Genomic DNA, 72,089 nt, shown 5'->3' with positions numbered 1-72,089 from the left:
GCTGTAAATCCTAGGGGGACATGCAAGGAAGATAAAAAACAGCATTTTAACTTGCACATGATTGGATGATAAAATCAGGAGAGCTCCCCCTCATTTGCAGATCTACCCCTCAGATTTATAGCGACTGCACTTCCAAGTGCACTTGTAGCGCAAAGAGGATTTGACTTTCGTAAATAACCCCCAATGTGGTGTTTATTAAACTGCTTTGTAGACCCAGCCTACATGGTGGTCTTTTATAGTAGCCAGGAGCTTTTACAATGTATCTTTGCCTAATTTTTATCAATGCATTAGATCAATGCATTAGATCAGTTTTATACACGACAAGGTGACCTGTATTGGTGGGAAGGAGTTGTGCCAGTTTTTACTTATTTCCTTATTTCTGTTTACTGTTGATATTATACCCTGATGTAATATGTCTTTCCCTATTTCCCCATTCTTCCTGTTAAGATATAAGTAAGTTTTTTTTACTTCTCCCTCCTATCTCTGCAGTTCCTCACAATCTATTAACCACTTAAGGACCAGGCCTATTTTTCAAACTTGTTTACAAGTTAAAATCATTTTTTTTGCAAGAAAATGACTTTAAAATTATATAATGTTTGGGAGTTCTAACACCCTAGAGAATAAAATGGCGGTCGTTGCAATACTTTTTGCCACACCGTATTTGCGCAACGGTCTTACAAGCGGACTTTTATATTTTAATGAATTAAACGACAGTAAAGTCAGGCCATTTTTTTATATTGTGAAAGGTGATGTTACGCCGAGTAAATCGATACCCAACATGTTATGCTTCAAGGTTGTGCTTGCTCATGGAATGGCGACAAACTTTTACCCTTAAAAATCTCCATATGCGATGCTTCAAAAATTCTACAGGTTGCATGTTTTGAGTTACAGGGGAGGTCTAGGGCTAGCATTATTGCTCTCGCTCTACCAATCGTGGCGATACCTTACAGTTTTACTGCAGCAGAATAGCATGGCTGGATGAAACTACATTGTTATGGCACTTTGCCTTTTAGCCACTAGGGGCAAGCACACCGGCAGCGTGTGCCTGACCCGCGATCGCTCGAGACAGAGGGGAGTGGAGACAGATAGTGTGTTCATACTATGTATGAACACGATCCCTCTCTCCTCCCATCCCCCCCACAGCTAGAAACACATATAGGGAACACAGTTAACCCCTTGATCGCCCCTAGTGTTAACCTCTTCCCTGCCAGTGATATTTACAAGGTAATCAATGCATTTTTATAGCATTGATCGCTGTATAATTGTCAATGGTTTCAAAAATGTATCAAAAGTGTCCGATATTATGTTGTAGTCCCGATAAAAATCACAAATCGCCGCCATTACTAGTAAAAAAAAAAAAATTAATAATAATAAAAATACCATAAATCTATCCCCTATTTTGTAGATGTTATAACTTTTGCGGAAAAAAATAAATATATATGGTTATTGCAATTTTTTTTCCCCAAAAATATGTAGAAGAAATACATATTGGCCTAAACTGAGGAAAACCCTTTTTTTTTCCCGATATTATAGCAAACAGTAAAAGATACTTTTTTTTTTCCAAAATTGTCTCTTTTTTCTTTTATATCGCAGAGGTGATCAAATACCACCAAAAGAAAACTCTATTTGTGGGGAAAAAAGAACGTCAATTTTGTTTGGGTATAGCGTAGCACGACCACGCAATTGTCAGTGCCGAATCGCAAAAAAATGGCCTGGTCATTGAGCAGCCAAATCTTCCAGGGCTGAAGCGGTTAAAAAAAAAGTTTTCTTATTTATTTTACCTTTATTTATTTTTTACACCGTCCTTTAAAACAAAATAAAAAAATAAAAAAGTGTCACTTTTATTTCTATTACAAGGAATGTAAACATCACTTGTAATAGAAAAAAGCATGACAGGACCTCTTAAATATGAGAACTGGGGTCAAAAAGACCTCAGATCTCATATTTACACTAAAATGCAATAATAACAAAAAAATGTAGTTTGGAAAAAAAGCTCTTTAATTGAGCTATTGGCGGAAGTGACATTTTGACACTGCCTCCGCCCTGCAATGGTATGGAGACGGGTGGGGGCCATCTTCCCCTCACTCAGCTCCATACCACAGACGGGAGCAGACACGATCGTCTCCGCCTGTGCTGGAGGCTATGGTAAGCGGTGGAGGGCACTGGAGCATGGTGGAAGGGGGGCCCCTCTCCTGCCACCGATAAAAGTGATTTTCTGGGGAGAATCCGCCACAGAGACCACTTTTATCCTTAGAGCGGACCACCCACTGAAGAGGATATAGAGGTTATGGCAGCTAGCTGCTGCCATAACAACGATATCCCTCTTCAAACAGCCAACAAATAACGAAGGTGGGCAGTCTGTAAGTGGTTAATGATCTATATAACTAAATTGCAAATGTTGTATTTAACTACTTCCCACTCGGCCAATGTACATATACGGCCGGGTGGGTGCTCTCTCCTTCTGAGAGGATGTTCAGTAAAGGCGTGATCCTGATGCGTTCTTGTCACCCGGACATGGCGCATCTCTGATCGGCAGGAGGGCTCTGTGATTGGCCCTCCTGATCGCATGATGGCTGTGTCCAATCACAGCCGTTATGTGATGTAAACAAACAGCCAGTTGCAATGGCAAACGGCTCTCCTCTCCTCACACAGAAGTTGTCGCTGAGGAGAGCGGATCGCTGAAGCCGGCTGGAGATCAGTATGAGCTGTTTTTATAGGTTTTTGCTCACTGATCAGTCTAGTGTAAACACAAATGTAAAACACACATGTCCCCAAATAATAAAAACACATGCCCCCCCACATATGTCCCAATAAAATCACATGTTTCAATGATTATCTGGACACATATGTCCGTGATCACCTGCACACATCTGTACATGATTCATTTGTGTACATATGTCCATGATCACACAAATCAATTATTATATACTTAATGGAATTTTTTTTATCAAAACATGTAGCAGAATACATTTTGGCTTAAGTTTATGACAAAATTCGATTTTATTGGATTTCTTTTAAAATAGAAAGAAGAAAATATTGTTTTTCCAAATTTCCGCTCTTTTTTTCGCTTAATAAAAAAAATGTGAGTCGTGAATAAATACCACAAAATTAAAGCTTTACTTTTGTGCGAACAAAATTATAAAAATGTCATTTGGGTACAGCATAGGATGACCGCGCAATTGGCATTGAAAATGTGAGAGCGCTGAAAGCTGAAAAATGGTCTGGGAAGGAAGGGGTCGAAAGTGCCCTGTATTATAGTGGTTAAAGTAACCTGAGAGATGACATCAGTTATCCTGGTAGCTCGGGCCTGGTATCCAGATTTAGTGAGATTAGCAATAGGCAAGCCTTGGACGATTGCGCTCCAGCTCGATCTACTGTCACAGGGGCCTGTATTCCACCCGAATTTGACAGTGTAGCTATTGAAGCCAGGGTGCTAGAAGATCGTGATACCTCAGGACCAGTGGTAACTACATTGGTGAATGCCAGAAAGGCAGTCACCACAAAGTTTTATCACAGGGTTATGTGGCTTACATTGCGTAGTGTAAGGCCAGATGTTGGCATCTTCGCAGATATTTGGTATAGAGGATTTTCTCCTTTCTTCAGTCAGGCTTAGATAAAAGATTAGCCTTGACAACAATTAAAGGTAATGCTCCTTCCTTTGGGGGTTAGAGCTCATTCTACCAGGGGTGTTGGAACCTCCTGGGCTTTTTGCCATCAGGCATCAGTGGCCCAGATTTGCAAGGCCGCTACTTGGTCTATGGTACATACTTTCACAAGATTTTAACAGGTGGATGTTAAGGCAGCAGAGGACTTGGCTTTTGGCCGTAGCGTCTTGTGGGCTGCTGTATAAATCTGATGGTGTTTTCATACCGTGTGTCTCCCTCCCCTCAAGGCTATTGCTCCGGGACGTCCCAGGTAGTAATGTAAATGCCTGCTCTGTGTCCCGTGATGTACAAGAAAGAAAATTGGATTTTTTCTTCATACTTACCTGTAAAATCAATTTCTTTGAGTACATCATAGGACACAGAGGCCCCTCCCTCTCTTTTTTGGGAGTTCATTGCTTGTTACAAAACTGGAGTACTTCCTGTATGTGAGGGTTATATAGGGGATCACTTCCAGTTTTGGGTTATTCTACCAGTGTCCATTCACCTATAGGTGACGCATAACCCAGGTAGTAATGTATATGGCTGCTCTGTGTCCCATGATGTACTCAAAGAAATGGATTTTACAGGTAAGTATGAAGAAAAAATGCAATTTCTATCCTCCCATCTATTGGCCACATATAAAAATGAGGTGAACAGAAAAAGAGAAAGTATACTAGTAAACACTGTCTTACTGAAGTTGTGGGCTATCTGGAAGTTGACCATACAGATCCAGGAAGTGTTTTACTTCTTTAAGTGCTCTTTCAGGTGCAATGATAGTATACACTGAAGATACGTCTGCTGTTGTTAATAAACAATTATCATTTACTTCAACAGACTATAATGCATTATTAGTATCCTGAGTCCGAAATTAAAGTGAAACTAAGGGTTAGTTTAAAAATAAAAATAACAAACATTTCTGCCATGGTCCCTACCGTGTCTTTTAGACGGCCAGGCGTGGTCGTGCCCCAAATGGCTCATGACTGTCAGTTGTTGCTCCTGTTTCTTTACCTCTGAGCCACACCTCAGTTCTATTCAGCCTGCTTTCCAGCCATGCCTAGTTTAGCATAAAGTACTGTGGGCAATTCTCTGTACCTGTCACTTCTGGATCAGCTGAAGGAGGTTACCTAATTAGCTGGGTATAAAACCCTGTCTTGCTCTGAGGGCTTTGGCAGTTCATTTTGTCATGTTTGCCAAGTGTTTGCGTGCGCCTGTCTTCTGTTGCAGAGTTCCAGTGTTCCAAGACTGACTCCGGCTGCAGACCCTGGCTTCTGGAATCCCTGACTGTGGCTTTACCTTGACTATATTTTGTCTATTCCTGTCAAGCCCCCGTGCACAGATTGACAGCCCAGGTAGCTTATCTCTTCATTACCATGGGCTGTGTTTATTTGCAATGGTGAGCGTACATCTCTCTGCCATGGACTCCAACCTAGGTAAGCCCTTACAATTTCATACTTGCCTCCACTGTGCAGCTCGTTTTGCACAGAGTGGCCCCATACCTACTCTTCTGTGGTCCCTCAGCGGCTCTCTCGGCTCCTCCCCACATCTGATAACCTCCTGGGATAGGCTCTCTCCTGGGGGTTTACCTTGCGGGCGTGCTCCCGAGTCCAGCATTCGACGTCCATAGAGGCCGAATGCAGAACTTGGCCCTGCCCCCCGGGACATTGACAGCAGCAGGAGCCAATGGCTACGCGGCTATCAATCTATCCAATCAAGAATTGAGAACCCTGGGCAGAGAGACAGTCCAAGTTTGAGGGTTCAGGTAAGTAAAACGAGGGGCTGGGGGGCCGGTCACTGACAGGTGTTTTTTCACCTTAATGCATAGGATGCATTAAGGTGAAAAAACACGAACCTTTACAACCCCTTTAAGCTGGAGTAACTAGTGGCTATAGATCAAAATCTGCATATTTCTCAATTTAGGACATTACAGAATCAATCCCGCTATCTATCTGGCGACCCGGTGGATGTTTCAAAGATTTATGGATTTTTGGCAAACTATGGATAATAGGTATAGGAGTGGTTAAGAGTATTAAATAAACGTTCTTTATTTTATTTAAAATACCCTCCTCAAAACCTTTTTTTATTAATGGACTTCCTCTTTTTTTCATCTGCTGCTTCTTCTTCCTCTTTTTCTTACTCTTGGGTGTGAATTCCATCCTAAAAAAGAGGAATGAGTTTGTTTCAGGGAGGAATAGTCATTAATTTGCCTTCCTGATCTGGTATATGGTCGGGGGACCTGATTCTTCTTACAACTAATCGTGTTGTTCCCCCATGGCCAGGGCAGCATACCGATTGGACACAGGTACAGCGCTATAATAATTTGTGGAATTCATCCTCGCTCTTCTGCTAGGGTTGTAATAATGTTCTGAAGTGCCCCTTCCCCTGTGGGAGCTATAATATCCTCCCCTACCTGAACCTACCTTCTCATTTACATGAAACTTTCTATTGTTCCTATGGATTGGGGTACAGGTAGCCTCTTTATTTAATGTTGATAGGTTTATCTTCCATAGATCCTACTTGTGCACAACTGCCAACTTGAAGATGTGGGGAGAATAAAGCGCAAACCAGTGCCCCCCCCCCCCCCCCCAGGCAGTCAAAAAAAAATAATAATATAAAAAAAAATCGGGCGCAGTGCAATATTGGATGCTCCACGTCTATGCAATCACGACATTGTAGACGAGGTGCTTCATTTGCATCAAAAAAACTCGCTCTGTGGCGTGGTCGATCGCGCAGGCTTCCGGCACGATGGACTGGCCAGGCGAGTCTCAGTTAGGACCTGAGCGGAGCTTCCGACGTCACTCAAGGAAGTGACGTTTCCATTCGGCTGCTCAGCTCAAGCCCACTCTGCTGCTAATCAGGTAAGAGCACAGAAGCCGAAACAGCAAGCACTTTTAGTCCTCATCGTTTTGGTCTGACGGCAATCCCCCCCCCCGCTTATCTATGCAGGGCCAGGTTTGTGGTAGGCGAAGGCAGCACATTATCGAAGTTTTTGTGGTTGGATGGCAGCAGCCACCCCTCCCCCCCTCTCCACTTATGAACTTTAATTTAATGTATGCTATGGTGCAGGTTGCAACACCTGCACCATACATGACGTGTAAAAATTAACTCCTACACATCTATTATTGATTTTAAAGCAAATTTTTATCAAAGACAACATTTTTTAAAGCATACAGCTGCCACGAGCCACTCTGCTAAATTGAATACAGCTGACCATATGATTTTTAATTTTTTTTGTAAGAAATGTTAAGATTGAAGGATAGACTGTCCCTAGGCAGGCAAAAAAAAAATGTAAAAAAATAAAAATGTTGTTTAAACATGTCCCTTTAAGAATTTATTTTTGTTTTTTTTAAAAAAGGTTCTTATGTGCACTTTGTCCCGGTGCCGGGCACCGGGCGCAGTGCAATATTTGAAGCTCCACGTCTATGCAATCACAAGATTGCAGACGAGGTACTTCATTTGCCCCAAAAAAACTCGCTCTGTGGCACGGTCGATCGCAATCTTGTGATTGCATAGACGTGGCGCTTCCAACATAGGGAAGACGGTTAACCCCATTGATCGCCCCCTAGTGTTAACCCCTTCCCTGCCAGTGACATTTATACAGTAATCGGTGCATTTTCATAGCACTGATCACTGTATAATTGTCAATCAACCCAAAAATGTATCCAATGTGTCCGCCATAATGTTGCAGTCTCAACAAAAATCACACATCGCCGCCATTACTAGTAAAAAATAATAATAATAAAAGTGGCATAAACCTATCCCCTATTTTGTAGAAGCTATAACTTTTGCGCAAACCAATCAATATACGCTTTTTTTGATTTTTTTTTTTTTAACCACAATATGTAGAAGAATACATGTCGGCCTAAACTGAGGAAAAAAATGTGCTTTTTGAAAAAAAAAATGAGGCTATTTGTTACAGCAAAAAGTACAAAATATTGTGTTTTTTTTTTTTTTATTTGACGCTTTTCTTGTTAATAGTGCAAAAAATAAAAAACGCAGAGAGGATAAAATACCACCAATAGAAAGCTCTATTTGTGGGAAAAAAGGATGGTAATTTCATTTGGGTACAGCATTGCACAACAGCGTAATTGTTAGTTAAAGTGACGCAGTGGCGTATCGGAAAAAAATGGCCTGTTCATTGAGCAGCCAATTCTTCCGGGGCTGAAGTGCTTAAAGATGCGCTAAAATAATTTGCTGAACAGCTGCAGCCGTCACATCAGCAACCCCCTTCTGTGTCCCAAGTGACTACGCCTCAGCTAAGATCTGGGGCTGAAGAGGCCCAGGCGCTACCCAGATCAGCGTCCAAAGACTCGCCTGGAGAGGAAGGGGATGTAGGTTATGAAGGGTTCAATTTCAACCTGGTACAGCCCTTCCTTAAAGGTGTTAAGGAGGCCTTACAATGGGAAGATGTAATTGAGGAGCCCCTGAAAAAACAGCAACGCTATTTCAAGAACAGGAAGAGAGATGGGCTCACCTTCCCCTTCGTGGATGAAATTAAAAGCATAATAGATGAGGAATGGAGGCAGCCAGAGATAAAACTTTTTTTTACGGAACCGCCTAGCAAAGTTGTACCCCTTTAAAAAGGAGGATGTTAAACATCTGGAAGACCAGTCTACACAGTCACAGGAGGGACACGCAAGCCATCGATAGCCCTGGCAGCAATCTCCAGAGCCATCGAAGTCTGGATAGACAATTCAGAATCCGCCATTGCCAGTGATTGGGAGAAAACCAAGATAATGTCCTCGCTCAACAACCTGAGGCTAACAGCGGGGTTCATGGCGGAAGCAACCATTGACATAATCAAATCCCTGGCACGCATGATGCTTGGCGCAGTCACAGCAAGATGAGCCTTGAGGCTCAGACCTTGGGTGGCAGACCCCTCCTCCAAACAAGGCTGGTGCAGGATCCCCTTCGAGGGAGGGTCTCTATTTGGGGACAAGCTCAATACTGCAATCACCAAGGTGACAGGGGGAAAGTCCGGCTTTATCCCCCAGGATAGGAGACTACTCCGCCAGAAGAATCCAGCCTTTGATCGGCCCACTAGAACCAGAGCCAGAAAAGTGAGATCCTATAGGCCAGGGAGGGATATCCGCAGGCCTTGGAATACTCCCTCGGGGTCAAAACGGAGTCACCCCTGCGGGCCGGGAGCCCCAGAAATAGTTTTGATGGTGTCCCTGTCCATGCTTGTACATGAACACACTCCTGCAATAGAATCAGTGCCCCTGAGGGAGCGCTTCTCAGGCGTTTATTCACAGCTATTTTTGGTACTGAAAAAGTCAGGAGACTGGAGGCCGTTGATTGACCTCAGGTGGCTGAACAACCATGTGAAGAAGCAACACTTCAAAATGGAATCATCCTGAAGGTGATACAACCCGGAGACTGGCTACTCTCAGTGGACTTGAAGGATGCATATTTCCACCTGCCGGGTTGCCCCAAGCTTCCAGAGGTTTCTGAGATTTACAATTGGCCCTCTTCACTACCAATTGTCTGCATGCTCTTCGGGTTCACAACCTCACCCAAGGTCTTTTCCAAGGTCCTGCTGGCAGTAGTGGTGCAGCTGAGGAGATGCGGCATTCACATTCATCACTACTTGGACGCCATCCTGCTGCTGGACCAAGACAGGGACAAGTTGTCTCACCACAAAAGAGTCATCACAACCATGAATTTGGCAAAACTATTTCTGTGGCCATAATTAAACGAATTTAGCAGCATCCCACCCTTGTATCTGGTTATTTCCCAGTGGTGGCTGACATGGAGCTGTCAGGAAAACGGAAAATTGTATATCAAATACCGCAATTTTCCTTTCCTGACAAGCTCCATGTCAGAGCAGACTTCCACCCTATGGACAAAGTTCTAGTTACGTACCGCAATTCAGGGCGGGGGGGGGGGGGGTCAAATTTAGGAGTTAGGTCCTGATTGCATGGGGGTGGGCGGGGCCTTACACCAAGCTCGTCAGGAAAGGAAAATTGCGGTATTTGATATTTTTTTTTGATATTTTTTATCATCTCACTTATTCGTTGCCATTATAACTGTTGCACTGACACTCAGATCTTTGACCATTTTAAGGCATCCTTTTTAATCTTCTAACCCTATTCTTGTGTTCATAGAAAAGTGAGGATCAGGAAAACAGCCCCAAAATGTACACCTTTAACTTCAGCAAGGGACGCTATCATATTTCTATCTTCAAATAGTCCCTTTAAAATCAAAAGTTTTTTGTTTTGTTTTTTCATGGATATGTACCAAGATTAAGCCAAGGACCCAACAGTCAATTAAATGTTTTTGCTATTGTGAGATTTATGTGTTTGTTGGTGATATCCTTATTTTCAGCATTTTGAAGTCAATGGGGGTTATTTACGAAAGGCAAATCCACTTTGCACTACAAGTGCACTTGGCAGTGCAGTCGCTGTAAATCCTAGGGGGACATGCAAGGAACATAAAAAACAGCATTTTAACTTGCACATGATTGGATGATAAAATCAGCAGAGCTTCCCCTCATTTGCAGATCTACCCCTCAGATTTATAGCGACTGCACTTCCAAGTGCACTTGTAGCGCAAAGTGGATTTGCCTTTCGTAAATAACCCCCAATGTGGTGTTTATTAAACTGCTGTGTAGACCCAGCCTACATGGTGGTCTTTTATAGTAGCCAGGAGCTTTTACAATGTATCTTTGCCTAATTTTTACCAGCCTATCTGCCTTACAATGCATTAGATCAGTTTTATACACGACAAGGTGACCTGTATTGGTGGGAAGGAGTTGTGCCAGTTTTTACTTATTTCCTTATTTCTGTTTACTGTTGATATTATACCCTGATGTAATATGTCTTTCCCTATTTCCCCATTCTTCCTGTTAAGGTATACGTACGTTTTTTACTTCTCCCTCCTATCTCTGCAGTTCCTCACAATCTATTACCACTTAAGGACCAGGCCTATTTTTCAAACTTGTTTACAAGTTAAAATCATTTTTTTTGCAAGAAAACGACTTTAAAATGATATAATGTTTGGGAGTTCTAACACCCTAGAGAATAAAATGGCGGTAGTTGCAATACTATTTGCCACACCGTATTTGCGCAACGGTCTTACAAGCGCACTTTTATATTTTTATGAATTAAAAAACGACAGTAAAGTCAGGCCATTTTTTTTTATATTGTGAAAGGTGATGTTACGCCAAGTAAATCGATACCCAACATGTTATGCTTCAAGGTTGTGCCCGCTCATGGAATGGCGACAAACTTTTATCCTTACAAATCTCCATATGCGATGTTTCAAAAATTCTACAGGTTGCATGTTTTGAGTTACAGAGGAGGTCTAGGGCTAGCATTATTGCTCTCGCTCTACCAATCGTGGCGCTACCTTACAGTTTTACTGCAGCAGAATAGCATGGCTGGATGAAACTACATTGTTATGGCGCTTTGCCTTTTAGCCACTAGGGGCAAGCATACCGGCAGCATGTGCCTGACCCGCGATCGCTCGAGACAGAGCGAGAACCGGGATTTGTGTGTAAACACACAGATCTCGGTTTTTTTCAGGGGAGTGGAGACAGATAGTGTGTTCATACTATGTATGAACACGATCCCTCTCTCCTCCTAGACAGTCCCATCCCCCCCACAGTTAGAAACACACATAGGGAACACAGTTAACCCCTTGATCGCCCCTAGTGTTAACCTCTTCCCTGCCAGTGATATTTACAAGGTAATCAATGCATTTTTATAGCATTGATCGCTGAATAATTGTCAATGGTTTCAAAAATGTATCAAAAGTGCCCGATATTATGTTGTAGTCCCGATAAAAAATTGCAAATCGCCGCCATTACTAGTAAAAAAAAAAAAATTTATAATAATAAAAATGCCATAAATCTATCCCCTATTTTGTAGATGTTATAACTTTTGCGGAAAAAAAAATTATATATGGTTATTGCAGTTTTTTTTCCCCAAAAATATGTAGAAGAAATACATATTGGCCTAAACTGAGGAAAACCCTTTTTCTTTTTCCCGATATTATAGCAAAAAGTAAAAGATATTTTTTTTTTTCCAAAACTGTCGCTCTTTTCTTTTATAGCGCAAAAAATAAAAACAGCAGAGGTGATCAAATACCACCAAAAGAAAACTCTATTTGTGGGGAAAAAAAGAACGTCAATTTTGTTTGGGTATAGCGTAACACGACCACGCAATTGTCAGTGCCGAATCGCAAAAAAATGGCCTGGTCATTGAGCAGCCAAATCTTCCAGGGCTGAAGCGGTTAAAAAAAAAAGTTTTCTTATTTATTTTACCTTTATTTATTTTTTACACCGTCCTTTAAAACAAAATAAAAAAATAAAAACGTGTCACTTTTTTTTCTATTACAAGGAATGTAAACATCACTTGTAATAGAAAAAAAGCATGACAGGACCTCTTAAATATGAGAACTGGGGTCAAAAAGACCTCAGATCTCATATTTACACTAAAATGCAATAATAACAAAAAAATGTAGTTTGGAAAAAAAGCTCTTTAATTGAGCTATTGGCGGAAGTGACATTTTGACACTGCCTCCGCCCTGCAATGGTATGGAGACGGGTGGGGGCCATCTTCCCCTCACTCAGCTCCATACCACAGACGGGAGCAGACATGATCGTCTCCACCTGTGCTGGAGGCTCCGGTAAGCGGTGGAGGGCACTGGAGCATGGTGGAAGGGGGGCCCCTCTCCTGCCGCCGATAAAAGTGATTTTCTGGGGAGAATCCGCCACAGAGACCACTTTTATCCTTAGAGCGGACCACCCACTGAAGAGGATATAGAGGTTATGGCAGTTAGCTGCTGCCATAACAACGATATCCCTCTTCAAACAGCCAACAAATAATGAAGGTGGGCAGTCTGTAAGTGGTTAATGATCCATATAACTAAATTACAAATGTATTTACCTACTTCCCACCCGGCCAATGTACATATACGGCCGGGTGGGTGCTCTCTCCTTCTGAGAGGACATTCAGTAAAGGCGTGATCCCGATGTGTTCTTGTCACCCGGACATGGCGCATCTCTGATCGGCAGGAGGGCTCTGTGATTGGCCCTCCTGATCGCATGATGACTGTGTCCAATCACAGCTGTTATGTGATGTAAACAAACATCCAGTTGCTAGGCAAACGGCTCTCCTCTCCTCACACGGAAGTTGTCGCTGAGGAGAGCGGATCGCTGCAGCCGGCTGGTGATCAGTATGAGCTGTTTTTTATAGGTTTTTGCTCACTGATCAGTCTAGTGTAAACACAAATGTAAAACACACATGTCCCCAAATAATAAAAACACGTGCCCCCCACATATGTCCCACTAAAATCACATGTCCCAATGATTATCTGGACACATATGTCCGTGATCACCTGCACACATCTGTACATGATTCATTTGTGTACATATGTCCATGATCACACAAATCAATTATTATAGACTTAAAGAGGTAGTAAACCCGCAATTTTTTTATTTTTTTTTAAACCTGCAAATCAAAAGGCATAATGAGCTAGTATACTTACCTTAGAACGAGGCCCCCACATCTGGCCCGATCCACGCCGAGGGAGCTGACATGCTCCCTTGGCGTTTGTTCCGGGTATCGCGGCTCCGGCGCTGTGAGTGGCCGGAGCCGCGATATCGTCACTCCCGCGCATGCGCGCGGGAGAATTCAGTCCGGCTGGTCGGCCGCTGCCGGATTTTCACGGCGAGAACCCCCTTGTGCGCATGCGCCGCTGCAGTCAGCGGCGCATACCGAGGGGAATATCTCCTTAACCGTACTGGTTTAGGAGATATTTTTTTTACCTACAGGTAAGCCTTATTATAGGCTTTCCTGTAGGTAAAAGTTAAAAATTTGGGCATACAACTACTTTAATGGAAATTTTTTTTACCAAAAACATGTAGCAGAATACATTTTGGCTTAAATTTATGACAAAATTCGATCTTATTGGATTTCTTTTAAAATAGAAAGAAGAAAATATTGTTTTTCCAAGTTTCCACTCTTTTTTCGCTTAATAAAAAAAACGTGAGTCGTGAATAAATACCACAAAAATAAAGCTCTATTTTTGTGCAAACAAAATGGTAAAAATGGAGAAGAGACATACTGGGGTTGATTTACTAATGGCAAATAGACTGTGCAGTTGCTCCAGAGCTTAGTAAATGAGCAGAAGCTCTGCTGACTTCCAATCATGTGCAAAAATGCATCCCCCCCCATGTAATTGAGTATTCTTTGCAAAGTGAGGCTTTACCTCATTTACTAAGCTCTGGAGCAACTGCACTTGCACAGTGCAACTACATTTTGCAAAGTGCACAGTCTATTTGCCTTTAATAAATCAACCCCACTATTTCTCTTCTGCATTAAATTATTCATATCTATTTGTTTACAATGTACATAACAATGTACACTTAACTGTGCACGTGCAGCTTAGTGTTTAATTTCAGCATCGGCCGAAATGAAAGAACTCCCGTGTGCGCTGAAATAACGTCATCTCAGCCCCACCAACCAAAATGGCAGGAGATTGGAACCTAAAAGAAGACTGGCTGAAGATCTCAGTGGCTGGCAAGGATGCTCCTGGACAATGCATTACTGGAATGAGGGTGAGTATTGTTCCACTTTAAAATAGACACAGTGATGAACTCAGGGCAAATATAAGTAAGTACTATGGGGTTTATTTACTAAAGGGAAATATACTTTGCACTACAAGTGCTAAGTGCACATCGAAGTGCAGTCAGCTGTAGATCTGGGGGGACATGCAAGGAAAATAAAAAGCAGCATTTTAGCTTGCAGATAATTGGAATACTGAAATCAGCAGAGCTTCCCCTCATTTCAAATCTACCCCTCAGATTTACAGCGACTGCACTTCCAAATGCACTTGTAGTGCAAGGTGGATTTTCCTTTCTTAAATAAACCCCTAAGAATGCAGCTGTGTACTACTTTAAGTGCCTGTTCACATATAGTGCAGTGACTGACAATTTTCTGCACAGGAAGAATAGCATTCACTGCTAGAGCACATAGAAAACATGTACCCCTCTCACAGTGCAGTGCAGCTCAGTCCAGGGGCGCGGTGAGCTGTGATAAAATACAGACATGCTTAATTTTATCGCAGTGCACAGGAAGGGACCGCATGTCACTGCACAGTAGCACAATGCACTGCACTGCTGTGCGGTCACAGGAATGAAAAGTCACTTTGTGGACTTTAAAAAAAGTTGGCCAAAAGGAAAAAAAAGATTATTCTATTGCCCAAAATTATGTACAAGCAGGGCAGGACTTACCATTGACTGGGCTTAAGCCCATGGGCCCCGCCCAATAGGAGGCCCCGCTGAGATACATAGCAAAGTGTACTCTGCTCGGCTCCGCTCACAGTCACGCCCAGTCCCGCCCTATGATGGACATAACACAGGGACTGGGCGTGACTGTGAGCCAAGCCGAGTACACTCGGCTACTCTTGGCTCCGGTCGGGACTGCGAGAGGACCTGAGAGCCGCTGAGAGGATCCAAGAGCCGCCGAGAGCCGCCGAGAGGACCCAAGAGCCATTTTTAAACTTCAAGGCTGCAAATGACACTGGGGCAAGGCTGCAAATGACAAGGCTACACTGACAAGGCTGCAATGACACTGAACAAGGCTGCAGATGGATGGGAAAGGCTGCAGATGGACACTGATAAGGCTGCATTGGTGGGCATTTAAATGTAAGTTTTGTCCTTAAACTTCCCTCCTAAACTTGGGGTGCGTGTTATACACCGATAAATACGATAATATATAGAAGGTAGGGCCCGAAAGTGACTCAAGCCCAGGGGCCTCCACCACCCTAAGTCCTGCCCTGTGTACAAGTTCCAGACGTTGCCCATATTTTTGCCCCGCACATATATATATATATATATATATAAAATTAAAAGTATTAATAACTACATTTATTTGGCAAAAAAAGAAACCATGGATTGCATTTTTGCATTTGCAATGTTAGGTAAAGATAAGAATCAAGGGGGATTAAATGTACCGGATTTGAAAAAATACTAAGATGCAGTTCTATTATCAGGTATGGTGGAATGAGCGAATGTAAAAAGTGATAAGAGGTGGGTAAAACTGGAAAACACAATACACAATTAGGTAAGAATATATGGACACCACTACAATATAGGGCACTAGAAGAAAATACACATATACTGACACGGAATGTATTTAGAATTTGGGATTTGAAACACAAGCAAAATAAATGGAAATACAATTCTACTTTAATTTCCTTAAAAGATAATTATTTTTCACTGGGGAAAAGGTCTGTGGGAGGGAACTGGATAAAAAATGATAATGCACAACTGCGTGATATAACACAAGAGGGGAAAATTTGTTCACCACGAGAAATAAAGTATAAAAAAGATTTGATGGAGGTGGATGAATGGCGGTATTTCCAGCTTAAGCATTTTGTAGCAACCTTACCGCAACCAATAAGAGATAGAGATGATCTTACATCCTTTGAGTGGCTATGTATAGCGGAAAAAACACATGGGAGTATATCTTGGATATATAAAATCTTGTTGGATGCGGGGGGCGGAAATTCCGACGTATATAAACAAATGGGAGAGAGAATTGGGGGCACGAGGAAAGAAGCGGGAAGTGGGGAAAATTTTGAAACTTGTACATGGTTCATCAGTTGATATTAAAATGGTGGAAATAAATTATAAATGTTTAACTAGGCGGTATAGAACCCCAGATAAAATAGGGAAATATCAAACAGGGCAAACAACGGAGTGTTGGAGAGGTTGTGGAGAAGTGGGAACTATGGCCCATATATGGTGTGGATGAACCAAGATTAAGATATACTGGAAGGAGATCTTACAGTATATAAAAGAGATCACTAACATAGGACTACCTGAAAAACCATGGACGTGTTTTTTTTTTTTTCATGAGGTAGATTCAATGTTAGTTACCCTGTATGATGAACGCCACGAAAAGTCTGATACCTAAAAAGTGGAAAGAAGCAGAAAGCCCCAAAATAAGGGACTGGTTGAGTAAAGTGGAAGAGATATATAATATGGAGTATCTGAGATATAGTAGTGAAGAAAATAGGGAGGGATTTATAAATAGATGGGAAAAGTGGAAGAGGTTTAAACTGACGAAGAGATATATCGAGGTGATTAGTTCATAGAGGTGGAAGTACTGGGTGAAATAGGGGGTAAGGTGTGTGTGTGTGTAAAAGAGTGTTGGGTTTAAAAATGTAAAGTGAATCAATTTTGTATTTCCCGAAATGTAAGGGAAAGATTTTGTACATGGGGATTTTTTTGATATAATAAAAAGAAAAGAAAAGAAAAAAAACTTGCATAACATCGCCCCCTACCGCCAGCACAAAATGGACAGCTGCCTGCACACTAAATTGCTCCAGTTTAGTATGTGGGCAGTGTGAACGAGTCCTAAAAGCAATTAAATGTATTTTTGCATACAACTATTCTGATTCTGTATTGATGTATTCTGTATTGATATTGGTCCCCTGTCATCCCTTCTACAGGTGCAGCATGTAAGAGGGAAGGACAGCACTGGGAGCCAATCAGGCTCTGCTGCATGCACATGTTCTGAGATGCTTGCAGGAAGAGAAAGATGAGTGAAAGGAGGTTATGGTGGTTGTTTTGTTAATTCAATAGGCTGTGGATGGGGAGGTGACACCACTGTATTCCTTACCTCTAACAATGACAGCGGCACAAGTGTGCATTTAGACAGGTTGAATTTCCGGGCCGTGCACTTTCTCCTGCATGGCCATAAAATATTGACATGTGGCCGCATCCCTGCAGCAACTGCATCTGCATCCACTTCCATAGGCTGTCTGCACACAGCTGGGGGAGTTATGCAAACGCCAAAACAAACACCTCTTGCATGCAGTATAAGTGGCAGCAGTTCTCTGAATAAGGCCCTAGCCCCCGATTCACACTGCCGCAACATATCATGCGGCTTGAGAGTTCAAAGTTGCATGACAAGTCTCTACCCATTTACTGCAATGGAACCTTTCTAATCGGTGAGACTCGAGTTACTTAGAAAAAGGTTCCTGCACTACTTTTAGTGCAACGTCAATATGACTTGCATTGACTTCTGTTAAAGAAGTTGGATGCAAGCCGCGATGAAGTCACACAGGGATGTTGGATTTAGGCTTAATGTACACGGGACGCTGAGGCAACCTCTTCTGAACAAATTTTTTGACAGCCTCAAATGGGCGCTTAAAAACTGCCATTTTGCCGCGTTTGCATGCCACGTTTTGCCGCGTTTGCATCTAGGAGCATTTATTTAAGATAACATCATAGGACCCACCCAAAAAAACAGTATTTAAATATTTCAGACTTTCTGTGAGACCAGAATGAGTAGCAGCAGCTAAGAGAGCAGCAGTGTACTTGTATCTACCTCAATTTCATTGCTTTTACTATGGATCCCATAATGAGCATATGTGAGGAAAAAATTCAATTTTTTTTATATATTTAATTTTTAAAGGGCAATTGATTAGTATATAATTTTTGTATAAGCTATATATGTAATTTCATGTTTTATTTATTTAATTTTGTCTTTTTTATGCAAAATTTTATTGCAATTATTTTATATATTTAATTTTTAAATTGCAATTTATTATTAGAATTTTTTGTTTGTTTTTAAAATCTGTATGTGTAATTTAATTTTTTTTTTATTATTCATTTATTTTGTCTTTTTTATGCAAATTTTAATTGCAATTTTTTAAATATTTTTAATTAACCCTAACTCTTACTGGAAACGCTAACCCTAACCCCCTAACCCTAATGGTAAATCCTAACTGCAAACCCTAACCTGTTCTTCAAGGGGGAAACCCTAACCATAGCCCCCTAACCCCTAATGAGAAACCCTAACCCTGTTGGGTTAAACCAATAGGTTACCATAACCCTACACTTTTTCTTCAAGGGGAAAACCCTAACCCTGAAACCCTTACCCTATCCCTAATCGGAAATCCTAACCCTTACTTGTTCTTCAAGGGGAAAACCCTAACCCACTAATCTTAATGAGAAACCCTACCCTGAAGCCCTAACCCTAACCATATTGGGAAACCATAACCCTAAACTTGTTCTTCAAGGGGACAACCCTAACCATAACACCCTAACGGTAAACCCCAACCCTAACTGGAAACCCTAACTCCTAACCCTAAATTTCATGCAACTATGTTTGATGAAGTCGGGGGTGAAGCTCAATGGTGGAGTTATCTGGTTGAAATCTAACAACATATAGGTCAAATTCCAATTATACTTTGGCTAACAGCAATGCTAGTGGTGTATTGGATTGGATCATGCTCCTTAGGGGTATATAAATGGTCTATGAAGCATAGCAAGCCATTACAAATGTTTTACATTTTTTTAAAGTGTTTTTTCATAAACCATAATAATTGTTTAATTTTTTTTCAAAGAATGGGTTTACGTAATTATAAAATAACATTTGGGTTACATTTTGTTGCCAATTAAGATACAAAATCGTGCTGAATGGAATTGCTTAGTGTATTTTATGCAACTATTTATAATACAGAACGTACATAAGCAACACGGCCAACATCACAGTCATATGATAGGCAGGTTTAAAAGCTACATTTCCATCCTTTAAACATGTAGCATATTTTGTAAAGTCCACTTCACGGATTGCACATACATGACCAATTTTACAGTAGTCATCACAATTTTCTAGATCATAGCTGACCGAGTTGTACTCATAGTACTTCTGTAGAAAGCAAGTTTCAGTAGATATTTTCTTTAGTACATCATGCATAGACTGTGGAGATCCATCTGGCACCAGAAATGATTCTGTAAGGCGGTATTCCTTCTCCCACCTAGGTGACTCTTTATTGGCATATGTAAGGTTCAAGTAGTAAGTGACCATGTCCTGAAAAAAAAAAAGTAATATGTGGTAATTACATTCATGGCAATAAAAAATAAAATGTCATGTTTTTAACATGAAATACACACCCCTAATGAGTGTTCTTGTTGCATTTCTTTTGAAAGTTAAAGGTTACACAAAATAAAACATAGACATCACTGGTTTCATGTTGCACAGGGCTATACTATTGCGTACAGCATCATCAAGGCATTGGCATTACAAAATGCTTCCATGAAGTAAGCAATATCACTAAGTAAGCAAAACATCTCAATTGTAGACAGGGACGGTGCTACCACTAGGCAAGTGGGACTCTTGGGACCCTGATGTAAGGGGGAACTATGGGATTCTAATGTAGGGGAAGTCTTTGGAGATCCTCATGAAAGTGGGGTCTCTGTTGTATGGGTAAACTCTGGGAACTCTGATGTAAGGGGGGGGGGCTGAGGACCCTGATTTAAGGAGAGAGGACTCTTGGGACCTTTATGTGGGGGGGGGGACTTTGGGGACCCTAATGAAAGGGGTGAAAAGGGTTTTGGCCTGCAGGGGCCCGGGCCTAAGGCTGTGTAAGTGGTCCCAAAATTTCTCATGGCTGCTCTGTTCCCCACACACTGTGCCGACGTTCCTCAAACTGCTGCAGGATTGAATGATTGAATGAAGCAAACTTCAGCCAATCCATGAAGAAAAGAAAAGGTATCCAGCCAATGAGGTGCCATGCAAGCATTCCTGTACAGGCTGCATTTGGAGGTGGGGGTGGGGGAGGGTGCTAGTAGCTGGTCTTGCCTAGGGCGCAAAATAGTCTAGCACTCATAGGCCATGCAGTTAGGCCACATGACTGTCAAAATGAATGACCCACAAGTCCCAGATCATTTGAATTTAGACTAAGACAGGCCATACATGGTGCAAATATCTTTCCTGCATCTGATAAGCCCTGGGGGCAAGGTGCTTTGGGGTGGGGGGAGAGCGCAGAGCCTCTGGGGACAAGGTGCTTCGGGGAGGGGACCTCACGCCATTAAAAAAAAACAAAAAAAAAAACCATGGGGCCTGAGTAGCGACTAGGGGGATCCCACGCTAGTTTTTTTGTGAATTTTATTAGCCGTCAATTTTTTGTTTTTACATTCAGCTGACAGCTGAGGACTGATCTTTTGCCAAGGATGTGGCAGCTGGCTTTCCGACCCGCTCCTTAGCAACCAGCTATATACAGTGAATGTAAAAAATAAAAAAAGGACAAAATCTCCTAGAAGGTAATGTAGAGGGTCTGGAGATATCAGTTTGTCAGTGAGTTTTGCAATCTAAGAGATCACTGTATGTGAAAATGGTTAAATTTTGTCCAGAAGAGATGATTTAAAGTGTCCACTGACTCTCTGCACCTCCACCATAAGTTCTGGGGTGAACTACCAACAAGAGATAATTCTAAAGGAGTCTCCTTGGTATATTGAGCACATAGCACTTTATAACTGATGTTTAATGAGTCATCTGGAGGGGAAGGAAATTAAAAGAGCTTCAACTGTTTATATCAGTGCAATTATGTCAGATTTATAGCTCTTTACCATAAAGCAGTGATGTTCAAGATTTGCAAGGCCAAGACCTCGAAATCAGACAAGGAATTTTACAGGATCTCATGTATGCGGTAAATGGATATTTAAAGGCAAATATTCATCAAGATTTCAATTAAGGTCCAATAAATCAATAAAGCGTTTGTTAAGCTAAATATAAATATATATATAAAAAAAAAAAAATATATATATATATATATATATATATATATATATATATATATATATATATATATATATATATATATATCTATCCTGGTCCCTTAAAGCAGATTACACTGCACAGTACTTGTTGTGCTGTGTAATCTGCTCCCCCTCTAAGCTGTAAAAAACAAAACAAAAAAAAAAACCTGAATCTGCCACTTCCTATATGCCCTCTCTAAACAGACCACGATAACCAGGGCTGCTCTGCCCTGATCAAGGGGGGGGGGCTAGCAGGAGGGATACGCTGACATCACACAGCTTGCCTCCCCCTTGTCACAGCGTGGCCGCTCTGCATCTCCATCCTTTCTCCTCTCCTGGCGTCCTGGTTGCCAGGTGACCGTCGGCTGTCGGGCACATGTGTGAAGCAGCGGCCTGGGTTGCCATGGATGGGCTTAGTAGGCGGAGAATGCCTCCGCTCCTCCCACCACCTGCGGCCGGCCCTGCATGTCCCTGCATGCAGCGCAGAACATTAGCCCTGCCTTTCAGAAACCACGGCGGCAGCCGGCCCTGCATGTCACAGCCAGACATGCGGCCCGGAGACCCATGGCCCACCGGGCAAACGCCCGGCCTGCCCTATGGCCAGTCCGGACCTGCTCGTTTTTAAAAACAACTTACACAGTGTGCTATGCCAGCCTCTAATAGAGGGACTGGCATAGCCTTATATAATTGCCTTAAAAAACACTTTAAGCCTTTACTTCATATATTCAATAAAAGTGTCTAACATATAATAGTGACTTGAGTACAGGCAGTACTCCTGAACTGGGCCCAAACCTCACTGAGTCAGCAGGAGACCCATTGCAATAACAATGATGATGGAGTCAGCCAGCTATAACACTGATGGCAGATGACATACAATGTGTATGGATTAAGATGTACAATATCTGGCATGGAAAGCTTTTGCTTAGGAAAGTGGTGTGTGAAAGGCAGCCCAGGAAATAGCCAATTAGAGTGTTCCTGGAAGCAGCCATCTAACTTTGTGTGTCTGAGCACCATACTACAGCCTAACTTTGAACTGGGCATAGAGATAAGGGAGTATGCCAGTAACCCCACCCCAACATGTATTACATCATCAATCGCAAAGCTTCAGCTATTGCTGCATAGGTGAGAAAAAAAGCTTAAATGTGGACAGCAATGCTAGCCACCTTCCAAGTGATGATTTCACTAGTATTACCAGAAAAACTAAACCATGCTCTTGCAAACCTTGTAAAGTACATAGGGGGTTATTTACGAAAGGCAAATCCACTTTACACTGCAAGTGCACTTGAAAGTGCAGTCGCTCTTAATCTAAGAGGTAGATCTGAAATGAGTGGAAGCTCTGCTGATTTTATCATCCAGTCATGTGCAAGCTAAAATGCGTTTTTTTATTTTCCTTGCATGTCCCCCTCGGATCTACAGCAACTTTACTTACAAGTGCACTTTCATTAGAATCACCCATGTGTCTATTTGGAGGCTTTGCTTTGGCAATAGAGGCAGCTGAGAGAAAATTTTACTGGTTCCACAGTGTATGAGGAGACATCAGGCAACGGGAGACATGGGGAGGGAGGTTGAGTATATGGGAGGTCACTGGGGAAGGGGACACTTTCAGGTAGGCTGGTGGCCCATCATTTCTATTAGTAACTCTGCTGGAGTTTCTTTTGAAAATTTCCCAGGCTTACTGGGTCCTGCCCCCTGTTGAAAGCCTCATAAATACAAAGGGAGGACTCAAAACGACTGTTTTCCACATGGGATTTCAGAGGAAGGACTGGTGCATCATGTGGTCCTACTGGAGCACATGGCCCCCTTTTGGGTCATCCTGCTGGGATTCTCTCTGGAATCCGGACTCCACCAGAAATGGGCTAAATGAACTGTATGATCCTGGGCAGACTGCATTAGTTAGGGCTGAACTGTTTCATTTACAGTGTGCTGTAGCGTCTCTGAATACACTAGCCGGTATTCTGCATACAATAGCCTATCTTCGATATACACTAGCCTATGTTCTGAATACACTAAAAAGAGAAGGTATGCAAGTTATGGAAAAAAAAATAGGATTTTTATAACAGCTTACCTTTAAAATCCTTTTCTTTTGAGGTACATCACGGGACACAGAGACTCAGTAATTACTGATGGGTTATAGGGTATCACTAGGTCAGTAATGGTGAACCTTGGCACCCCAGATGTTTTGGAACTACATTTCCCATGATGCTCAACTACAATGCAGAGTGCATGAGCATCATGGGAAATGTAGTTACAAAACATCTGGGGTGCCAAGGTTCACCATCACTGCACTAGGTGATTGGACACTGGCACACACTAGACAGGAAGTTCAATCCCCCATATAACCCCTCCCCTTACTGGAGGTACCCCAGTTTTGTAGAAAAGCAATATAAGTGTATTAGAAGAGGGGAGGGACCTCTGTGTACCGTGATGTACCTCAAAAGAAAAGGATTTTACAGGCAAGCTGTTATAAAAATCCTATTTTCTTTCTTGTACATCACGGGACAGAGTCTCAGTAATAACTGATGGGATGTCCCAAAGAAATGCTATCTTCGGGGAAGGGGAACCACACAAAGTAGTGTGTAATCAGACCTGAGGACCTTGTACCACTGCCTGCAGCACACTATGCCCAAAGGCGATATCCTCATGCCTTCTCACATCCACTTGATAAAATCTGGTGAATGTATGGACTGATGACCAGGTTGCGGCCTTGCAGATCTGAGCCATGGAGGCCTGGTGATGCACTGCCCATGAAGCACTAATAGCCCTAGTGGAGTGCGCCTTGATATTAAAAGGCGGAACTTTTTGCTTCAGACCATAAGCTTGAACAATTACTTGTCGAATCCACTTAGCAATGGTAGATTTTGACGCTGTCTGTCCTCTATTAGGATCTTCTGGCAATACAAACAAAGCATCCGTTTTGCGAACCTGAGCATTTTCTTCCAGATAGGCTTTGACTGCTCTCGCTACATCCAAAGAATGTAGTGACTTCTCTTCTGTAGAACAGGGATTTGGAAAAAAGGAAGGCAGAACAATATCTTGGTTTAGATGAAAACCTGAGACCACCTTCGGTAGAAAACTAGGATGAGGGCGTAACACCACTCTATCCTTGTGCATTATTAGATACAGCTCTTTACAAGAGAGGACCGCTAATTGTGACACTCTTCTGGCAGAAGAAATGGCCACCAGAAAAATTAATTTCCTTGTCAACAGAACTAAGGTAATTTGACGTATAGGTTCAAAAGGCTGCTTCTGTAAAGCTGACAGGACTAAATTCAGGTCCCAGGGGTTTAGAGGCGCCTTAACTGGAGGGTTATGGCGCATTACCCCCTGTACAAAGCTTCGGACCAAAGAATGTGAAGCAAGTGGACATTGAAACAGAACTGAAAAGGTCAAGACCTGACCCTTGATGGTACTCAAGGTCAGCTTCATCTCTAACCCGATTTGCAGAAATTCAAGGATTCTGCCTATGACATACTTTCTGGGGTGCCAACCCCTGGGTTCACACCAGGAGACATATGCTTTCCAGACTCTCTGATAAATCATTCTGGAAGCTGGCTTCCTTGCATTAATCAAGGTAGAAATCACAGGGCCTGAAAGCCCACGTTTTTTCAGAATGTGAGTTTCAATAGCCAAACCATTAAATTTAGCGTTCGTAAGGCAGGATGGAATACTGGTCCCTGGGATAGCAGGTCTGGACGTGACGGTAGGGTCCAAGGAGAGCCTACCGCCATCTTCACTATTTCTGCATACCAAGCTCTTCTGGGCCAAGCTGGAGCCACCAGAAGCACCGACTTCTTTTTCTGGTTGATCCTGCAAAGAAGTCATGGCAGCAGCCGAATAGGAGGGATTGCATAAATCAGAGAGAACTGATGCCACGGAGTTACCAACGAATCTGTCCCGCATGCAAGAGCATCCCTCGTTCTTGACACAAAGTTGTCGATCTTGTTGTTGAACCTGGATGCCAAGAGATCTACATCCGGAAGCCCCCATCTCTGGCATATAGCCAAGAAGACGTCGGGGTGAAGAGACCATTCCCCTGGGACTAACTGCCGGCGACTCAAGTAGTCCGCCTGCCAGTTCTCTACCCCCGGAATGAAAATTGCCGATATACACGGCACATGCTTTTCTGCCCAGATCAAGATCTGGTTTACTTCTCTCTGAGCTGCACAACTCCTGGTGCCTCCTTGGTGATTGATATAAGCCACTGCTGTGGCATTGTCAGACTGGATCCTGACAGGGAAACCCTGTAACCTGAGCATCCAGGCTTTTAGGGCTAGATACGCCACAAGGATCTCCAGAATGTTGATGGGTAAGGTCCTCTCGGTCTTGGACAATCTCCCTTGGACAGTCAACTGATCTAGAACTGCCCCCCAACCCAAAAGACTGGCATCTGTTGTTATCACTGTCCAGGTAACTGGTAAAAAGGATTTTCCCTTTTGCAGATTTTCAGGTACCAACCACCAACTGAGGCTCTGACGCACTGTAGGAGACAGATGCATCAGAAAATCTAACGCCTGAACCTTCTTGTTCCAGGCTGACAGGATACTGTTTTGCAGCAGTCTCAAATGAAACTGAGCATAGGGAACTGCTTCAAATTAAGCCACTATCTTCCCCAGGAGCCTCATACAAAGGCGAATAGAAGGACCCTTCTTTGCTCTGACTACCTGAATCAGTTCTTTTAAGGAGCTGATCTTTGTTTGGGGTAGAAATACCCTCTTCTGGGCTGTATCTATGACCAGACCAAAATACTCTAGTCTTCTTACTGGTTTTAAAGAAGACTTCTCTAAGTTGAGGACCCAACCTAGGTATTCCAGGTAGCTGATTGTGGTGACCAAGTTTTGGTCCAAGCGGGCTACTGATCGGTCTATCAAGAGCAGGTCGTCTAGGTATGCTACTACTGTTATACCTTGGGTCCTTAATCTGGCCAGAGGAGGGTCCAAGATCTTTGTAAACACCCGAGGTGCAGTAGCTAGCCCGAAAGGCAGAGCTACAAACTGAAAGTGGCATTTTTCTACTTCGAAACACAGGTACTTTTGATGTGCAGGCAAAATAGGTACATGCAGGTATGCATCCTTGATGTCTATTGACGCCAGAAGTTCTCCACCTTGTAGGATGGAGACTACCGACCAGATTGATTCCATGCGGAAGGACTGTACTTTTAGAAATCGGCTTAGATCTTTGAGATCTAGAATGGGTCTGACATCTCCGTTTGGTTCCCGTGCAAAGGTTTGAATAAAACCCCAATCCCTGCTCTTTCATGGGAACTACCACGATAACTTTTTGCGACAATAGTCGCTCCAACACTAGAAAGAGAGACTTCTTTTTCTCTGGGTACATTTGATCTGAGGAAACAAGGAGAATTCTAGTTTGTAACCTAGAGTTATTGTGGAGACCACCCATCTGTCCCGAAATTCCTCCTGCCAGAGCTCTGAGAACTTTAGCAGTCTTCCCCCCACTCGAGCGAGCGGGGGCGTCCCTTCATAAGGAGGCCTTAGCGCTTTGTTTTGAAGACCTTCTCCCCCAGGACTTCTTTTGTCCCTGGGGTTGACCCCGAGTTTTAACCTTTGAGTTTGACAGAGGAGGCCGTTATGACTGCCTGGAGGCTGATGCCCCTGGCACTGGAGAAAGAGCCTGTTTAAAGGAGGGATGCTTACTCCTTTTCTTGACTGGTAAAAGGGTACTTTTCCCACTAGAGATCCTTTGGATATAATTGTCCAAATCCTCTCCAAACAGTCTTGCACTTCGAAAAGGAAATCCAGCCAGGAGTTTCTTACATGGTGATTCGGCTGACCAATTTTTCAACCATAAGATTCTACGCATATGTACCAAACCAAGCGTAAGGCGAGAGGTCTGGAGGATAGAATCTCTGATAGCATCAATAGCAAAACAAAAAGCCACTGGTAGGTTGGCCAACCCCCAAGCTTGCTGTTCAGGTAAAACTTTGAGCACCTGTTTAACATAGTAAAAAAGTGGCAATACAGCGCTGTCTATTGTATATCATAAAAAATGAAAATAAAAAAATTTGTTTGGAATAAACTGTGACTTGAAAACTGAATAAAATAAAACCACTGAAGTGAGACGTGAATAAATTAAATTAAAAGCTTCAACGCAAATGTGAGATACACACAATAATATCAAAAGATTTTCAAAAAGCTGCGCTACAATATGTCAGTGACTATATAATCTGACTCATATAGTGTAATGTATGACGTATACGTAACAGCTTCCTCTGATTTCACTGCACACTGTGAGCTTCTCACCTTGTGCATTAGAAGCTGCAGCAAGTCAGATAAAACCCAGCCCCATTTCCTGAAAATGTGCAAAGTGAAAGTGTGCAGTGAAATCAGAGGAAGCCGTTTCAGTCCAGGAGAGGAGCCGGTACACCTGAAGGATGGAGTAATTTACAGTATTACGCTATGGTGGTTCCTTTCTCTTGTATATGGGAAATGAGCGATGTGCGCATAGGAGGATAATTATTGCTTGAGTGGAGCATTGGAAAATGGGGCCTGCTTTCTCTGATAAATAGACCCTGGCTGGGTGATAAGCCATTGGCGACATCTGATCTCTCACAAGGGATCAAAGCAGCTGGTAAGCGGCAGTATTGTCATTGGTGAAGGAGCCCTGTTCTTTCCTGTGGCACTTGTGGGTGTTGTGTTTAACATCACAGTGGAGACCTTATGAAACATTGTCTAACCTGAAAAGTGGACTATTTAACTCTTCACACAAAGAGTTTTTCTTTCAATACAATATCTTGACCCTAATGGTTGCGGTTTATATTTATATTAAATTCGTATTTGTATGCACTTTTTCACTATTATGCATTTAGTCTATGTCACATGGGTTAGTAGTATATGGTAATGGATTAAGGTCCATTCACATTTATTTATATTACACTATATGAGTCAGAGATTATATAGTCACTCACATATTGTAGCGCAGCTTTATTACCTGTTTAATATGGTCTCTTAAATATTGACAGACTCCAATTGCTGCCACTGCAGGTTGAGCTACTGAACCTGACAAGGAGAAAACGTGTTTTAATAGGAATTCCAAATTTTTATCAGTTGGATCCCTAAGCATCTGAGCATTGTCAACAGGTCAAATCAGTCTTTTATTTACGGAGGATATGGCAGCGTTAACCGCCGGTATACCCCACATCTTAGTAAATTTTTCTTCCATAGGATAAAGTGTTGAAAACTTTTGTTTAACTGGGTGATCCCACTCATATAAGCTTTTCCAGTAAACTATGAACAGGAAAGACATTGCAGTTTGAGGAGGCTTCAGTGAACCTAAACAAGAAGTGGGTTCTTTAACTGACTCAGGTACGGGTAACTTAAATGTGGACCGGACCATTCGAGCAAGAATTTGCACCAACATCTTCTCATCCTGAGAAGGTGAAGAGGGCCCTTCTCCACTAGATTCCTCAGAAGTGGAATCATCAGTCTCATCCCAATCTTCTGAGGGGGATTCCTCTCCTTTATCGTAGAGTTCCTCGTTTTGAGGGTCCTGGGTGGCAGAGGAGACCTAGTGCGTTTTCTTCCACTGAGTGAAGACATGATTAAGGCCACTAATCTTTCCTCTAATCCATTTATGGTTGAGGAAAAAACCTCCTGTGTAATGTATACAGGAGCTGAAGTGCCAGAAGCAGTTGCAGCCCCTGACCCCAACGGCTTACCCTGGCCAGCCTCCTCGGGTCCTGCAAGAGGGGAAGGTGCTGCAAAGGGGGGGAGTCCTCAGAGACTGAAGGGGACCCCCTTTGAGCCCCTACTCTTCAGGGTATTTGTACCTCTTCTACCCATAGTGCAAAGCAACAAAGATAGGGATACCACAAAAAAAGCACTGACTGCTGAGCACTGTAGTTCAGCAACTGCCGCTGCTACCAAGACTCAGTCTGGTGCTTAAGTAAATGCTGCCTGGAAATGCCTGTGTCCCACTCACATGCGCCTGTCAGCTCTGTGTCTCTCCATAGACTGTGTGCACCTGAAAAAGATTGCACTTTAAAGCCTGCGTGGCCTAGCACTCCTCCCCCCTCCTCCGACCACTTCTCCCCCCCCCCCCTCGGTTTAAAAAAAAAAAACAAGCGTTTCCCGTGTGAGCCGAGGCTCTAATTCCTGTGGCAAGCATGGAGGGGAGGCTGGGACGGAGGAGAGAGAAGGGTGGATGTGAAGCCGCTGTAATGATGGCGGCGGGTGGTGCGGTATGCTATTGCTCTCTGCCCAGGCCTGTCTCAGTCTCCTAATCCGTGGAGGGAGAGTCCCAGAAGGAAAATAAACCTTTACATTCATCCTATCTGGAGCATGGCTGGAGGGGCATAGAGCGTGGACACCAAGCAGGCAGAACAGGCATGAAAGGTATGTGCTCTTGGCAGCTCCCGGTGGTGACTTTAGGCATAGCATACATTTACTTTAAAGGAGAAAACCTACCAGAATTAGAAAAATTCTTGAGGAGTCTCCCTTACGTTATCCAGCTGTAGGGTTCTGTGTAGCAGATCCAATCTTCACTTCTCACAGTAGGCTCCATTTAGGAAAAAACCTTTAGAGACTGGGGCCCCCTTGAATAGGGGGATCTTCAGTTCTGGGTCTGTAAAGCACCCCGCCAGGAATATGGATGAAAAAAATACTGGGTACCGGGGTCCAGCTCTCTAAAAAGAGAAGCGTTACAGGTAAAACCTTGTTTCTTCGGACACGAGGCCCGGGTACCATCCAATTCGCCCTGGTTGCATGGCTAGCCCCAGTGAGGATATTTCAGCGGAGCTCAGCACACCACATCTTTACTTGTGACCAACACCTAAGACACTGGCGAAAAAAACGGAGGTACCTCCAGTAAGGGAAGGGGTTATATGGGGAATTGAACTTCCTGTCTAGGGTGGTGCCAGTGTCCAATCACCTAGTGATACCCTATAACCCATCAGTAATTACTGAGACTCTGTGTCCCATGATGTACCTGAAAAGAAAAGGATTTTAAAGGTAAGCTGTTATAAAAATCCTATTTAGTCCTGTTTTTAAGAAAACGAGGCTTTAATATCACTTTAACTGTTTCATGCCTGAACTGGAGTAATTGAAAGGGGAAACAGGAACAGTTAAGCACACATACGGGGTGCCGGAGGAAAGTCGCCACAAAAGGTTAATTTGGCGGGAGAGTCGGAGCAGAAGAAAGGTCTTTCGGTAGTGAGGGGGTTGGTGTTCTGGCAGCCTCCCTATTGGTCAGTTCCCCCAAGGTATCTGGTACCGGAGACCCCATGTACCTGGCCACATAGTATGAAAGAGTGTAAGGAGTTAATTTTTGTGCATGCGTGAGGTCCATGTATGGCGAGACCCCATTCTGTCACTGGGAGTGAGGTGGCAAAGTTACGCTGGAATGGTGGAGAGGGCAGTCTTCCACTAAATGCAACATATATTGTGGAAGTTGTGTAGTAACACGTGACAGTACAAAAATCTCTGTATTTTACAAAGCTGCACACAGTGTACGGCTCTTCTTTAAGCCAGGGTTCCACCATAATGTTGACCTTCACATTAACATGGCCTGCCTGGTCCCAAGGCATTGATGAGCGTGTACACGAGAGGAGAAAACCGGGGAGAAATATGCCCGCCCACAAACAAAGCTTGCAAGATGGCACTACAGCACGATACAGTAGTGTCTTTTTATTTTAGAATTTTCAGCAATCCCCGGAATATCGCTTGAATAATGCTGATGTCACCCTTGCCTGGGTGCTGCAGGCAGAGATAGGGATAAGTAATGTTTACTATCAACTGTATATCCAACAGGGGTCTTTTTTTCCCCAGCCTTTTGTGATGGTGTTTGGGAGCCTTACAAAATTTTAGTTCAAGGTCCGCTTTAATTTTTTGGATGTTCTTAAAGCTGAACGCCAGATGAAAAGATGTAATACATGTAGCACCCTGCTCTAGTCACGCTAAATTTAGTTACTCTGTGGAGCAACAATCTGTTTTCTGGCCAGGTTTCCCTAACCTTGGTGGTTGATTACTCCTGTCTGTCCCTGGAAGAAGCTTCCAGAAACAGAGTAGGGAGTCATCCACAGAGTTATGAATATTTATATGACCTCGGCCAATCCCTGGGAGGGGGTGCGCAGAAGGTGGCTGGAGAGAAGGTAAATGTTTAGGAGGCTTGTTCAGAGGGCTGCTGCCCCTGGGATGCAGCCTGTCCATTGTGTACAGAGGCTGTTGCTAGGCCTCAGCATATGCTTAGCTGAGGACCTGGAAGAACTTGGGCTGAAAGACCTTTGCTGGAGGACAATACCTCGGGGAGCTGGGCTGGAGAAGGACTCCTTTATGACTGCAGAATATCGCATGGAAGCTGGTTGGCGACTGCTGTCCTTGGACAATGTGAGTAGGAGCTTTGTCCAGGATTATAGCTGTGCATGTGCTTTGGTGTTAATGCCAGTGGCTGTTGTAAGGACTGGGACTGCTCAAGCAGAGTCTCAGATTAGCTGGCTATCCCTCCTACCTCCAGTAAAAGCTGCTGCTAAAGAGTTTATCCTTTAGAATTTTTCCTCTTGTACTTGCTGGCATTTTTGGAGTATCCTGAACTCTCATCCCTCTCTCCTGTTCTATTGCTTCAATAAATCTACAAAAAGACATCCCCTAGACTGAGCTTGCATTAAAGTGCTTAGAACTGGTGTATGGGCCTGGCCGTCTTTGAACAGATAAGGGAGACCTGGGTCACTTCCAGCAGCCCCTTTGGGTCTGAGCACTACATATATACTGAATTTCCAAACTCTTCAATTATATTCTTGTCCATCATTTCTAAGATTTACTATGCAAAGCGCTGAAATGTAGAATAGCCCCAGGACACAGCACAACTCTGCATGGCAGACCAGAATACCAGATTTCTAATTCAGTTCACTTTCACTCACAGGTCATTAGTCTGTGAATGGACAGTGAAATAAGAAGAAGCAGATTGATTATCTCATCATTCTGTCAGTGTGGTTTCTGGTCCCATAAGCAAAACCCTTGTTAGCACATGAGCACTACAGTACAACCGATTTGTGCCTAGTGCTGCTTCTTCCTCTCTCAGCCCACATTCACATTGGGCCAATTTGGCATGCAATTTGAAATGTGAAATCGCAGGCCAAATCGGAGCCTATTGCCAGCAATGGCACCGTCCAAATCGGTGCAAAACCGACTTTGCGGCACCGCACTGATTACCAAAAGTAGTTTCTGCACTACTTTTGGCGACTTCAGGGGGCAATTTCAATAGTCATCTGCATGAACCCACACAGATGTCTGTCAAAGTCGGACTGAAATGCCAGTTTGAAATTGTGCTATTTCAGCTGAAGTGTGAATGTGGGCTCAATCAGATTTTTGCTGTACAGATTCTGATACTATGTCTAATTTGGGTACTTACACTGCTTGCATTTAAAAAATACATTTCTTAATCGTACATCACGGGATACAGAGCCATAGTAATTACTATGTGGGTTATAGGCTACCTTCAGGTGATGGACACTGGCACACCCTAAATCAGGAAGTCCACTCCCTATATAACCCCTCCCACTACTACTGTCTAAGGTGTTGGTCATGGTAAAGATGTGCTGTGCTGAGCTCCACTGGAGCAATCGTTGCTGGGGCTAGCTATGCAGCCGGATCCATTCAAAGTGTCTTTTTAGGCCGAATTGAATGGTACCTGGGCCTCGTGGCGGGATAGAAATGAGGTTTAGCCTGTAACGCTTCTCTTTCTAGAGAGCCGGACCCCGGGATCCAGTGCTTTTGGTTTTTTCAGCCATACGTTTTTTCTGGCGGGGTGCTATTACGGCTCCAGGATCCCCTGATAAAAAGGGGCCCCAGTTCCTGAAGGTTTTTTAAACGGAGCCTACTATGAAGGGTGAAGATTAAGTCTGTTGGTTTTACCACAGAAATCCCTGCGGCGGGAAAGGTAAGTGGATAGTTCTAAGGAATTTTAAAGTTTATTATGAATTGTCTCCTTTAAAAAGTAGATGTTGTCATGCCTAAAAGTCACCACTAGGGGCTGTATAGAGCACGTACCTTGTCATGCTTTCTCAGATCATGCTGTGTAAAGAGCAGAAGCTGCAGCTTCCTCAGGCTAACAGTCACAGGAATCCGGTAAGATGGGGGGATTTTTCTCTAAAAACACCCCCCACCCAGACAAAAGCTCCCCCCCTCTCTCTGAGTAGAGGGAGAAGCCAGAATGATCATGATCGCCGGATGCCTCCTGTTCTCCACCGCCTCTGTACGGCGGTTTGTCACAGCCCTCCTCCTCGCCACCCTCCCCCCCCCACACACTCGGATCCCATCGGATCGGAGGCCCACGATCACGTGGGAAAACACTCTTTTTTTTGGAAAAGAGGAGGTGGGCATGGCTTAGCACAGCGTGCAACATCATCCAGCACAGGGGTACTTTTAAAAGGCTCAATTTTTTGCTGACTGCAGCTGTCCGAGAGACACAAAAGCTTAAAAGGGGCATGTAAGTGGTGACACGGCCATTCCTTTGGCACATTTACTGAAGCATCAGGCTGAGCATTAATAGCAGTGACAATTGCTGGACTATTTTCTCAAGCAGTGAATGTGATATTATCTGGTAGTACCTCTGCATTTGTGCATTGGGCTATGCCATAGGGTGTTTCTACCTCCCCTTCTTACCATAGCCGCTATGGTAAGAAGGGGAGGTAGAAACACCCTAAAAAGGCTCAAAAGGGACTCCTTCAAGCTCTAAGCAGGCTAAACTCATCTCTACAATGGCAACATCCCCTGAGAGGAGGTGGCTGGTTAGAGTGAGCCATCAGGGCTATCAAATATTGCAATTGTTTTCAATACTGCAGCCCCTGTCTATATTACTGGAGAGGGTTTTTTTTTTTCCTCAAGACATAATAGGATTGACTAAGCGGCTTTAACCTGTTGCTGCCTGCCCACCGTCATATGACGTGATGGACTTTGAGCGGGGATATCTGAATGATGCCTGTAGCTACAGACATCATTCAGATATTGCAGTTTTCAGCTGGAAATTGCCTACGTCCCTCCCTCCCACCGCCCTCCAGTGCTTCTACCGACTCACCGTTACGATCGGCCACCGGCCCCGGATGTTGATCATAGAGATTTCCAGTGCACCAGATGGTCGCCGGAGTCTCTATGATGGTTGGAGTCTGGGTGCGATGTTATGACGCCACGCCTGGCCTCTGCATTAAAAAAAATGGTGCCGCCTCGGGTGGAAAGCCGTGATCGTTTTTTTTATTTTATTTTTATTTCAGGCTTCCCAACCTAGTGGTAAGATGTGGGGTCTTATTGACCCCATATCTCACTGTAAAGAGAACCTGTCATGTCATATTCCTATCGCAAGGGATGTTTACATTCCTTGCAATAGGAATAAGTGAATACATTTTTTTCTTCTCAAAAAAGTGTTAAACAAAAAAAAAAGAAAGTATTATTTAACAATAAAAAAAAATATTTTTTTTTAAAGCACCCCTGTCCCCGTGTGCTCGCACATAGAAGCGAACACATACTTAAGTCCCGCCCACATATGAAAACGGTGTTCCAACCATACATTTGAAGTGTTGACGTGAACGTTGGAGCGAGAGCAATAATTTTGTCCCTAGACCTCCTCTGTAACTCAAAACATGTAACCAGCAAAAAAAAAATGCAAGCGTTGCCTATGGGGATTTTTAACCACTTCGCGTCCAGGCCAATTCTGACACTTCACTCCTACATGTAAAAATCATTATTTTTTTGCTCTAAAATTACATAGATCCCCCAAATATTATATATGTTTTTTTAGTAGACACCCTAGAGAATGCAATGGCAGTCATTGCAACTTTTTTTATCTCGCACGGTATTTGCAAAAAAACAGTTTCATGCTTTAAAAAAAAAAAAAATTGTAAAGTTAGCCCAATTTTTTGTATAATGTGAAAGATGAAGTTATGCCGAGTAAATAGATACCTAACATGTCATGCTTCAAAATTGCACATGCTCGTGGAATGGTGCCAAACTTCGGTACTTAAAAATCCCCATAGGTGACGTTTTACATTTTTTTACTGGTTACGTGCTTTGAGTTACAGAGGAGGTCTAGGGCTAGAATTATTGCTCTCGCTCTACCGATCGCGGTGACACCTTACTTGTGTGCTTTGAACACCGTTTTTTTTTTGTTTTTGATTTTAAAGCACAAAACTTTTTTTTTTCCCCAAAAAAAACACGTTCGAAAAATTGCTGCGGAAATACCGTGTGAGATGTGAGATAAAAAGTTGCAACAACTGCCATTGCATTCTCTAGAGTCTTTGCTAAAAAAAATATACATAATGTTTGGGGTTCAATGCGCATGCCTTTCCTGTCCATTCATTGCTGGAAAGGCTTATGTATTCTGAGTAGGATCACCCAGATAAGCATTTTTTTCCTCCTAAAACACTTTATCCTATGGAAGAAAAATTCACTAAGAAGTGGGAAATACCAGAAATTGTCGCTGCTATATCCTCTGTGAATGAAAGTTTGACTTGTCTGGTAGACAATGCTCATATGCTTAAGGATCCAATGGATAAGAAGTTGGAATTCCTATTATAAAAAAACAAAACAAAAAAAAAAAAAACCTTTTTCTCTGATGACTTAACCTGCGCTAGCAGCAATTGGTTTATGTCAATCATTGAGAGACCAGTTTAACCACTTGAGATCCGCGCTATAGCCAAATGACGGCTACAGCGCGGATCTCCTTTTCCAGGACTACGTCTATTGACGTCGTCCCGTGCACGAGCGGCCTGCGCGCCCCCTGAGGGGCGCGCGCGGCGCGCTCTGTGATCGGCGAGTCCATGAGACTCGCCTGATCACCGATCCGTGCAAGGGGTCGATCCCAACCCCTTATCACGTGATCAGCTGTCAGCCAATGACAGCTGATCATGTGATATAATGGAGCCGGTAATCAGCTATTATTCCTCCTCACGCTGTCAGCGTGAGGAGAAAAAAAAAAGCCAATCACCGACGGCCGTGATCGGGACATCAGTCCCGATCACGGCCAGCCCTGCTAGTGCCCACCTGCCCCCTGCAGTGCCACATGTATTAAAAGTAAGTGCCCCCCGTCAGTGCCCACAGTGCCACCCAGCAGTGCCCACAGTGCCACCCAGCAGTGCCACCCACAGTGCCACCCAACAGTGCCCACAATCTGCCTCAAAGGTGCTGCACCCCAGTGCCACATATCCGTGCCCATCAGTGTCATCTACCAGTGCCTAGCTGTGCCGCCCATCAGTGCCCAGCAGTGCCACCTATCAGAGCCACCTATCAGTGCCACCTATCAGTGCCCATCAGTCCCATCTATCAGTGGTACCTATCAGTGCCCATCCGTGCCATCTTATCTGTGCCCATCTTTGCCCATCAGTGCCGCCTTATCTGTGCCCATCGGTGCCGCCTTATCTGTGCCTATTAGTGCCGCCTTAACTATGCCTATCAGTGCCCACCAGTGCAGCCTATCAGTGCCCACCAGTGCAGCCTATCAGTGCCCACCAATGCAGCCCATCAGTGCCCACCAATGCAGCCCATCAGTGCCCACCAATGCAGCCTATCAGTGCCCACCAGTGCAGCCTATCAGTGCCGCCTAATCAGCGCACTTCAATGAAGGAGAAAAATGACCCGTTTGCAAAATTTTATAACAAACTATTAAACATGATTTTTTTTTTGCATCTTTTTTTGTTTGTTTAGCAAAAAATAAAACTCCGAGCTGTAACTAAATACCACCAAAAGAAAGCTCTATTTGTGGGAAAAAAATGATAAAAATTTCATTTGGGTACAGTGTTGTATGCCCGCGCAATTGTCATTCAAAGTGCATCAGCGCTGAAAGCTGAAAATTGGTCTGGGACTGAGGGGGGTTTAAGTGCCCAGTAAGCAAGTGGTTAAAGAGGTGCTCAAGGTTACTCCTGATCAGCAGACCAGGATTTAGTTGAGTTACCAGCGGTATTATGTTTGGCAATAGACGCCATGAGAGATTCTATTCTTCAAGCCTCACGCCATATGTTTGGCCTGGTGCATAGGCATAGAATCTTGTGGTTGAAAGATGGTCAGCCGAAGCGGCATGCAAAGCCCCTGGCTAGTTTTCCTTTTCGGTGAACAGCAGTTTGGGGATGATTTGGATAAATATATCCAAAACATTTCTAGTGGATAAAGTACCCTTTTTCTAGTTAGGAAGAGGAGTAATCGTATTTCAATTAAACAAGCTCCTTCTCCAGTGCCAGGAGCATCTGCCTCCAGGCAGTCACGGTGGCCTCCACCGTCAAGTTCAATAGGAGAACTGGAGCCTCCTTATGAGGGGGCGCCCCCGCTCGCTCGAGTGGGGGGAAGACTTCTCCAGCTCTCAGGGGTCCGGTAGGAAGAGTGTTGGGAGCCTACGGCCACATCACCCTGAAAGCGTCCAATCTCATCTTATCTCAGAGGCTAAGTAGGGTCGGGCCTGGTCAGTACCTGGATGGGGGACCAGCTGGGAATACTAGGTGCTGTAGGCTGCAGATGGGTGACTTCCTCAATATCTCTAGAGTACAAACTTGAGTTTGAGTCCCGTCTCCTCTTTTTTTTTCCAGAGGAAAAGAAGTCTCTTTTAAGCATTGGATCGTCGTTTGTCTCAAAAAATTGATCTTAAGCCCCACTATCAGATTTTCTGCTGACTTTTTCCTTCAGATTTACCAAAACCATGTAGTGGAAGGGCCTGCCTGATTGCATACAAATTGAAATTCCTAAGGTTTGACCTCATATTATATGGTTTTGGTAAATCTGAAGGAAATACTCAGCAGAAAAACTGATAGTGTGTATGGGGCTTTAGTGGTTCCCATGCAAGAGCAGGGTTTGGGGTTTTATTTAAACCTTTTCATGGTACCAAAACCAAATGGGTATATCAGACCCATTCTAGATCTCAAAGTTCTAAACCGGTTTCTAAATATCCGCTCTTTTTGCATTGAGTCAATCCGATCAGTGGTCTCCGTCCTACAAGGTGGAGAACTTCTGGCGTCAATAGACATCAGGGATGCATACCTCATGTTCCTATATTTCCCACTCACCAGAAATATCTACGTTTCGGGGTAGAAAATCTTTGTTTTAAGTTTGTAGCTATGCCTTTCGGTCTAGCTACTGCACCTTAAGTATTTACAAAGGTTCTGGCTCCTCCTGTAGCTGGATTAGGGGCCCAAGGTATAACGATTATAGTTTACCTAGATGATCTGCACTTGAGAGACCAGTCGGTAGCCCGCTTAGACCAAAGTATGATCCACAGTCAATTACCTGGAATACCTAGGTTGGATTCTCAACCTAGAGAAATCCTCCTTAAAAAAAAAAAAAAAAAACTATCAAGGAGATTAGAATACCTGGGTTTGATTATTGATACAGCCCAGAAAAGGGTATTCTTGCCCAGGGCAAAGATCAGGGCCATAAAGGAACTGATTCAGGTGGTCCAGGCAAAGAAGACTCCTTCTATTTCACTTTCCATTAGGTTGTTGGGAAAAATGGTGGCTTCATTTGAGGTTGTTCCTTATGCTCAGTTTCATTTGAGGCTGCTGCAAAACATTATCTTATCTGCTTGGAACAAGAAGATCCAAGCTCTAGATTTCCCAATGCATCTGTCTCCAGGGTGCACCTCAGTTGGTGGTTGATAACCAAGAATCTGCAGAAGGGAAAATCTTTCCTACCAGTTACCTGAAAGATGGTAACAAGGACCTTGCCCATCAACATTCTAGAGATCCGGGCAGAACTCTTGGACCTGAGGGTCTGGACGTTCAGGTTACGGAATTGTCCTGTCAGGAGCCAATCCGACAATGCCCCAGCAGTGGCCTATATCAATCACCAAGGGGGGCAGGAGAAGTCGTGCAGCCCAAAGAGAGGTGAATCATATCTTAACTTGGGCAGAAAAAAATGTACCTTGGCTATCGTCAGTCTTCATTCTGGGAATAGAAAATTGGCAGGCGGACTACTTGAGTCGCCAGCAGTTGTTCCCAGGAGAATGTTCCCTTCACCCTGATATCTTCCTGGAAATGTGCGGAAGATGGGGGATCCCAGACGTAGATCTGTTTGCATCCAGGTTCAACAAGAGAATTGACAACTTTGTGTCAAGAACAAGGGATCTGCTAGCATGTGGAACAGATGCTTTAGTATTCCCGGGGAATCAGTTCTCACTGATTTATGCATTTCCTCCTATTTTGCTGCTTCCACGACTGCTTTGCAGGATCAAGCAGGAAGGGAAATTGGTGATTCTTGTGGCCCAGAACATCTTGGTATGCAGAGATCATAAAGATGGAGGACTCATGGACCCTACCACCACATCCAGACCTTCTCTCGCATCCTACCTTACAAACGCTAAATTTAACGGTTTAGCTATTGAGACCCACATTCTGAAGAAGCGTGGGCTGTCAGGTCCAATGGTATTTACTTTGGTTAATGCAGACAAGCTGGCTTCCAGAATCATAGATTATATAGAGTCTGGAAAGCATATGTCACCTGGTGTAAATCCTGGCATTTGCACCCCAGAAAGTATGTCATAGGTAGAATTCTTGACTTCTGTAGATGGGGTTAGAAATGAAGCTGGCCTTGTGTACTATCAAAGGCCAGGTTTTCGGCCTTATTGGTATTATTTCAACAACCACTTAGTTTGCATTCTTTGTCAGGGGGTAACGTGGCTTAATGCCCTGGTTAAGTCACCCCTGAACCCTTGGGACTTGGATTTAGTTCTGTCGGCATTGCTGAAACAACCTTTTTGAGCCAATACAGCATATTCCCTTGGTTCTTTTTTTCTGTAGCCATATCTTCTGCAAGAAGTGTATCAGAGTTGGCTGCTGTTTCTTGTAAAGAGCCATATTTGATTATTCACAAGAATAAGGTAGTATTGCGTCCTCATCCTAACTTTCTAACGAAGGTAAGGTCTAGTTTTTATCCGAACCAGGATATTGTTCTACCTTCATTTTTACCAGAACCTGTTCTACAGAAGGGAAATTACTACATTCTCTTGATGTGGTAAGAGCGCTCAAGGTCTACTTAAAGGCGACTGCTCAGATTGCAAAAACAAATGTGTTGTTCTAAATGGACTCAGCTTATGGTTTAAAGAGGAGGATTCCACAATCTTAAATCATAAGCAGACTCCACTAGGACTGTTAGTGCTTTGCGGGAGTGCATCACCATGCTTCCATTGTTCAAATCTGCAAGGCCTCAACTTGGTCTTCAGTCCATACATTTAACAGATTTTATCAGGTAGATGTAAAAAGGCATGAGGATATCGCCTTTGGGTGTAGTGTGCTGCAGGCAGTAGTATAAGTCCTCTACTCTCATGTTGCCCTAATTCTGTTGTGTCTCCCGCCCCTCAGTTGGCATTGCTCTGGGACAGCCCACATAGTAATTACCATGGCTCTGTGTCCTGTGATGTACGATTAAGAAAATAGGATTTTTATAACAACTTACCTGTAAAATCCTTTTCTTTGAAGTACAACACGAGACACAGAGGTCCCTCCCATCTTTCTGGTATACACGTGTATTGTTTTGCTAAAAAAAAACTGAGGTACTCCTAGTAGTGGGAAGGGTTACATAGGGAGTGGACTTCCTGTCTTAGGGTGTGGCCGTGTCCATCACCTGAAGGTGGCCTATAACCCACATAGTAATTACAAAGGCTCTATTTTAATGATGCAATAATGATGAATACTGAACTGTATTCATTAATTTTATTTATATCTGCCTGGCGTTTAAATTTTAAAGCTGGCAGGATTTTTTTATATATAAAGACACACAAAACTTTGTTTTAAGGCTTATCGGTCCCATTTTTTTAAACACGAAAGTGTTTAAAACAGAAAACTTACTCACAGAGGGGTTTCCACCATCAAAAACCTAACAAACAAAAAAAATAATGCTAAGCAGTGTCGGCCCATGCGTGTGGCCCCCTAATCTACATGCAGGACACCGGATGCATGGATTTCCAATGAGGTTTTTTTTAAGCACGTGGTTATACTAATAGGCTTCATAAAAGGGTGGGCTTGGGGTGCAGAGCACTGATTCTCCTCCCGGGTAATCAGGAATTGGGGCTTAAGACTCGTTTCCTGATTGGCCGAAAGGAGAAGCGATCCTATTGGCCGTGGAGGAGGAGAGAGGAGGAGCACGGCCGCCGAGATGCAAGGAAAGACGGCGCCCATCAGCCAGAGGGAAGAGCTGCCTGCTCCATAGATGGGGTGAGTGCGGGCCTGATCGTCCACCTGACTAAAGGGAGGAATGTGATTGACCCGACCGACTCGGGGTGCGGGTGACCTGACCGGAGGTGGCTGTGGGTGCATTGTTTGCCACCCCTCCCCCCAACTAAAAACACCACCACTGATGCCAAGCCACCTGTCTCCCTATTCAGCAATGCTGCTGGTCTTTTCACCGGTCCTTAGACCATCTCACCCAGATCTCCTGGCTCTCTGGGCTCTCCTAGCTCACTCAGGCTGTAGTTACTGCATGTGCTGCACGGCCCACTCCTGGCCTCTCAAAACACCTCCTCCGAGACCTCCAGATTCCCACAGTCGCCCCCCGGACTCATCTAGTCAACCTAGCTCTTCCAGTCTCCAAGACCCAGCTTAGCCACCTCAACCTTCTCAGCTCTATGGGTACAGAATCTTTCCTCCAGCATGGAGTACTGTCTCTCGAGTGGAGCACCTCTCCTAATGGAAGTCCACACCTGCCCCCTGACAGGAGTGCGTATATCTCTTGGATGGAGTCCACACCTGTTTCCTGAAGGAAACCCTGAGGTATGGCCAAGTATGTCATTATAAGGGTTGTGTGCACCTGCACTTACAGCCTGACAGTCTTCTCTGGAACCCAATCCAGGAATACCAAAAATCAAGAGAAAACCAAAAACCCAGGTTTCTCTGTTCACAACTGATATGCTGGAGCCTTGTACTCTGCATCCATTTTCAAAGTGGCTGGGCCTCACCCTTTCACAACATAGAGGGGCCCAAAATTCAGGGAGCACCTTTGGGCTTTCAAGAAGCATAAATTACGTATCAAATTTCCTGACTACCTCTCACATTTCCTGAGTCCCTAAAGCACCAGGACAGCAGAAACAACCACAGCATGACCACATTTTGGAGAGCAAACACCCAAAGGTATTTTCTGAGAGGCATAGTGAATCTTTTGAAGACTTCATTTTCTTGACGCAAGTTTTTGAAAAATGTGAAATGAAAATTAAATTGTACTTTTTTTTTTTTTTTTACACAAAGTTGTCAATTAATAAGACATTTGTAGCACACAGTATTTCTAATACACAGTAACACATTCTGCTACTCCTCCTGAGTACGGTAATACCACATGCATGAAATACCGGTGAACCTAATGCTGGCTGCTTGTGTAAAGCAACTTAGCTTAAACATATATACTTTGCTACTAGTGCTGAGTACTTCATTGATCCTGCTTGTTAAAACCTCTTTTCATTTACAGGCACAGTGGATTTGGTTAGTTCACTGCTCATGCTAGATATGTGTATACATTTTATTACCCAATGCTTATAAGCTATGGTTATGAACCCTTGATATTCAGTGTCAAAATACATTTTATCCTTAGGGCTCCATGGGGTCAAGTGCGTCCCTGTTCACAGATTCAGGTGCGAATCAGGTCTGAATTTTTTGCTTGAATTTGCACCTGAATCAGGCCAGAAGTTGCACAGGACCCTTCTTCAATGCGGACTGCGGATGCCCCAAAGCTGTGTGAACACACTCCTGTCATGCGAATTTCATGCAGATGTGTAAACCCGGCCTAAAACATACCAGAATATTAAGGGTTTTACGGTCATATTCAAACACTCTTATTCCGGGATTGTTGGCTCCATTCTCGACACCTGGTAATGTGGTCTTCCATGGAGATATTCCAGGAGCAATAAACATAGTACTAATGGGATCACCTGGAATGACAGTAAAGCAATACGTTAGAATGTGGGCATATAACAGCTGACTGCCTTTCTTTCCCTCAGGGGGTGCATATAAATGGCCAGGAAAGTCTTACCAATTTTCACAAATGCAGTATCCACTGACAGTCACAGCACCACATCTAGGCTAAAGGACAATAAACTGTTGTCCAAAAAATTAAAAACTGAAAATACACTTTTCCTATAGCAAAAAACATACTGAGAGCTGTCCTAGAAACAAACCAATCATCTTCTAGTATCACAGGTATTGGATGAAGGTCTACTGTTTATTCTAGTTATAGAGAGAATTGTAAAAATGCTCTCTTATTCTCTTTACATTCTTCCTGTGCGTAGAGGAACTGCACTTGATAAATTTAGGGACAGAGAAGGACAGCAACTGACAACATATGACATTTTCATGTGTATACATATGCACGTGTGGCTTGTTTCATTTGTTTATGACCTATGCTGCATTTTAAACATGTTTCATCAAAAACATTACCTGAGTTGCTGTAAAACATCCTAAATGAGTCTGTGTGGTGATGTCCAAAGAACTGCCCTTGTATCACATTGTGGTGTTTCTGGATGATCTCCACATAACGCTTGTTGAAGTTCTCCCTGAACCAAGGTTTTCCATGTTTCTTTTCAAAATAACCTGGGGGCACGTGTGCCACTATATAAACCTGCAATGTATCATAGAATTTATACACAATTGTGATGTGTTCTATTCTGAAAATCCCCACAATTCCTCTAAAAATAATTTCAGAAAAAGCACCAAATACAGTAATGTGCTATTTTTCTAAAGCTTGTAGTGTTCGGTTAGGTACACTGGTATGAACCCGTTTATAGATGTTGTTTACAATCTAAGGGTTCAGTATATTTATTGATATCAATATAGTAAAGTGCTCCCATCTTGAATTCCTTACCCTCTTTCTTCTCCTAGTCTCAGGTGACATTTCTCCTAATCCTGGTTCGCCATTTTTACCCTCCCTCCTCTGGCAACCAGTGCAATTCGCTCAATTTAATTTCTATCCCCCTACTTCCTCAAAGAAGCCCATCAATCTCATGCGCCCTTTGGAAAGCCCGCTCTATCTGTAACAAGCTGACATCTGTGCATGGTCTTTTCATCTCTCATGGCTTTAACATACTCGCCATAACTGAAACTTGGCTTCAAAATTTTGACTTGGCTTCTACTGCTGCCCTCTCCCATGGTGACCTCCACTGGACTCACTTCCCCAGACCTACCAGACAGAAAGGAGGTGGAGTTGGATTCCTTCTATCCCCACAAAACACCTTCCAAGTCCTTCCTATACCTCCCTCTCTAGCTCTCTCTTCTTTCGAGATGCACTGTATTTGTCTGTTTTCTCCCATTTTCTCTGAGGATTGCAGTAATTTATCGGCCTCCTGGACCAGTATTGCGCTTTTTTTGATGACTTCACTGCTAGAACGCTTAGTCTACAACTGTCTTAGTTACTATCTCAGTGAAAATAATCTTCTTGACCCCTTACAGTCTGGCTTTCACTCACAGCACTCCACGGAAACTGCCTTACTAAAACTCCCCAACGATTTACTAACTGCTTAACGGGCCACTACTCCATACTCCTGTTGACCACCCGCTCCTTCTCAATAAACGCAATTTCAGTGTTACCTACAACTCTGTCTCAACCTCTCCATTGCCCCTTTCTGTGGGGGTCCCCCAAGGCGCTGTTCTTGGACCCCTTCTCTTCTCTACACCTCCTCCCTTGGTCATCTGATAACCTCCCACAGCTTCCAATACCACTTAAACGCTGATGACACCCAAATCTGTCTACTCCTCACCTCACTCCTTCAGTCTCCTCTCATATTACTAACTTACTAACTGACATATCAGCATGGATGTTATACCACTTCCTTAAACTAAATATCTCTAAAACAGACCTATTAATATTATGCCCCGCCTGTGCCCCCCTCAATGACTTTTCCATCAAATTGAACAATGCAACCATCAGTCCCTCCCCTCAAGCCAGGGTACTAGGTGTAATCCTAGACTCTGACTTGTCCTTTCAGCCTCAAATCCAATCATTGTCAAAAGTCTGTAGACTTCACCTCCATAACATCTCAAAAATTCACCCCTTTTTAATAAATGAAACCACCAAGCTCCTCATTCACTCCCTCGTTATCTCTCATCTTGACTATTGCAACTCCCTTCTCACTGGTCTATCTCTCCATAGGCTATCCCCTCTTCAGTCTATCATGAATGCTGCTGCCAGGCTTATCCCCCTTACCCACTATTCAGCGTCTGACAATCCTCTCCTCCAATCCCTACACTGGCTCCCAATCGCACAGCAAATTAAATTCAAAATACTAACCACAACATACAAAGCCATTCACAATTCTGCCCCAAGCTTCATCACCAGGCTTGACTCTAAATATCACCCAAACCGTCCTCTCTCCACTTCTCCCAAGACCTCTTCCTCTCAAGCACCCTTGTCTCCTCCTGCCATGCTTGTCTCCAGGATTTCTCCAGAGCCTCCCCCATCCCCTGGAACTCGCTACTTCAACCTGTCCGGCTAACCCCTACTCTTGCTACCTTCAGGCGATCCCTGAAAATTCATCTCTTCAGGGAAGCCTACCATACCTTCAGCTAATCTTTTACCACTTCCAGCTCATTCCCCACAGTTAAAACCTTTTGTACCAACTGCCCCAACCTATTAGATTGTAAGCTCTTCTGAGCAGGGCCCTCTTAATCCTCTTATTTTATTGTATTATAACTGTATCGTCTCCCTTTTTATATTGTAAAGTGCTGCATAAACTGTTGGCGCTATATCAATTCTAAATAATAATAATAAAGTGCTAATGAAAATGCATGTTGTTCCTAAAGGGTTAAAAAGCTGACTTCTCTATAACCTTTATGTTGGCATTTCTATGATTATCATTAAAGTTGATTTAAAAGACACAGATTTTTAGGTGTATGTAAACCCAAAATGTATTTTAGTATGATTATCATCATGCCTCACTGTAAACAGTTTTTCCTGACAGCTCCATGTCAGCCACCTCTGGGTAAATCCCGCCAACCCCCATGCTATCAGGACCTAACTCATAAATTTGACCCGCACACCCTGAACGGTGTTCCTTTCTTTTCCTCTGTATTGTCAGGATGTATTGCAGTCTCCTACCTTGCTTAATTCACGGATCCAGCCATCCGTCCAGCTCAGGTCCTCCTGGACGCAGCCCCCATTATGCCTGCTAAACACATCGGCCCCTGCTGCTGGTTTTCGGGGCATCAAGAAGTGGACTAAAGGTCTGCATTCGGGGTGGCATTATCTCTCCTCTCCCAAATGTCAAAAGACCTGTGGAGTCCCATGGATCTCGCCATACAGCTACAATCAAGCCAGCCCAAGCAAGATGGCGGAGTGTTTCACACTGAATACAGGAAGTCGGGAGTGAACAGAGCATGTGCAAGGTCAGTAACCAAACGGAGATTGTGGGGGCGGGGCCTGGTGGCTTTCCACAAGATTTAAACTGGCGGAGGTCTCAGTGCGATGCTGCCGGACAGAAACAAAGTGTTTTACCAGCACGGCGGCTGCCATAATCTGCAAGAAAGGAGAGTGAGGTAGGTCTTACAAGCGCACTTTTTTTGGAAAAAATTCACTTTTTCTGATAAAAAAATAAGACAACAGTAAAGTTAGCCCATTTTTTTTTATATTGTGAAAGATAATGTTACGTGAGTAAATTGATACCCAACATGTCACGCTTTAAAATTGCACCCGCTCGTGGAATGGCGTGAAACTTTTACCCTTAAAAATCTCCAAAGGGGGCATTTAAAAAATTCTACAGGTTGCATGTTTTGAGTTATAGAGGAGGTCTGGGGCTAAAATTATTGCACTTACACTAATGATTGCGGCGATACCTCACATGTGTGGTTTGACCATCGTTTTTATATGCGAGCGCTACTCACGTATGCGCTCGCTTCTGCGCGCAAGGTCGTCGGGAAGGGGCGCTTTTAAAAATGCACCCAGCACCTGAGAGACTCAGTATAGTGGCTTGGATATTGAAAGACAGAGGCTTATAAATCTGGGGTGCTCCACAGAAGTTGTGCAGACCCTTATGAGGGCTTGCAAGAGGAGCACGAACAGCGTCTACAACAGAAGCTGGCAAAAGTTCCAGGAATATGCAGCATTGGTAGGACTTGAGTTGGAAGAACTCAGAGCCTGTCACATTCTTGGATTCCTGCAGAAGGGACTGGAAATGGGAATAAGTGCAAGTACACTCAAGGGTCAAGTCTCTGCCATCTCAGCGATCACGAGGATTCAGTAGGCTTCTAATGACCTAATCATACAGTTCTTCAAGTTCGTAGTGAAACTAAAGCCCCCCAGAGCACCTGCACTCTCCAAGTGGGACTTTCTGCTAGTTCTGAACTTTCTGGCCTCACCCAGATTTGGCCAAGGGGCACCTTTGGGGCGGACAGGGTCATGCTTTTTTGTAATTCCTTTATTCGTATAAAGAAGTCCTAGAAAAACACAGACATTAGAGATATGCAGTTGAGTACATCATAATAGAAATTCCAACATATGAAGGGCTGACAAAGAGCATTAAGACAAGAATCCTAGAGGAAGTATTCAATAGGACAATTCAATACTACAACCGTAGAATATAAAGTACTGCTCACCCATATGTCAGGGGAGCAAACATCAAAACATTGGCAATGAAACAGGAAAAGGCACACATGACAGGGTCATGCGTGCTGGCAGGTGTAAGATTGAGTGATCAAGAGGGTTCCACTTATCTAGTAGTCTTAAATTGGGAAAAAACAGGGAGGAAAGAGAAAGGTTGAGCAAAGGGATGGCAAACAGGACCGGGGAAGGGATACAAAGCTAAAGGAAATGGGGAGGAGGAGAAAATGGGGGGGGGGGGGTAGGGGGGAAGGGAAGGCAGAAAGATCACCCAATCATCCCTCTCTCTGGGTAGAGCGAGGCATACGAAAGTTTTCTGGGCGGTGGAGAGCTTGAGGTAGGCATCAGTTTACGCAAAATAATTCCACGGCCTCTATGTTTCTGTACACACCTCTTCCATGTTACGCAGTGTGGCTGTGAGTTCTTCCATGTCTCGTATGTTGTTGACTTTAGCAAACCACAAAGCCATAAGTTGTTTAATGATAGTGGTTACATCTTGCCAAAACTGCTGGATTTTAGGACATTATGAAAATGTGGATCATAGTCCCAACCACCACGACAACAGGGGTCTGGGAACTTGGGGAACATACAGGGAAGTTGGGTGGGGACCTTATACCATCGAGTAAGGATCCCATAACGGACAGGGTCATTCTAAGGCTGATGCCAGGCTTCATCCCTAAGGCGGCCACCAAGTTCCATCTAAGTCAGGAAATAGTGCTGTCCACCTATTTCTAGGAAGATGGACAAGAGGTCAGCCCACTGGACGTGGGCAGAACACTAAAAAGGTACATGGAAGCAACCTCTGGCGTCAGGGTCTTGGACTTCCTGTTCATAATTCCTGACGATGTACACAAGGGATACAAAGCCTCCAGCAGGATTATCACCACCTGGCTGGTAAAGACAATCGCCATGGCATACAAGGATAAGGGGTTGGCACCTCCAGAGAGAATAACTGCTCACTCCACGGGGAGCGTTTCAACATCATGGACAGCCGCATGTGGGATGTCGCCATCTCCTATGCAAGGTGGCAACCTGGTCCTCCATGCACACATTTGTGTCTCACTACCGTATTGACCCGTCAATGCCAACTACAGTGGATTCAGCAAAACTATAATTTCTGTGGCCAGCGGCCATATTTAAACTGATAATAGCAGCATCCCACCATTGTATCTAGTTATTTCCCGAAGGGGGATGACATGGAGCTGTCAGCAAAATGGAAAATTTTATAGCAAATACTTACCGCAATTTCCTTTCCTGACGAGCTCCATGTCACAGCAGGCTCCCACCCTATGGACAAAGTTCTAGTTACGCAAATGCCGTTCAGGGCATGGGGGTCAAATTTATGAGTTAGGTCCTGATAGCATGGGGGTGGGTGGGCCTTACCTGGAGTGGCTGACATGGAGCTTGTCTTGAGGTAAGGAAGGATTTAATATTCAAGTTATCGCACATTCCAACAACAAAATCCATGTTTTTTTTCCTACGGATGTTGGCTCAAACTTGGCTTGCATACACATGGTCACACAAATGTTGTCGGAAATTCCAAACGTCAAGAACGCAGTGACGTATGACGAGCAGTGTGGCTCTTCTGCCTAACTGAGCCATTAGCCAGTCTAAGCTCTGCCAGCTGAGATAACATGCACTGCTTTGATGCATTTACACAATTTCACAGTAACCATGAGTTAAAACAAAGTACAGGAATATTCCTTTATCCCATTGTTTTGCAAACCAATGTACACTACAAACTGCATGATTGAATCGGTTCTGATATTGCTGTTTTACTAACCTGACAGCCTATTATTCTAAATAGGAAACCTTCATTTTGTTTGCAAATATTAAAGATTCTAACTACCAGCAGGAATAAGTCCTTACATTTAAAGAGCACCTGTCATTTCAGATCCATCATGGCAACGCCTGTTAGCGGGCATCCCCTCACCTGCTGCCGCCATGTCCCTCACCTTGTTGTCTCACTGGTGCATCACCAGCTGTCCTATTAAAATGAATGTGACTGTCGGTGAGTCAACATCGGTTCAGAAGAGATGCTGCTGTGGAACACAGATGACAGTTGCTCTTTAAAAATTATGATCTAAATCAAGCTTTTTTACTAGTGATTTAAATCTAATAATCAAAATTAAATCAAATCCACCCTGTTACTAATTACCAATTCTTTAACAGTAAGAATTTTACCTTTTCCCCTTTCTGGGAAGCATCAGTTAATTGATTTTCCAACCAAGAAAACTGGTCCCCAGGATCCTCCATATTGGCTGTTACACTGTTCGAATCATAATACAAATTGGTATTTAGGATGATTATACGGCCCAAAGCTTCTGGGCTTTCCAACTGCTCACTGTAATATGCTCCTGGATAGAAAAGGCACAAATAAGACTGTGTTGATATACTATATTTTTTTGTAGAAAAATTAATAATTCATAAACACAGCCACCAATTCTTCTTTGATTATCCATTCTATTACCTTTTTGAAAAGTAGACAATGATTCTGGTTTTAGCCATGGTCTCCAAAATTCTGATATTTGATAATAAATGGAATTGTTCTGCACTGGAAGTTGATTTTTAGGATGGAAATCATGATTTCCTAAAGCAGCATAAACTTTGGTTGCTGGGTAGAAGCAGAATATAACAGTGGTCAGATAAATAAAACAATAAGGTTCTAAATTGTCTTGTCATATTTTACACCCAGTGAAGAATCATACTATGGAGCATAAACACCAAATACTGTATACGTAAGTCCTTTTAAGAACCATGGTGGACTATACAGTCATTTTAACTGCCAAATGCAATACAACAGATGCAAAGTTTTCATATGTAGAGATTGCTACAGAGCTGTGCCATGAGAGGGAACTATAAAGCCTATCTAACAGCCTTTCTGTAGAGGCTATGAATAGGAATGGGAAAGCTTTCTTTAACATAAATATGAAAAAAGCCTCCCCCAAAAAAGGGCCAACATTTTTTATTAATATTTTTTGTCAATGTTTTCTCAAGTTTTTTGTTTGTGTATTTTGGTGTATATTTACAGATGAGATATTTTACAGATGAGAAAAAACTGAGTCAAAAGCTTTAGCAAATTTAACACTGGACTCATGTTCGTGTTAAGCCTCATACACACGATCGGATTTTCCGCAGACAAAACCTCTGACTTTTGTCTGAAGGCATGTGCCTGGATTTTGTCTTGCATACAAATGGCAAGGTATTGTTGGCTAACAAACACAAATGTAGTGACGTACTACGTGGTTTTTCAGCTCTTTAGCACCACCCCAATTTCGTTTTAGTAGAAGTTTGGTGAGTGTCGATTAGTGCTTTTCAGTTTTCGTTTCTGAGCGGTCGTTCGTCAACCAGACATGTTGTGGAATCAGAGGAGATAACGTGTTATTTATTATTGGCCTTGGAGTTATTGCTTTGACCCAAGTCCAGTCCAGGAACAGGAGGAGGATTTATTGGACCAAAAATTGGTTCTTTATTACTCGTGACCAATTCTATCATATGCCTTTGCTGCGGGAGCTCCAGGAGAATAATCCGGATGATTTTTGGACTTATCTCCAGATGATGGACCCCTGCTTTCACCAACTCCTGGCATTGGTGAACCCCTATATTAAGAAGCATTAGGCTTCTATTTTATTTTTTTTGGTTGAATAATGATTTGATTTATTATATTTTCTATATTTTTGGATGCATAGAATGCACTTTTTTTTTAAGTTCTATTGGCAGATAGCATGTCTAATCGTATTTGTTTTCTTTTTTTTAATACACAATAAAAAAAGTGGACAATAATACTTGGCTATGTGTTTTTATTCAAATGACAGTTTTAGAGTAGGCAGTTACATTTAAAAAAAATACAATGTAAAATTAACAAGGCACACCAACATAGTTGTATCTTTGATCTTAAAAACTACGGGATAATGGTGCTGTGGTAACTTGCCCAAAAAAAAAAGCATAATAATATTATTCTTGATATCACTAGAAAATAAAAGCCTTTTAAAATAAGTTAGCCATAACTCCATCAGTATCACCAGCAAAGCAGCTTCATTATTATCCCATTAAGGAAGAAAAGACTGTGCGCTGCATTTTGAGATTTCATAATTTGTCACGTCACGAATGTTAATTCTCCATTACAAACGCTAGTTTATAAGACCGACCGCTTCCAGCTCATCCTTGCTTCCGAGCATGCGTGCTTGCACTTTGGACTTTTGTCTGACGGACTTGTGTACACACGCTCGGAAAATCCGACAACAGACATTTGTCCGTGGAAAATTTTAAAGCCTGTTATCCAAAATTTTTCTGTGGAAAATACGACAACAATTGTCCGATGGAGCATACAAACGTTTGGATTTTCCGCCAACAGCCTGTCATCACACATTTACCGTCGTAAAATCAGAGCGTGTGTACACGGCTTAAGTGTGTCTTTTCTTTTTTGTGAGTTTTAATAGTAAAGCTGTGATTTTTGTGTCTTTTCATATTTCAATTATTCAAGTGCCATGGGAATTAAAGCCTTCAGATAAATGGAAACATTTAAAAAAAACTTGCATTATTTTACATTTCTTAGTTATTTTTAACTTTTGTAACCTTAAACAAATCCATTTGTTAAAATGTAGAGGGAGTTCAATGATAATTTATCAGTGTATTTACTTGTCCTGCTCACATTGATTTGAACGTCTCTCCATTTACCTTCCTATTATTTGTGTAAGAATAAATATAGTGGTAAACAAAGACATTTATATGATGGAGTGTTAAGAAACAGGGGTGCAGTTTAATGGAAGGCGTGTGTAGGGTGTTTGGAGAAAGGGATGTGTAGGATGACAGGAAAAGGAACAGAGTTGCAGAGGGAAACAGGGGGTTGCAGAGGAATAGTAAAAAAAAGACACAGGTCTGTGGTAAATAGCACCACTCTGCAATGAGAGGGGGTAAAAGGAAGAGCTGGGAGATGATTGTGGGAGTGAATGGAATTGTTGGGTGCATATTGGAGTAGGGGGTTGAATGAAGCAATCAGTTGCTGATTTGTAGGAGAGGAGGGTGAATGGAGGGGGCAGGCATTGATAAGGGAGGGAGGGTGAATAGAGGAATAGGGTGCTATCTTGGGAGAGCCTTAATTAGAGGAGTCAGGTGCTAATTACAGAGAAGATGTCAAAAGAGGAGGTGAAAATGGTGGCCTGGGAGTGGGGCATAAATAAAAAAAAGAATAGAAGGCAAACAAAATAGAATGCCATTTAGAATTGTGAAGGGGGGAGAGGAACAATGATGCCCAGTGCATCCAGGGGGTGAAGGTTTGCTTGAAAGAATATGGATCATATCTGCAATATCTTCTAATCTCTTGCATAGCTACTCTGGATAAAAAAAACGTTTCCTGTCGCATCATGGCAGCATACACTCTGGGTTGTGACTCCGCCCCCACAACCTGATAGGACCACATAGCTATAAGATGAAGATACGCCCCCCGCCCCGGTATTCTCTTATTTTTCCTCACCTGTTGGGACCGCACGGTTTATCACCCTCTTACCGCTTCGCCCCAGCCAGGTTCTAGCCTCTCCTGGGTGGAAGTCCTTACCGGTACAGCCTCTAAAGGAAGCTAAATGGAAGGAACCCCACTCTGGTGATCTCAGGGGTATGAATACTTTTTCTCTGCAAACAGAGCATTGCCTCTATAGCTGTTGGAAGTAAGCTTTAAACAGGCTGAAGGCATATAATAAAAAGATTGGTCTTTAAGCCTTAAACAGGCTTAGTACCTGCGGTGGTCTCCGGTTTCCTCTTCCTCCCTGGTGTCACTCTGTCTGCAACCTGACAGCATACTCTCTACCTTCAGTATCTCTTGTCACCTTAGGTTGTCTGGTGCCTTTACCCCAGTGTTGCCTCTCTGCCATATTTAACTTCCTTTTGCTGAACCCACAGAAGCATCAGCACTCTTCCTGGTCACTCTGCTGCTTTGCACATGCTCACTGTGCACTTTGGGCAGCCTGTGTATGTCTTTCTATGTTTTTTTCCCTTTTCCAAGATGGTGCCGGTGGCCGCACGGCGCTACTGAGCATGTGCGGGTGGGACATGACCCCGGCTCCAATTTTAAAAGGGGAAGATGCCTTTTTTTTAACGCAGATGCCTTTTTTTGCCTGTTTTTTGTGCTCAGCTGAATTTCATGACTGCTGCATTTCTGTTTTTTCTGCCCCAGTGTTGCCTCTCTGTTTGGTAAGTATCTCCCCTGTATTTTTCTTCTCTCTTTTTCTTGTTTCTGTTATGGCTTTATCTTCCTTACCCTTTTTGTGTTACCTGTGTCTTCAGGAATCCTCTGTTCCCTATCCATGGAGACCACTGCTCCAGCAGATCACCACCAGCATAATCGGTAAGAGGGGGAGGAGTTTGGTAAGTAGAGAAGATCGAAATAGAGAGCAGGACGCACTAGCGCTACCTAAATGGTTAGCCCCATCAGGTCCGCAAGATCATCTCGCAGAGATTCCTCGCATAGAAGAAGCCGCTCTGGCCATAGGCGGAGCCATTCGGGTGGAGGAAGTCGCTCAGGGAAAGGGAGTCGCAGAAGGAGTCGCTCCAGGTCTCGTTCAAGGCGCAGCCATTCCCGCCGAAGATCCCCTGACCGGAGGCGCCATTCACCAGCACACCACTGCTATCCTTCTGAAAATACCTGCTGGGTATGCGGGGCCATAGCCCTTCCAGATATGTTAGCATGCCGCAGGTGCTTGGAAGAAGCCACCAGAGAGAAAGGGCAAGAACATGGAGAGCTCACAGAGTCTTCTTCCCCAAGTGTCGCTCCGGACATGGAGTTATCTCCACGGGGTGCTTCGCCGGCTCCCCCAAGTGCTTCCAGAGAGCATGATTCTCCTTCAGATGAGGAAGAACTAGAGGCTTCAGCGGGCTTTGACTTCTCCCTAATAGAGCCTTTTATGAGGTCAGTGAAGGGGGCCATTAGCTGGGGGGAACCCCAGGAGGCACAACCCAAAAACGAGAAAATATTTCCCAAACCTGATGAGAGAACCCAAAGCCTTCCCCTTATTGATGAGTTGGAGGAACTTATCAGAGACGAGTGGTAGAGACCCGAGAAGAAAGCAAGTCTCAACAATTGGCTTGCCAAACTATATCCTCTAAAGGAGGCTAAAATTAAATCTCTCGTGTCCCCACCAGTGGTGGATGCATCCATCATGCGCCTGGCCAGGCATGTTGCGCTCCCTATCGAGGACGCCGTGTCATTCAAGGACGTCCTGGATAGGAAGATCGATACTGATCTCAAGAGCTTACCTAGCAGCAGGAGGCGTATGCAGGCCAGCAGTGGTCCTTGCAGCTGTGGGTAAGGCTATTGCCAGTTGGTCAGCAAGCACAGAAAAGCTTGTATCCAAGGCGCTGATCAGGACCAGATAGTTAGGGCCCTGCAAGAACTAAGCCTTGCAGGGGATTTTGTGGAAGAGGCATCTGTGGATGCTATTAAGTCTGCATCTAGGGCTATGTTGTCCTCGGTGATGGCCAGATGGGCTCTCTGGCTCAAACCCTGGGCGGCAGATCCTGCTTCCAAGTCCAATTGGTGCCGCATCCTGTATGATGGCGAGAACCTTTTTCGGCGCAAAATTGGACTCTACTATTTCTAAGGTCACTGGTGGAAAATCAGGGCTTATCCCCTCGGATAGAAAGCCAAAGCTTCAGAGGCCTCCTCCCTTTAAGCGTAACCTCCCGGACAGGTACAGGGATGCCAAGTCCTACAGGCCTGGTAGGGAGTACAGAAGGAACTGGAAGGCCCCTCAAACGTCCTTCCTGAAGTTCCAGAAGCCCAGGACCCCGACATCTATTGACCAGAAGTCCTTTTGAAGGTGTGTCCACCCAGCCAGCAGTGGTGGGGGCCAGACTCTCAAAGTTCACGCTGGTCTGGGCGGAAACAATAAGCGCCCCCTGGACGTTAACCACCGTTCGCGTCGGGCACAGGCGGTCATTCAGGTGACTTCCCCCCCGGGGGACCATTTTTGCCCAACAAACCTCCCGTCATCCTGGCAAAAGAGGTTAGCCTTGACCCGATACATTTAGGATCTGCTCCAAAAGAAAGCAATTACCGAGGTGCCCCTGTCCCAAAGAGGTCGGGGGTTCTATTCCCCTCTATTTCTAGTAAAAAAGAAATCAGAGGACCTAAGTCCGGTCCTGGATCTAAACTTAAACCGCTCTATCCAGGTAGAAGCATTCAAAATGGAGAGCCTCCAGTCTATCCTCCAGGCCATAAATCTGAGGGACTGGATGCTCTCCATAGATCTACAGGACGCCTCCCTCCATATCCCTATCCATTCAGAACTCTAAAAGTTCCTCAGTTTTTCGCTAAACCACAGACACTTTCAGTTCTGAAGTCTTCTGTTTGGAATTTCTACGGCTCCCAGGACCTTTAGAAAGGTCCTTCTTCCCGTTATCACGCATCTGAGGGAGAGGGGGCTGCGAGTCCACCATTATCTGGACGATATTCTCCTCCTCTCAGACAGCCGGGAGTCCCTGTTGCAGCATCGAAAGATCCTCGTCTCCACCCTGCAGAATCTGGGATGGCTCATAACCTGGGGGAAGAGCCAGACTCGGCCCACCCAGAGAATGATCTTCTTAGGAGCCCAACTAGATACCCAGTTGAATACAGTGCAGCTGCCTCCTGAGAAGTCTTCCCTGTTGGTCCGGAAGGTGAAGAAGGCCATTCTAGCAAGATCCCTGCCAGCCAGAGTATGCCTTAGCCTTCTAGGCTCCCTATCAGTGACCATTCCTATGGTCCGTTGGGCTCAGTGGCACACCAGACCTCTGCAGAACTCCTTCCTACATCAGTGGGATGGTTCATCCATGACCCAGACGATCCGGATCTCGGAGACTCATTGCGTTGGTGGACTCGTCCCCACAACTTAAACAATTGCAAACACATAGTCATCCCTCCTCAGGAGGTAGTGACCACGGACGCCAGTCTAGAAGGCTGGGGAGCCCACTACCAGTCCCATGCAGCGCAGGGCCGTTGGCCTTTCGAAGTACGGGTCACAGTATCGAACGTGCTGGAGATGAGGGTGGCCCTCCAGGCTCTCCTGGCCTTCAGCTCCCTTTTAAGGGGGAAGCAGGTCCTCTTAAGGATGGACAACAAGGTTGCTGTCGCCTACATAAACAGACGGGGGGACCAGGAGTCCCTCCATGATGCAGGAAGTTCTCCCTGTGATTGAATGGGCACAGTTGAACCTGTCAGACCTGAGGGCGACCTACATCCCGGGGGTCGAGAACATCTTAGCCGACACGCTCAGCAGGGAGTTCGCCTCCAACAATGAGTGGTCCCTGAGCCCTCAGGCCTTCTCCCTCATCTGCCAGACCGACCTGGGGTCAACCAGACATAGACCTTGCTGCGACTCCGGCAAACTCCAAATGCCGAAGGTTCCTGTCGAGGTTTCCCTTTCACTTAGCGGAGGGGACAGATTGCCTCCAGCATCCCTGGAACTTCCATCTCAGGTATATCTTCCCTCCGACTCCCCTGATAGCAAGATTTCTCTTAAGGCTCAAGAGATCAATGGCATTGGTGATAGCGGTGATTCCTTTTTGGCCCAGGAGGCCATGGTTCACCACCCTCCTACAACTGAGCACAGCAGACACTCTTGCTCTTCCCCTGTCAGCCGACTTGCTCTTCCAGGGCCAGCTACTACATCCAGATTCGCAGAAGCTGCACTTGATGGCTTGGGGGCTGAGAGGGCTAGGTATCTATGTCAGGGCTGCTCCCAGAAGGTACCCTGCTCCAGGCCAGAAAACCTACCACCAACTGCACCTACCGCAGGGTCTGGGAGAAGTTTGTTGCCTTCTCTCAGGACCTTGGCCGGGATCTGTCCTCCCTTTCGGCTCCTCTGATCCTAGAGTTCCTGCAATCAGGCTTAGACAAAGGTCTTCGCTCTAGTACTCTGAAAGTTCAGGTGTCAGCTCTATCCGCCCTGACAGGGGTTAAATGGGCTCACGATCCCCTTGTTATGCAATTTCAGAAGGCCTGTCTTAAACTAAGACCACCTAGGAAGCCTTCCTTTCCAACATGGGACCTATCAGTCATCTTAGGCCGCGTACACACGCGCGGACTGTTCGCCCAACTTTGTCCGTCCAACAGTTTCGGCAAACAGTCCGCTCAAAATTAGCATGGACGGACATGGCCACACACGACGAACGAACAGTTTGCTGAAACCGTGCGCGATGACGTGAACGGCACGTACGACGGGACGAAAAATACGACGTCCTATACACTGCATTATAACTTTCGGCGTGTTAAGCCTTTCTGAGCATGCGCGGAACTTAGTTTGTCGAACAAGCCTACACACGGGCGGACTGTTCGCTCAAACAAGGTTTCAGCGGACAGTTTTACGGAATTTCCGAAAAACCTTGTTCGTCAAACTGTCCGCTGAAACTGTCCGCTGAAAGCCCACACACGAGCGGACTGTCCGCCCAAACACTGTTCAGCGGACAAAGTTGGGCGAACAGTCCGCCCGTGTGTACGCGGCCTTAGAGGTACTATCCAAAGAACCCTGTTTTCCGCTGGAAAACATCTCCCTCTGGCACCTGACACTAAAAGTCACCTTCCTGGTCGCAATCACATCAGCGAAGAGAGTTTCAGAGATGCAAGCATTACTGATTAAGGAGCCGTATCTGATCATTCATCCGGACAGGATAGTTCTAAGACCCTTGGATCACTTTATCCCAAAGGTGGCATCCTCTTTTCATTTCAACCAGGAAATCAACTTGCCAGCTCTTAACACAGACCAGGGTGACCCTCATCCTCTGGATGTAAGGGGCAACATCATAAAATAACTTTCCCTGTCCAAATCCTTTAAAATATCGGAGAACCTCTTCATCATTCCCTATGGCCTTAGGAGAAGTCAAGCAGCGTCGGCCCAAACTATTGCCTCCTGGTTGGTGAAGGCCTACTTGCTGAGTGAGTTGCAAATTCCTGAAGACCTGAGGGCCCATTCCACCAGAGCAGTGGCCACCTCCTGGGCAGCGTATTGTAGGGTCTCAGTGGAAACCATCTGCAGAGCGGCCACTTGGTCCTCCAGGAACACCTTTATCTCTCACTACAAGGTGGACTCAGCTCAGCTATCAACAGTAGAATTGGGAAAGTCCATTATTCAAGCCAAGTCTTCTATTCCTTGCTAATAAACGTTTACCTTTGCATCTCCCACCCAGTCTGCGAGTTAATCACCAGAGTGTATGCTGCCATGATGCGACAGGAAACCGGAAAATTGTATACTTACCTTTCCGTAATTTTCCTTTCCTGTCGCATCTTCATGGCAGCATACAATATCCCACCCACAAAGGTGATTCATATATACAGAGAATACCGGGGCGGGGGGCGTATCTTCATCTTATAGCTATGTGGTCCTATCAGGTTGTGGGGGCGGAGTCACAACCCAGAGTGTATGCTGCCATGAAGATGCGACAGGAAAGGAAAATTACGGAAAGGTAAGTATACAATTTTCCGGTTTCTCACTGTAGAAACAAGTCACCAAGCATGACTAGAGCATATTAGCTAAAAGAGATCATAGTTCTAACTAAGGGCAACAGTGATAACAGTTCATCTTTTCATTGATTGTTTACTACTTACTCGGAAACACTCCTTTTATTAGACTGGTTATCCATTCCACAATATCCAGGACAGCCTTCTCACCGAGTTGTTCATTGGGTACGTGGGGTGTGTCATCTCTAAAAGCCAGCACAATAATGTACTTAAATTCTAGTATAATATATCCATTCTCGTTTATTCACAGGGCACAGAGACTATGTGAATTACAAATGCAAATAATTCAATAAAGTAGAAACAATATTGCACTTACAGCACAATGATCTTTTAAAAGTAGCTTGTGTAATAGCCTAGGAGAAAATCTACAGCCCTCCACTGACCAGGGAGGCCTCAGTTTTTTCTCCCAGGCTGGTATACCTACTATGTGTCTGATTATTGTGCAATATTTTTTTACATGAATAAAATGTTTCCATCTGTAAAGCAATATGTCTTTACACCCTGTATTCTGCTTTTATTTTACAATCAGTTGTGGACCATAACTGTCTGTTACAGGACCAGTACTATCTGGAGCTTACAGTACCTGTAAAGTTTCTCACATTGATGAGACCTTTTTTATCGTTCTAGTCAGAAAACCTCTCTTTTTCACATCTTTACTCTATTAATCACTCTCTTTACTCTATGTATGTGAATATTCACATACAGTATCTCACAAAAGTGAGTACACCCCTCACGTTTTTGTAAATATTTTATTATATCTTTTCATGTGACAACACTGAAGAAATGACACTTTGCTACAATGTAAAGTAGTGAGTGTACAGCTTGTATAACAGTGTAAATTTGCTGTCCCCTCAAAAAATAAATCCAAACACAGCCATTAAAGCGCAGGGCCGGTTATAAAAAAAAAAAAAAAAAAAGTCAGCAGCTGCAAACACTGCAGCTGCTGACTTAATAAACACACTCACCTGTCCAGGGCGCCCGCGATGTCGGCCGCCCGAGGCCGACCCGTCCCTCGGCTCTCGGGTCCCGGCGCCGCCATCCCTTGTAAGGGAAACAGGCAGCGGAGCCTTATGGCTTCACTGCCCGTTTCCTACTGCGCATGCGCGAGTCCCGCAGCTACTGCGCATGCGCGAGTCCCGCAGCGCTTTCTGAATGGGACGCGCTGTGTTCTGGAACACACAGTTCCCAGAACACAGCGCGACTCATTACCCAGAAGACGCCGCGACGAAGAGAGAAGACAGAAGATCTCCGCGGAGGAGGAAGAGGAAGATTAGGATAAAGTGCCTAGCAACAGGCATTTCTGGTAAGTAAAAAAAAAAAATTTTCTTCATTTTTTTTTTTTTTAGATTTTTTGTAATTTTTAACATTTTTTGGTTTTTCAGGGTGGCCCTCCCCTTTAACCCTTTCATGACTAAGCCTATTTTTGGCATTTGGTGTTTACAAGTTAAAATCCATATTTTTTGCTAGAAAATTACTTGGAACCCCCAAACATTATATATTTTTAGCAGAGACTCTAGAGAATAAAACGGCGATCATTGCAATATTTTATGTCACACGGTATTTGCGCAACGGTGTTTTAAACGCAACTTTTTGGGAAAAGGGACACTTTCATGAATAAAAAAAAACGAAACAGTAAAATTAGCCCAATTTTTTTGCATAATGTGAAAGATAATGTTACGCCGAGTAAATAAATACCAAACATGTCACACTTTATAATTGCACACACTCGTGGATTGACGACAAAGTATGGTACCTAAAAAATCTCAATAGGCGACGCTTTAAATTTTTTTTACGGTTACCAGGTTAGCGTTACAGAGGAGGTCTAGTGCTAGAATTATTGCTCTCGCTCTGACGATCGCGGCGATACCTCACATGTGTGATTTGAACACCGTTTACATATGCGGGCGCGACTTCTGTATGCGTTTTCTTTGCTTCGCGAGCTCGCGGGGACGACGGGCGCTTTAATTTTTTTTTTTATTTATTTTAAAATGAATAAATTGTTTTTTTAAATAAAAAAAATTTTGATCACTTTCATTGCTGTCACAAGAAATGTAAACATTCCTTGTGACAGTAATAGGTGGTGACAGGTACTCTTTATGGAGGGATCGGGGGTATAAAAAAACGGGGCTCATCAGACCATAGGGCATGGTTCCAGTAATTCATCATCTTTAGAAGAGGCTTCCTTGTGGGACGACAGCCATACAGACCAATTTGATGCAGTGTGTGGCGTATGGTCTGAGCACTGACAAGCTGACCCCCACTACTTCAACCTCTGCAGCAATTCTGGCAGCACCCATACACCTATTTCCCAAAGAGAATCTCTGGATATGATGCTGAGCACGTGCACTCAACTTCTTTGGTCGACCATGGAGATGCCTGTTCTGAGTGGAACCTGTCCTGTTAAACTGCTGTATGGTCTTGGCCACCATGCTGCAGCTCAGTTTCAGGGTCTTGGCAATCTTCTTATAGCCTAGGCCAGTGATGGCGAACCTTGGCACCCCAGATGTTTTGAAACTACATTTCCCATGATGCTGATGCTCTCTGCAGTGTAGCTGAGCATCATGAGAAATGTAGTTCCAAAACATCTGGGGTGCCAAGGTTCGCCATCACTGGCCTAGGCCATCTTTATGTAGAGCAACAATTCTTTTTTTCAGATCCTCAGACAATTTTGAAAAAAACGCTTTTCGTTTTTACATTTTTCTATAATAAATATCCCCCAAAAATATATAAAAAAAAACTATTTTTTCCTCAGTTTAGGCTGTTACGTATTCTTCTACATATTTTTGGTAAAAAAATCACAATAAGTGATTATTGATTGGTTTGTGCAAAAGTTATAGCGCTTACAAAATGGGGGATAGTTTTATGTCATTTTTATAAAAAATAAATAAAAAAAATTTAAATGGCGGCGCTCAGCGATTTTTATCGTGACTGCGACATTATGGCGGACACATCAGACATTTTTGGGACCATTGTCATTTATACAGCAATCAGTGCTATACAAATGCACTGATTCCTGTGTAAATGACACTGGTAGTGAAGGGGTTAACCACTAGGTGGCAGTGTGGGGGGTTAAGTGTGTCCTGGGGAGTGTTTCTAACTGTGGGGGTGCGTGGTTGTGAGTGACATATTACTGATCTCTGCTCCACAGGGAGCAAAGATCAGTGACACTGTCACTAGGCAGAACGGGGAGATGCTTGTTTGCATCTCCCCGTGAGGAGATCACGGGTATCCCAGCGGAAATAGAGTCCGCGGGCCCCCTGACCCGACTCACGGAGCTTGCCGCCTCTTAAAGGGCAACGTACAGGTACGTGATTCTGCCTGTACGAGCCCTTCTGCCAACGTATATCGTCGCGAGGCGGTCGGCAAGCGGTTAAGAATGGGCTAACGAACACAACAATAAAACAATAACGTAGCAACCCCTAATAGGGGCCTAGTGAATCGGTGGTTGTTAGTATAGCTCCAGCTCCCCTCTGTGGGGCTGAGTATAGAAATATCAAAATAAGACTTTCTTATTGCCACAAGTCAGGACGAAGAGGATAGTATGAGACAGACAGGTAAGGATAGGCGCACAAAGCAGGAACAATATAAATAAGAAGAGGAGGGAATAGTTAGGGAAAGGGGAAAAAATAAAAAAATGGGGGGGGGGGTTTGGTTGTAACAGCAGATGGTTATGAAATCATGCACGGTTACAATTGCTCTACCAAGGGGGTCACAAAGGTGTTATTGTCTTAAAAGAACCGGAACTCATGCCAGTAGAACCAGGTTTTTTTTAATTTTTCCTCTTTTCGATGTAATGCAGCTGTCATTTGTTCCATCAGGTTAATTTCGTTCACCACAGCTATCCATTGACCAATAGTAGGGTGTTCCGTACATTTCCACTTTTGCGGAATACATATTTTAGCAGCATTAAGGAGATGGATCAATAGGGACTTCTTATATTCTTCTTATATAAGTGGAGTAAGCACTGAGCGGGGTCATTCGCCAGTGAAATGTCTGTCAGTCTAAAAATCACACGTCTGATAGCGTCCCAGAGAGGGCGGAACCGAGGGCAAGTCCAGAATACATGCAGTAGTGTACCTTCAGATTGCTGACATCGCCAGCAGGTAGAGGGAACTGAAGGGTAGATCTTATGTAGGAGTGTGGGTACTCTATACCAGTGGGTCAGCATCTTAATCCCCATTGTGACACAACCCAATTTTACTACTACCGATTATAGAGTAGATCCAATCAATAGGTGGGATTTTAGGGGCACCGGCAGGGTAGAGATCTGCCACAACAAAGTGGACAGTGTTTGGTCCAGTCTAGGGCTCTGGTTAGATGGACCACATAGCAATACTTAAATGGGTCTGGGAACCCTATACCACCCCAGTCTTTTGATAGGGACAGGGCGTGATGAGACAGTCTCTTAGATTTGTAGCCCCAGAGGAAGTTCACAAACACCACATGGACCGAGCTTAGAAAGTGACTTGGGATTGCTATTGGTAATGTTTGGAGGGGGTACAATAATTTTGGCAAGACCGCCATTTTTAAAATGCTATTCCTACCGAGCCAGGGAGAAAGAATTCTTGTGCCAACGTTGAAGATCTAGGCGTAAGTAAGTGAGCCAGGGGGAGAAATTTGCCTGAAAAACTTCAGACAGTGAGGGGGTAAGATATATGCCCAGATAATTTGTGGCGGGCCCAGGCAAGGGGAAATTCTGTTGTATATTCCTGAGAGTTAACTCAGATAAATTTATGTTCAAAGCTTCCGATTTGAGCACATTAATTTTATAATTAGATAGGGTGGAGTACGTTCCAAGAGCCTGCAATAAGTTGGGGATGGAAGTCTCAGGGCTTGTAATAAAGAATAATAAATCATCAGCGTAAGCCGCAACTTTGTGAGGTGCGCCAATGCCTTTAACATTCTGATTTTCCCTGATGGTTTAGACATTAATGGTTGTGTGTTGAGTTATTCTGAGGGGACAGCAAATGCACACTGTTATACAAGCTGTACACGACTTTACATTGTAGCAAAGTGTAATTTCTTCAGTGTTGTCACATGAAAAGATATAATAAAATATTTACAATAATGTGAGGGGTGTACTCACTTTTGTGAGATACTGTAGGTTTAGCACATATTTAGCTAACATAAAAAAAAGACATTATGCCAGGAGTGTTTTATACCTGTAAAAACACACATGCCTTGTATGCACAGGTGCAAGATGCAGAAGTGCTTGCAACAACACCATTTCAATCTGTTTCCCAAATACTACTTTTCTAAAAATGATCTAAAAAAAAATTATATATATATATATATATATATATATATATATATATATATATATATATATATCAGTGCTGAATATATATTCTTCCTTCAAAACCTAGTAAGCCCAGTTAAAGTGACATTTGCATTTTAAGCAGAAAATAAATACTGTATATAGATCATAAGCTAGACGACAAAAAGAACACTGACTAGGCTAGACCGTTGTTAAATGCACACTTTGTACTTACCCAGTCCAGAGTATGAAATCTGGATTTGGTAGGATTGTTTTCATTGCATGAATAGAAGAGTTAATGAGTACGCCAGGAGAATCACACAGATAATTCCCCCATTTCCCAGGATTTCTTACAGGCTGATCACCTGCAGATGGACACACTTTAACAGGGTCAGATGTCACTGTGTAGTTGGGTTCCAAATGCAAGTCCGTAAGATGCCAAAAATACCCTAGCAGGAAAAGTCAAAGGGAAAATACATTTAACCAGTCAAAAATCTTTAGAATCCATCCCATTAATTCTTTTTAAATGGTGGGTTTACCTCTCTCTGCAGAGCTGACACCAATCCATATGGCAACAAACAAGAGTATGCTGAATTTCATTGTTAGAGAAGTTTGTGTCCCAACCTGGATTGTCTGTGAGTCTCCTCCCTTTGTCAACTGTTTCCTGGAAATGTGCAACATTATATATGAAGCTCTAGGCAGCTTTATCATATCCAGCTGATTTTATAGCCAAGGATTGAGTTCATACACAAACATCAAAGTACTTTACCCTGTGAACAGTTTTACAGTTTAATTAGCTAGACAGGTTAACTCTTTGGATTCTTGAAGGAAAAAAAACAACATTTTTTTTAGATGATACCATGGTAATGACCCAGAGTTAATATCAAGCATGCCACGCACAGATAGCAAGGTGCAGTACAGATACTACTCGTTTAATGACTTACCTGTTTAACAACCCCTCGGACTTATGACCAGCTCCCCCCAACCAAATGTCATGCTATACATCATTGTATTGTACAGTACAGTATTTTCATTTGTGTTCTGTACTTATGCAAATTAAAACGTTAATGAGCTGGAGTTTTGTTTTTAGACCTTTTTTCACAATACAGTACAGTAGTTAAAGCGGAGCTCCACCCTAAAGTGGAACTTCAGCTCATTGGAACCCTCCCACTTCTGAGCATAGATAGCCGTGGGTATTTAGACCACTTCCTGTCCCTTTCCTGCTGTCTGCTGAGACACACACGGGTCCCAGAGAAAGCAGGGACTGTCCGTATTGCGCAGCGCGACTCGATGGCGGCGGCAGCACCCAAGAGCCGAGCGATAGATCGGCTTCGGGTGCCGACATCGTGGGCACGCTGGACAGGTGAGTGTCCATATTTTAAAAGTCAGCAGCTGCAGTATTTGTAGCTGCTGACTTAAAAAAAAAACAAAAAAAACAGTGGAACTCCCGCTTTAAGAATGCTTAAAATATTGATTTCTTATGACTCCTCATTTAACAATCAGTTCATTTAACAACCTGGTCATTGAAACGGAACCTGCAAGTACCTGTACTTACTACATGTCTCCTTACACACAAGGCAAAAATAGAAACTCATCCACACAGCTGGGCAGGCAGAGTTAAAAGCCATAGAGTAGGCATAGGGAGTATAAGGTGTCTGCTCCATTAGCGATAAGTGAGAATCCCAAGAAGGGCCAAAGCGCAGAGTCTGAAGCCTGGTACACATGGTAAGTTTTTATCGTTCAACCCTGCAGGCTCAACGAAAAAAAGAAAAACGGAGAGCTCGGGAGGAACTTGTACTAACTATGCAATGTTAGTACAGCAGTCTTCCCCCTGAGCTAGTGTTCTGACAAGGGCCCCCCCCCCCCGCCCCACCAGAACACATTGGTCAGCGCTCAAGGCCATTGCGAGATCGGCTTCTGTCATACAGGGACCTGTACACACAGCCGAAATGTCAGCTGGTTTCTACTGCACCGACTGATTTCGGACATGTGTCATGTGTGGATATATCATGTGTACAGAGCTTTTAAGAACCAAAAAGCACCAGAGCGGGGGGGGGGGGGGGACGTGGCCAGAAGCTCTCTCTCTGCCCACAGCTACAAGCCTGCTTTGGGGTCTTTCTTTCCCCCATACATGGGTGGTTCACGAAAGACCCACTCCACAAGACCCTTGGGGATCGTCCCAGCCACCACCCGGCTCCTCTGCCACCATCAGGGGATACTTTCCGAGCCCCACCATGCCGGCCAGGGGGAATTCCAAGATGGCGCTGGCATCCTCCTCCCCAGCCTTCGCATAGGCCTCTCCTCCGGGAACAGGTGTTCCGCTGCATCCACGGAGTTCCCCTGCACAGGACTGTATAACGCCAGGCCCATGGACAGCTCCAGTCGAGGTGGTGAGTCTCCCCCACCATCCCACTTCCCATGAGGCGCTATCCCAGGGGACTCAGCCTGCTCCACTAGGCCTTACCGGGGCATCCTGCACACAGTGCATGGACGCCTTCCCCAGACTCCTGTGCACAGCCTCAGATCCAGGCATCCTCGCAGAACCCCCCAGTTCTCCATCATTGTCAGAGTGCTCAGGGAACTTTCCTCCCTTGCATTCCCCGCAGCACACGCTATCCTCAGGGGCTACCACGGATCCCCAGATGCACTACAAGCCCCAGCAAGACCATGCCCGGGGTTCAAGACCCTCCCAAAGACAGCCCTCCTTTGGGGATCGGGTGCCCGCAGGGGAAACGATGGACCGTGCCCCCTCCTACGCTCAAGCTGCCAGCTCCCCCTCATGCTATGATATGGAGGATACACAGCAGTGACCAGAAAAGCAGGGGCAAAGGGAGTGCGGCGCGTGGGGCCCCCAGCTGCGACATGCACCACTGGTTCACACGGGACCACCTACCCCGTGGCAACAACCCTTCCCTGGCCACCAACCGGCCCAGCAACGGTCACCTCGAGATCTCCAGGAACAATCACCCCTTTCATGGCAGACCTACCTCCAAGCTATCCCAACCAAAGAGGACTTTAAGCAATTAATTGAAGATGTTAAAACCACATGCCGAGTCGAAATCCAAGCACTCCAAACAAATTTTAAACACCTGGCGGACAGAGTGGAGATGGCGGAGGAGGAGATTCAGGAGACTAAACTGGCAGTACATCGTAACCAAATACAAGGTGCGGATCACCGATTGCTCTTGAGGGATATGCAACGCCATATTGAAGATCTGGACAATAGGGGGCGCAGGAACAATATCCCCATCAGGGGACTCCCGGAATCCGAAGGCCCGTAGAATCTACATGAAACCCTGCAAAATCTCTTTAATCTCCTGGGAGACCCCCCAGACACCCCAATAGGGATGGACCGGGCCCATCGTGCCTTGCGCCCCAAGAACATGCGCCCTCTAAACCGCGAGATGTCATTTGCAGAGTCAACTCCTACCCGCTGAAAGAGGAGGTGATGCGTAAAGCTTGAGTGGCCCGCAGGGTGATTTTCCATAACACAAATTCAGCTGTATCCGGATCTCTCCTGGATTACATTACAGAAACGCCGGCTCCTACAACCCCTTCTTCTTTTACTACAGGAAAGGGACATTGTATATCGCGGGAGTTTTCCTTTTAGCCTAACAGCACGCAAAGAGGGTCAGTCGGCAGTACTTCGCTACCCTGAAGATTTGGAAGTCTTTTGTGATACTTTGGACATTCTGGTCCCACGGCTCCAGGAATGGGACCTGGTGGCTGCTCCACCCCCCCCCCCCCCCCCCACCATCAACCTGGCAGAAGGTGCCCCCTACCAAGCGCACTCTGGCCCCTGGCACTCCCCACAAAGTGGCCAAGCCAAAAAAAAGCTGAGGAGAGCTTGTTCCTTGTACCTGTCTCCCCCAGCTGCGAAAGGTGTACCCTTCTAATGGACTTTGTGTGGCATAACTTATGTAGCCTTAGGCTTTTCCCTTGAACAGCATAATGGGCACTTCGACTCGAAGACTTGAGAGTGGTTATCTTTCCGCTCACAGACCCCCTGTAGAATATCCCCTAGAGCTCCTTGGAAACTTCTGGTGTTTCTTCTCAGTTATTAGATTGTTGTCACTAAAGATATGTTGGTATTGCGCTGCCCCTATATTAAATAACCCTCCGAGGGTGATAAGTATAATGCCTAGTTACATAAATCAATAGTGTAATATAAAAATATATATATAAATGTCTACTGAATAATATCAAAAAGTGCAAAGTGCTACATTAAATAAAATAAAATAAACACACCACAGAGGTGATAGAATCCAAATAAATGAAAATCAAGTGAACAAAGGTAAGTAACTAAAAACAGTCTCTTAAAAAATTACTATTTTGATAAAGTGCAGAGAAAATGCAAAAAAAAAAAAAAAAAAAAAGGAAACGCACTACAGAGTCAATTGAAAACCTCCATGGAAACACAACTGCTTCAATTGAGTGCAAAGCCAAAAAACAGTGAATTGATCATAAAGTGCCAAGTGCGTCTTATAGATGTGCAAATAAGTAAACACTCTCCAGAGGTGATATAAGTGAACCACCCTAATAATAAACAAATGATATACAAGAAAGTAAGAAAGAATATACCTAGACCAAAAAGAGGGTACCCTCTCCTGATCACATGGAAATAAACTTTAGAATTAAACAAAAAAATATATATAGTAGTAAACGCACTACAGAGCCGGCTGTAACATACGTTATAACAGAATGAATCCGGCCTCTATAGATTAAATATACATATTGCAATCCATCAAAAAGAAAATAAATAAAAAGATATAAATATTCAAGTCCATAAATAAACAACAGTCTCCTTTAAGTGCAAGTGCTTTGTGCAAACTTGTGCAAATTCAACTGAGGTGTGGATCTCCCAGTGCTAAATCCCGCTGTGATCACACTTTAGTGGGCAGTGGCCCCTTACCTATAGCAAGGAGGGATTCGCATAGAGGTATATAGATTTCTTTATATGTCTTCTCTCCTGGTGAAAAAGCCTTTTTCTTAGTAATCAGCAGAAAGTGCATCCATAGTCAGCTTCCTTCCCGTCCCGGGACGGGAAGGAAGCTGACTGTGGATGCACTTTCTGCTGATTACTAAGAAAATGGCTTTTTTCTATCTATTAATGTGTGAGTACCCTGTGTATGAAATTTTTTAATAAATGCTATTTGTGAAATACTACACTATGGTATTCCCTCTCTATTAATCTATTGGGTCCTATGGAGCAATAAGAATAAAATTTAAAGGAGAAGGTGACCGAATTTACCAGAAGAGAAGACATATAAAGAAATCTATATACCTCTATGCGAATCCCTCCTTGCTATAGGTAAGGGGCCACTGCCCACTAAAGTGTGATCACAGCGGGATTAAGCACTGGTAGACCCACACCTCAGTTGAATTTGCACAAGTTTGCACAAAGCACTTGCACTTAAAGGAGACTGTTGTTTATTTATGGACTTGAATATTTATATCTTTTTATTTATTTTCTTTTTGATGGATTGCAATATGTATATTTAATCTATAGAGGCCGGATTCATTCTGTTATAACGTATGTTACAGCCGGCTCTGTAGTGCGTTTACTACTATATATATATTTTTTGTTTAATTCTAAAGTTTATTTCCATGTGATCAGGAGAGGGTACCCTCTTTTTCGTCTAGGTATACTCTTTCTTACTTTCTTGTATAGCATTTGTTTATTATTAGGGTGGTTCACTTATATCACCTCTGGAGAGTGTTTACTTATTTGCACATCTATAAGACGCACTTGGCACTTTATGATCAATTCACTGTTTTTTGGCTTTGCACTCAATTGAAGCAGTTGTGTTTCCATGGAGGTTTTCAACTGACTCTGTAGTGCGTTTACTTTTTTTTTTTTTTGCATTTTCTCTGCACTTTATCAAAATAGTAATTTTTTAAGAGACTGTTTTTAGTTACTTACCTTTGTTCACTTGATTTTCATTTATTTGGATTCTATCACCTCTGTGGTGTGTTTATTTTATTTAATGTAGCACTTTTTGATATTATTCAGTAGACATTTTATATATATATTTTTATATTACACTATTGATTTATGTAACTAGGCATTATACTTATCACCCTCGGAGGGTTATTTAACATAGGGGCAGCGCAATAGCAACATATCTTTAGTTTCATATTAAGTGGATACGGTGTGATCCATTCCGGAAGTAGCAGCAGCCCCTGACATTTGATAGATCACCAGTGGTAGCGCAGGAATAAAACACTATCATTTATACTAGATTGTTGTCACAACACTTCCTTCTGTCCCCCCGGCCAGTTGTTCTTACTTCGGGCCGGACGGACTTAATGGAACTTACCTATTACTGCGTTTTGCAGGCCTTGCAAAATAAGCTCACAATGTTTGCAACGCTTCCTGTGCTACACATTTATATCTCTTTTGTTTTATCTTCTTTCTCTACCCCCACCCTCCTCTTCCCTACCCTTCCCTCGGCTCCATCTGAACCTCGGACAACCACTCTGACCTCCTCTTGGCTGGTGTCAACCCCCACATTTCGGAGATGCGATTCTAAAGCGGCTAGATCAGATAAGTATTTTGACCTTTGCATATATCCATTACTATGGCTAAGGTTTTGTCATTGAATCCACATGGGTTGAATTCTAATAGGAAGAGACGTCTGGCGTTGACTGAGTTCCGGCACTCTGGAGCAGATATAATTATGGTTCAGGAGACTCACTTTAACACGGGTGGCTCCTTTGCCTTTGCTGCCAGACGATATCCCCAGATTTATCAGGCATTTAATCCCCGTAAACGAGCAAGGGTAGCCATCCTCTTCAAGCATGGTTCACCTTTCCAGTGCCTGGAGTCATACGTGGATCCAAAAGGTCACTACATTATACCCCGCGGCCGCTGGCAGACTCAAATGATAACGCTCTGTACTCTCTATGCTCCGAACGCACATCAGATTAACTTTTTAACTAAAGTATTTGCGAGACTGTTCAGAACACCTAGCGAATGCCTGATAGTCGGAGGAGACCTTAACTTGTCCCACTCCTCGATGTTCAATCTTTAGACAACTTACTAGATGATATGCTCTGTTTGACATGTGGCGGTTGCTCCACCCAGGGGAGAGACAATATACATTCTACTCGGCTCCCCATCGCACCCACACCCGTATAGATTACTTATTCACTAACAACGCCACACTTCAAACTGTAAGGGAGGCAAAGATTCTTCCGATCTCCTGGTCGGGCCATGCCCCTATCCTCATAACCCTAAACCTCGGCGTTCCTACCTGCAAGCCATGCCAATGGCAGCTAAACACCTACCTAATGCAACATCTTCCCTTTAAAATGGAATTGGACTAGACTTTGAAGCTATACTTCCTTGAAAATATCAGTCACGTTGAAAAAACACTTAGGAGACTGAAACAACTCTACTATGACAAAGGCAATAAGGCCCTCCCCAGACCTCATAGACCGACTGGCCCAATACCTAGACCGCAGTGGGATTCTGAGGCTTCAACCCTCGGATATCCTTTCCCTCAACGCACCTATCTCTGAGGAAGAGCTCACTTCCGTGATTAAATCTATGCCTGCACGTAAATCCCTGGGACCAAATGGTCTCCCCCACGAATACTGTGCAAACTTTTCAATGGCTTCCTTCAACAAACTCCTATACCCTCAGATATGCAAAGAT

General features: G+C 43.9%; 1 protein-coding gene and 1 pseudogene across 1 annotated transcript; one reads left to right on the top strand and one right to left on the bottom strand.

Moving 5' to 3' along the window:
• Positions 1-19,077: 19,077 nt before the first annotated feature.
• Positions 19,078-65,126, bottom strand: SMPDL3B (sphingomyelin phosphodiesterase acid like 3B). The gene is made up of 8 exons (XM_077480942.1): positions 64,969-65,126; positions 64,665-64,878; positions 59,260-59,357; positions 50,158-50,301; positions 49,872-50,044; positions 43,538-43,718; positions 42,899-43,032; positions 19,078-19,474 (listed from the first exon to the last, which is right to left on the bottom strand). The coding sequence occupies exons 1-8, from the start codon at positions 65,108-65,110 to the stop codon at positions 19,109-19,111; spliced, it is 1,452 nt and encodes a 483-aa protein (XP_077337068.1). The 5' UTR covers positions 65,111-65,126; the 3' UTR covers positions 19,078-19,108.
• On the top strand, positions 37,521-37,639 carry LOC143984802 (5S ribosomal RNA; annotated as a pseudogene).
• Positions 65,127-72,089: the final 6,963 nt, after the last annotated feature.

This window comes from Lithobates pipiens, unplaced genomic scaffold (genome assembly GCF_037356315.1).
Source record: "Lithobates pipiens isolate NorthernLeopardFrog02 unplaced genomic scaffold, aLitPip1_a1.2 Scaffold_16, whole genome shotgun sequence".
NCBI lineage: Eukaryota > Metazoa > Chordata > Amphibia > Anura > Ranidae > Lithobates > Lithobates pipiens.
Note: the sequence above shows the minus strand (reverse complement) of the source record. Positions and strands in the feature narration are given on the sequence as shown.

Bases quoted from the DNA above. Each gene is read 5' to 3' on its own strand.
- SMPDL3B (XM_077480942.1), bottom strand. From the start codon at position 65,110: ATGTTGCACATTTCCAGGAAACAGTTGACAAAGGGAGGAGACTCACAG. The intron at 64,879-64,968 runs GTAAACCCACCA...TTTTCCTGCTAG, and splicing joins TGTCAGCTCTGCAGAGAGAG to GGTATTTTTGGCATCTTACG. The intron at 19,475-42,898 runs GTATGTTTTAGG...TTTTTTTTTCAG, and splicing joins GTAAAACCCTTAATATTCTG to GACATGGTCACTTACTACTT.